This window comes from Gossypium arboreum, chromosome 2, assembly GCF_025698485.1.
Source record: "Gossypium arboreum isolate Shixiya-1 chromosome 2, ASM2569848v2, whole genome shotgun sequence".
Classification (NCBI taxonomy): Eukaryota; Viridiplantae; Streptophyta; class Magnoliopsida; order Malvales; family Malvaceae; genus Gossypium; species Gossypium arboreum.
Genome location: NC_069071.1, coordinates 19,737,708 through 19,809,796, shown reverse-complemented (window position 1 = coordinate 19,809,796; position 72,089 = coordinate 19,737,708). Strand labels below are relative to the sequence as shown.

At 35.9% G+C, this 72,089-nt stretch overlaps 1 non-coding gene across 1 annotated transcript; it reads left to right on the top strand.

Annotated features, from left to right (window-relative positions):
* The first annotated feature begins 41,585 nt into the window (after positions 1-41,585).
* On the top strand, positions 41,586-41,692 carry LOC128289968 (small nucleolar RNA R71). Its single transcript, XR_008279608.1, has one exon. It is a non-coding gene; the product is annotated as a small nucleolar RNA R71 (small nucleolar RNA).
* Positions 41,693-72,089: the final 30,397 nt, after the last annotated feature.

The following is a 72,089-nucleotide window of genomic DNA, read 5'->3' as shown; positions in this document are numbered from 1 at the left end:
ATGCATATACTCATATTCTAGTCCTCATAATAATCATAAAATAAATATTTTGATGTCGGATTTGTGGTCCCGAAACCACTATTCCGAGTAGGCCCTATTTCGGGATGTTACATTTCTCCCCCCTTAGGGACTTTCGTCTGTGAAAGTCTTACCAGAAAACAGATTCGGATATTGACTTCTCATGGTTTCTTCCGGCTCCCATGTGACCTCTTCTACACCATGTCGATGCCATAAAACTTTTACAAGAGCCACATCTTTATTTCTCAAATGTTTAACTTCACGAGCCAATATCTTAACCAGTTTCTCTCTATAAGTCACGTTCGGTCGAATTTCAATTTCAGTCAGCGAAATCACATGCGAGGGGTTTGACCGATATGTTCTTAACATTGATACATGGAACACATCATTAATCTTTTCTAGTTCGGGTGGCAACTCCAAACGATAGGCTAATGGTCCAACTCTTTCAGTAATCTCGTACGGTCCGATAAATCGTGGACTCAATTTACCTTTCTGACCAAATCTCAATACTTTTTTCCATGGAGATACTTTCAAGAATACTCTATCTCCAACTTGAAACTCAATTTCCTTTCTTTTTAGATCAGCATAAGACTTTTACCTATCTGATGCCGCTTTTAAACAATCTCGTATCGCTTTAACTTTTTCTTCAGTTTCTTTGATCAGATCAACTTCATGAATCTGATTCCTTGAGTTCTGTCCAATACAATGGAGTTCGACACTTCCTACCATACAAGGCCTCATAAGGTGCCATTTCCAAACATGTTTGAAAATGTTGTTGTAGGCAAATTCTACCAACGGCAAATATTTTTCCCAGCTACCCTGAAATTCGAGGATGCAACAACGCAACATGTCCTCAAGAATCTGAATCATTCGCTCAGACTGACCATCGGCCTAAGGGTGAAAAGCTGTACTAAAACTCAGCTTTGTACCCAAGGCTTCTTATAACTTCTTCTAGAACCTCGAAGTGAACCTCGGGTCTCTATCCGAAATAATCGACAGTGGTACTCCATGCAATCTTACTATCTCAGAAATGTACAAATTGAACAATCTATCAAGTGAATAATCCGTCCTTACCGAGATAAAATGAGCCGACTTCGTCAACTTATCCACTACAACCCATATGGCATCTTTCTTTTTTGGAGTTAATGGCAATCCTGTCACAAAATCCATAGTAACTCTATCCCACTTCTATTCGGGGACCATTACAAGCTGTAATAAACCTGAAGGCACTTGATGTTTAGCTTTAACTTGCTGACATACCAAGCATTTCGATACAAATTCAGAAACATCTCTTTTCATGCCGTTCCACCAGTACATCTTCTTTAAATCGTTGTACATCTTGATACTTCTCGGGTGAACTGACAAACGACTATTATGTGCTTCTTGCAAAATCTTTCGAATAAGTTCATTGTCTTTGGGTACACAAACCCTATCTCTGAACATCAAACATCCATCAGGACTGATTCTGAAATCTAACTCAACACCAGACTCACATTGAGCCCTTTTTGCCTACAAGTCATCATCATTAAGCTGAGCATCATGAATTTCCAGCAGAAATGTCGGTCTAGCCTCTAGCTCGGCCAAAACTGAACCATCATCAAGCAATGTCAAACGAGTATTCATGGCTTTCAAAGCAAACAGGGATTTCCTACATAATGTATCAGTGACTACATTCGTCTTTCCTGGGTGATAGTCGATAATCAGATCATAATCCTTAATTAATTCTAACCATCTCCTTTGTCTCAAATTTAATTCTTTCTAGGTCATCAAGTATTTCAAACTCTTGTGGTCCGTAAAAATATGGCAAGTCTCGCCATACAAATAATGCCTCTAAAATTTTAAGGCAAAAACAATAGCAGCTAGCTCTAGGTCGTAGGTTGGATAATTCTTCTCGTGGGGCTTTAATTACCGTGAAGCATAGGCTATCACCTTGTCATCTTGCATAAGTAAACAACCCAGTCCGTTCAAAGATGCATCACTGTAGACCACAAATTCTTTTCCTGTTGGTAGCACTAAAAGCAGAGCTTGATCAAGAATGTCTTTAACTTTTCAAAACTTTGCTGACACTTTTCCGTCCATTCAAACTTAACGTCTTTCTATAGCAGCTTCATCATCGGAGTCCCTATCATGAAAAATCCTTTTACAAATCTTCGATAGTAACCGGCTAAGCCCAAAAAGCTTCTAACCTCGGTTACATTCTTAGGCGATTTCCATTCGACAATTGTAGAAATCTTACTTGGATCAACTCGGATGTCTTCACCCGAAACTATAGGACCCAAAAATCCAACTTCCTGGAGCCAAAACCCACTCTTGCTAAACTTAGCATACAGTTGCTTTTCCCGCAAGGTCTGTAACACAATTCTCAGGTGCTTCGCATGCTCTGTCTCATCTTTACAATTGATCAAAATGCCATCAATAAACACAACGACAAACTTATCCAAAAATGGCCGAAAGATCCTATTCATTAGATCCATAAACACAGCCGGTGCATTCGTCAGCCCAAACGGCATGACAAGAAATTCAAAATGGCCATATCTCGTTCTGAAAGCTGTCTTGGGTACATCTGAGTCTTTAACTCGCAGCTGATAATAGCCAGACCTCAAGTCTATCTTGGAGAATATGATGGCTCCTCTCAACTGGTCAAACAAATCATCTATCCTTGGCAAAGGATACTTATTCTTGATAGTCACCTTGTTCAATTGCTGATAATCGATACATAACCTCATCGAACCATATTTCTTCTTTATGAACAACACGGGGGCACCCCAAGGTGAAAAACTTAGCCTAGAAAATCCTTTATCCATCAGCTCTTGAAACTGTGCTTTTAACTCTTTCAGCTCGGTAGGTGCCATTCTATACGGGGCAATAAAAATGGAAGTTATCCCTGGCACCAATTCAATACCAAACTCTATCTCCCTTTCAGGAGGCAATTCGGGTAATTCTTCCGGAAACACATCTGAATACTCACATACTATTGGTACGGATTTAGTCTTCAATTCAATTTCCTTAGTTTTCAACAAAAATGCAAGGTAAGCTTCGTATCCTTTCCTTATATATCTCTGGGAAACCATTGCCATGATTACAACCGACGACGAACCCAATTCTCTTGATTCAACCCATAGATTCTTACCATCCAAGCATATCAATTTCATATACTTACTACCACAATTTACAATTACATCATGTAAGGCTAACCAATCCATCCCAATATCACATCCAACTCATCAAATGGTAACAACATAAGGTTAGCTGGAAAACAATGACCATGAATCATCAAAGGACAATTCTTACAGACTTTATCAACCAAAACTAATTTGCCTAATGGGTTCGACACTCTAATGATAAATTCCGTAAGTTCAACGGGTATGTTCATATTAGACACCAATCTCATGCAGATATATGAATGCGTTGACCCCGGGTCAATTAAAGCAACAACACTTGTATCAAAAAAAGAGAAAGTACCCCTAATAACATCAGGAGTAGTGGCTTCCTCTCGAGCACGTATAGCATACGTTCTTGCCAGGGTTCGAACCTCTGAATTTACAACGTCTTTAGTCAAGACTCGACTACCACTAACACTCCCAGGGTATCTCAGAGGTCTACCTCGTAGAATGGGAGCACCCGACTTCGGAGCTATTTCCTCATCATTTTCAGCTTGTTTCGGGCAGTCTCTGAGAAAGTGATGAAGGGAACCACATCTAAAACTCGCGCCGCTCTTCATTTTGCACTCTCCGAAGTGAAATTTGTTGCAGCTCTTACACTTTGGTTTTTGATCATCTATATTCCCCACACTAGTTACCATCGGAGAGGAAGATCTTTGACCTCATCGTTTAAAGCTTCTTGATCTACCCAAATATCCCATTGATGAAGTGGAGCATTCATGCTGGCTCCTGGCTTTCTTTGTGGAGAACAAGAGTGTTTTACCACTAGGCCTCTTGCTCACAACTCAAGCCTCTCTCTTAGATTGTTTTCTTTCATTATTAAGTTCCTCGGTCTTCTTGGCTCGATCGGCCAATGCGAAAAACTCCTGTATTTCCAAGATCCCAATGAACAACTTGATGTCCTCATTCAGGCCTTAGTCGTACGAACTCCCTCTGTAACACCCCAAACCCGGCCCAGACGTTATGGCCAAATCTGATGTGCCACATTGGAGTTAAAAATCCGTGTTTCGTTTTAGTGTTTTAAAAGCCATATATTTTGCTGAGTTAACAAAGTGTATGGAAGCTAGGCACCAGGTAGGTATCCGAGGCAGAGGAGGTAAGCCATGAAGGTTGCTTAATTACCAAGCTCTTTGATTGGATCCAATCCTAGACATGCCCACAACCATAGCCACACTTTGTTATATCAAGTTTAAATTTGTTTAAGTGAACGACTTTGATAAATCGATTAATCGTGGTGTTGAACTCTTTTGGAAACAAGTATCATTTTGAAAACACGTCCTAAGTCTAACCCATTTGAATAATTATCAACCAGGTTTAAAGTTATTAAAGTTAAAATAATCCCGAAAAGAAATAAAAGAAAAGTTAAAATGGCCTTATTACAACCCCAAAAACTATAATAATAAATAATATTAAATGGAAATTTAAAGAAAACCAACGCTTATTTCAAAGTCCAAAGACAATCACCGTGGCCATTCTCAATCCTCCGCCTAAGTCCCCACATCAAGGCTCACCTGTAAGGTTAAGGAAAGGGGTGAGTTTGGAAACTCAGTGTAATAAGCCCTTTCAGAGCCCAAAACAATAATCACTGTTGGGTCTAAGCCCAAATCCAATCTCAAACATATCTTGGGCCATAGCCCTTTTCATATTTCATATTTCATAACACGGGTCAAGCCTTTTCAAGTTTCATATTCTTGGGCGAAGCCTTTATCAGAAACGGTATGGCCCATAGGCCCATTTTATAACACATGTAATGTCAAATGAAAGAATGCAACCCATTTGGGAGACTACTCAACCCACCATCCGCTACTCTCCACCCGCACCAACCAACACACCATGTGGGGATTAACTCGACCCACCCCGCCATAACTCTCCACTTTGGTAGCATAGTGCTTTATCATATAACCGAGGCCTAGCCTCTTTTAATAACTGGGCAAAAGCCCTTTTAATAATCTGGGCATAAGCCCTTTAATAATCGGGCATAAGCCCTTTAATAAGCGGGGCATAAGCCCTTTTGATAATCAGGGGCATAAGCCCTTTTGATAATCGGGCATAAGCCCTTTCATAATCGGGGCATAAGCCCTTTTGCACTTCCTCCATCCATATAAATTCCCAACCCAATGCATTTATGAACATCTCATGTGCATATCATACATATCATGTGCATATCATACATGTCATGTGCATATCATACATATCATGTTTATCAAAATCCCATGCATTAAGTTCATATATAAACCCTAGGGGTATAATGGTCATTTTCATATTATAAGGGTAATCTTGTAATTTTACCAAAATTAGGGTTTCCATGTTCATTAACATTTATAAACAATTCATGGGTGCAAACCGTGATTCGGCCCGCTTTTAGCGAAATCGAGTTATTGGGCCAAAAACCCTAATGGGCCCTACTTAGCCAATTTCGTCATCTAGGCCCATTTAGCCTATATTCCATAATGGTTTTATCAGTCTCGATGCGCAATTTAACTAGTTTTCATATTCTACCAATTTTACCCAAATGGGCCCGAAAGCCTGTTGGGCCCTATTGCAGCCCCTCGAGGCCTAACTTACCGTGAATGCCAAAAATCATGTTCTTACCGTTTCCAATGTTCCTGATCATCATCTCAACGAATCTAACTAACTAATGAGCATTCGCTTGCTCACGAGTCCTCGAAATGGCAGAATTTCGGCATTTCGGCTTTTCGGTATTTATCGCTTTAAGCTATGAAAGGGTTCGTTTACACACCTGATTTGTGATATTCCTCGACGAGATCTCCTACACGATTTCTCCTACCATCAGTTGTTAAATAGATTAGCTTGCAATAATTGAACCAAATCAAGAACTATCCAATATTAACACTTACACATTCGGCCACCCTCCATAATGGCCTTAGGCACCTTACCTTTGTCGCGATTGATGACTAGGCCTAGCTACTCCGGTGATCCAAGCTACTCCAAGTCGACACTACACTTTGCTGCTCCTTCAATAAATAAACCAAAAATATTAAAATAAGACCCCATAAAGTCTATGCCCATATTCGCCATCTCCTAAATTTGGGGTTTGACTTTTGGCCAAAGTTACACTAGGAATTGTTTACAGTTTGAACACTTACCACGTCTTTCTCCTCTTGAATCCGGATGCCTAAAAGGTAAAGGAATCGAACGCCAACTATAGAAAAGAAAAGAAAAGGTTGCTGGTCACAAAGAATCGGCACCCCTATCTTCACCGATTTCGCTTTTTGCGGTATTTGGTAGAAGTAGAGATTAAGGAAAGAAACAATGGTGAATGGAGGAAATCTGGGCTGTTTTGAAAGAAGAAAAGGAAGAAAAAATGAATAGGAGGGAGGTAGATTCGGCTGGAAAAGAAAAGAGAGAAAAAGGCTACACACCAAAGAAGAAATCGGCACAACTAAGGCCCTAATGCCGAAATTACTAACCTAATACCCCTCTGCCGAAAATCCCTCTCCAATCTCCTTATTCGCCAACTCTATCTCCATATCACATCCCTAAAATCTCTCCCCTTATCCCTCCTTAATTTATGCATTTGACTTGATCCAACTCTCCTCTTACAGAATCCACTTAGGTTCCAACACTTACCCTTCTTGCACATAAAAATAAATACTCTTATTTACCAACACAGGGAATCGAACCCAGGTCTTCCTCTATGCTCCACACGCCACCTTTTTAGGAGCTTAGTGGCGTCACCCTTGCAACTTTACCAAAGCTCTTTTTGTGATACATTTTACCCACAACTTAATATAAGGGCACCTAGCGAGAACCCCTAACTCCTAAGTCCAAAATTTAAAAATTCTACCGGGTTTTGGCCAACTCATGGGCCTTCCATAGGCCCATTTACATACCCAAATTATGAATTCTATAATCACATACCAAATTTTAGAAATTTACTTAAAATATCAAGAATCGCGAAAAACCCGAAAATCAGGATGTTACACCCTCTCGTATTCCGCTATAGTCTTGTTCCCTTGTTTGAGTTCCAGGAACTCCTTTCACTTAAAGTCCAAAAATCGTTGGCTAATGTATTTCTTCCTAAATTCTACTTGGAAGAAATCCCAAGTAATATTCTCTTTTGCCACCACCGAGGATACGATTTTCCACCAATTGTATGCAGTGTCCTTCAAAAGAGACACAGCACACTTCAAACATTCTTCGGGTGTGCATGACAAATCATCTAACACCCATGTAGTATTTTCGAGCCAAAACTCGGCTCTTTCAGCGTCATCATCAACTTTAGCTCTAAATTTCTCAACCCCATACTTTCTAAGCTTATCTACAGGGGCTTTACCGATTCTCACCGGTGCCATACCTCGTGGCACATCCTCTTCAGGTTGGTTAGGGGCCGGGGTGGTATTGGTATATTGGGGCGATTTCTTAGATAATCCCCAAACCATTCATCCATCATATCAAAGAAGGCAGCTCAGGCCTCTTCTCGGCCTTCTGACATCAGCCTTCTACTACTACTAGATACAGCTTGGTGTATGAAAGCTGGAGCATGGCTCTCGGCTCTCTCGGACTCATCTTGTACTTGATTGGAAGACATTCACTATATTCAAAATAGTTTAAACAATTAGGAGACGTCACACTGTCAACATTCGAATAATGGCATGTATAGCAAACTTTAACATCCTCTATGGTAGTCCTAGAACCAACTAAACCGTAACTCTGATACCAACAAATGTAACACCCCTCACCCGTACCAATTATCAGGATAGGGTTCGAGGTATTACCAGAACTTTACATTTAAACATACTAAATCGACTCACCAGGTTTAGCTCAGATCTGAAACTTTCTGGCATTCACATCTTATCCCTTAAATGGGCCTTCAAGGCCCTAAATATACATAGAGATAGTTCGGGATAAGACCGGGAACATTTAATAACTTTAGAAAATTTCCTTATTTAGAAGTGTCACACGCTCGTGTATGAGGGGCCGTGTGGTCACTCACGCCCGTGTGGCCTAGGGCACGTCCATGCCTTTAACCCGTGGGCAACATAGACTTTTAGGCACAGCCAAGACACACACTCGTGGGTTCACCCCGTGTCCAAAACTTGAGCATTCTATTAAATTAACACGGCCCAGACACACGCCCATGTGTCCTACCTATGTGCTAATTTGAGCTAAAGATTTAGGTGCAGGGGACACACGACCATACCGCACGCCCATGAGGATGGGCCGTATGTCACACATGGCCTAGACACACGCCCATGTGTCTAACCACGTGGACCTTAATAGGCTATTTTCCAAGCCTTTAGTCACCCCTTTGTACTTCCTTTTCTTAATAGATATCAAATTCAAAGTAAAACATGATTGTACACTTGTAAATGATCTTGATAAAGTTAGTTGTACGGAAACCTCATATCATTGGTTTCATACAAAAAGGTTATTTCCCATCTAGTATTTATGGTTCTTATGTTATTGTAGCACATTCAAAATTTGGCTCGTTTTTGAACTCATTGCCAATTGTAGAAACCCATCATATAAGAACATAAACATGCATATAAAGGCAGGTCATAGCCTACTTCCAAAATATGCCAATTTCTATTGCCTTATACAAAAAGATGAATACATCTTTACATGCCTTCATTTGGAAATTCAAATGACACATATGACAAATTACTCAAAGCCCTATACATGCCATTAACAAAATAGAAGTGTCTTTATACCAAAGCTTGACTAGTTGATAGTGTGTTGCTTCTCCAACTGTCTTCCAACCCTTATGAGTCCTTTTGCTCTATAAAATAGGGAAAAGAGAGGGGGTAAGCATTTTCATGCCTAGTAAGCTCGAATAACTGAAAAGTAAACATACCGAGTAATTAGCATACATCCACACTTAAATCATGAAATCATCAATTATGAAATGATTTCCTATCACATGCACTCAATCAATAAGTTAGTCACATAACTAAGCATCATGTGATTTATGTAGATGAGCTCATCATTCATCATCTTATTGACATACATCATATTAATCCCATTGAGTTTTTAGGAAATCTCGATGGAATACCCATTATCCGTCAATTCTTACGAATGATCATTTCACATATATGCACTCCCGCGAACCTCACATCTCATGGCAGGATTACCAGTCCAGACTAAATCCCCCATATCATAAACTCATAAGGTGATGTCGGGATTACTAGTCTAGGCTAAATCCCTTATAGTGACAAACACCTTCAATGAGCTCAGATCTGAATCACCAGTCCAGGATAAATTCAAACCCTAATAGGATTACCCGTCCGGGCTAAATCCTCAATGCACATATATTCTTTGGGAGGCTCGATCATTCAAGGAACACCTGTCCGGGCTAGATCTTTTCCATACTCGAGATCACGAATTGCCCATCCGGGCTAAATCCTTACTGCAACAGATGCAGGATCTCTTTACACATATCAATGAGGGTTTATCCATCGAATTCCCTTTGTCAACCTCATCCGAGACATTTTTCACATGTTACCATCAAATATGCATTTCCATGATGTTTCATGCTAATAATAAATGAAAACATCATGCATTCATAAATCATTCAATTATGCATATTATGGGTTTACTTTAAGTTATCCGAATTTACTTGGTATTCTTTTCGAGATTGTGTTTCGGTTATTCCAAAATCTTACGTTTACCACGATCGACCTCCAGAATTTGTTCCTCGGGGTCTATAATAGAAAAATTAACTCATTAATACCCCATATTATACTTTTCAAGTTTAATATCTACCCCGATCCAAATGACTGTTTTGCCCCTAACCTTTGACATTTTTATGATTTAGTCTCTAAGCTCGTATAATGAAACATGTGCAATTTTTATCTCACCCAAGCCTAGCCGAACACTTTTACTTCTTATGGTAGCCCACAATTTCCATATTTTCCTCAGTTTTACCACACATTTACATCTTTTGCAAAATGGTCTCTATAAGGGTTTCTCATGAAAACCAACTTGGAAAAGTTATTTAACACACATTTATCATTCATATTCCCCCATAATCCATCAAAATAAAAATAACTCATGCATGGGTAAATTTTTGAACATGAACCCTAGCTTGAAATATGGGTAGAAATGGAGATAGCAAGCTACCGAGATTTCAAAAATACAAAGAACCTTAAGAATAGGGCTTGGGAGCACTTACTATTGAGCTTGGAAAGCTTGAAACCCTAGCTATGGAGAACCCCAAATTTTTGGCTGGATGAAGGAGAAAATGGCTGATTTTGGCTTGATTTTTCCCATTTTAATATGACCAAAATGCCCTTATGCCATTTCTTTAAAATTTCATCTATGCAAGCCCATTTTTGTCCAAAAATTTAGAATTTGGGAAAATTGCTCTCTAAGACCTTCTAATTGATATTCTAAAGCAATTTCTTACAAATTGTTTCTAGAATCCAAGTTTTGCAATTTATTCAATTTAGTCCTTAATTTCCAATTGGACACTTTATACTTAGAATTTCTTCATAAAACATTAACACATGCATATACTCATGTTCTAGGCCTCATAATAATCATAAAATAAATATTTTGATTTCGGATTTGTGGTCCCGAAATTGCTATTCCGACTAGGCCCTATTTCGGGATGTTACATAGTACCTGGTGCTACTCCGATTTCAATAGCTCTGTATAGAATGGCTCTAACTGAGTTGAAAGAATTAAAATATTAGTTTCAAGAATTGATCGATCGAGGATTTGCTAGACTGAGCTTTTCATCATGGGGTGCTCCTGTTCTGTTTTTGAAAAAGAAAGATGACACAATGAGAATGTGTATTGATTACCATCAACTTAATAAAGTGACTGTAAGGAATAAATACCCTCTGCCTAGAATTGATAACTTATTTGATCAGTTGAAAGGTGCTACTATGTTTTCTAAGATAGATCTGAGATCGGGTTACTACCAGTTGCTAGTAAAGGATTCTGATATTTCAAAAACTGCTTTTAGAACGAGGTACGGGCATTATGAATTTTTAGTTATGCCTTTCAGATTAACGAATGCACCTGCTATCTTTATGGATTTGATGAATAGAATATTCAGATCGTATTTAGATCAATTTGTTATAGTATTCATGTAACACCCCTTACCCGTATCCGAGACTGGGCTAAGCTACAAGGCGTTACCAGACAAACATACAAACATTAAACTAAAATACGAGCCATAAAATTTTATTCATATTTCAAAGCGTTCATTCTCTTACACATAGTCCCTTATTTGAGCCTACGGAGCCCAAAACATACTTTAGAAAGGGTTTGGGACTAAACCAAAAACTTATGAAAATCTTGGAAATTTCATGCTTTAAGGCTCCACACGCCCGTGTCCCAAAGTCGTGTTCTATACACGGCTGAGACACATGGTCGTGTCTCTACCTGTGTGGAATATACCTAGGCTATTTTCCAAGCTTTAGTCAACCTTGATCTCTTACACACTTATACAAAATCAAAAGCATATAACATGGTATTCATTTAATGATTAAACATCCTTAATTAAACCACAAACATAGCATTTGTATGTCATCATACATGTGTCTCTCATACTCATTTTACCTTGTTTATTATAGTACCACTTATACATTTATACCAAGATTATCATCTTACCAAATATCTTCAGCTTAATCATCAAGCATTCATATTTAAAGCTAGATCATATCTTTATAAAATACCACGATTCAGATGCTGAGAATAACATGTTTGCTGAAACATTTCAATTCAATTCCATACCCAACAAGCATTACATTGAGACTAGTCATATATATATATACATGTCATGATACATAACATTCTCTTTTGTTTTCTTATAAACACATATCATTTATTTCATTATATCAATATTTCATATACCATAGTTTCCATGTATTCCACATATATTTATTTTCCTCCTCCTCCTCTCCATTCCACATCCTTAATGTATATAGCATTCTTGTAAGTACGATTTCACAATTTACTAATAAATGTTCACATCAAACTGTCCACACGAGTCATAGTCACTTAATTATTTATAATTCGAGCTACAGAGATCCAAATTAAGATCCGTAAATTTCTCCTGAAACTAGGCTCACATATCTTTTCACCATAAAATTTTCATAATTTTTGGTTTAGCCAATTAGTACAGTTTATTCATTAAAGTTTTCCCTATTTCACTGTCTGACAGTTCTGACCTCTCTTCACTAAAAAATAATTATCTCATAGTACAACACTCGGATAATGTTCTTGTTGATTTATCTTGAAAATATACTCATTATGGATTTTAAAAATATACGTTTTAGCCTCTAATTATTTTTCTCCAAATTTTTGTCATTTTCCAAAGTCAGAATAGGGGATCACATAATCATTCTGAATCAGTCTCACAAAAACATAAATATCTCAAAATATAGAAATTCTTTGCTTTCTATGTTTCTTTTATATGAAAATATACTCATTAAGCTTTAATTTGATATCTCATTCAGTCTTTTATTCAATTTATACTATTTTTGGTGATTTTTCAAAATCACGTCACTGCTACTGTTCAAAACAGTTTTATTGCTAATTCACTCTTTCACACTTTCTTTGTATTAACCTCATTTTAAGATACATATCACAAATCATTTTCACCATATTTCATACATCACAAGTATAGGCCCATGATCACAAGGTCGCCATAAAATCATCCTCATGTATAACTTACTTGTTTATAACCTTACCACATCCTGGTCACTTAATGAACACATCATTCACATAACCAAGTTCCTGCACTTATTCATCACAAAACTCACAAAGCAATACATAGAGAGTCTCCCGTTGAACACTTCGGATCAATCCTCAATACTTGGTGGTTTTAGCACATAGCTCCACCCATCATATAGTTCGGCTCTCTTGTACACATGGTGAACACTTAGTACCACCCATGTGACCTAGCCAGTTTATCTCGTAGCTCTCTTGTCTACATGGTGTCCTTCACTTGGAACCACGCATGCGACCTAGCTACATATATCCTGTAGCTCTCTTGTCTACATGGTGTACACATAGTATCACCCATGCGACCTAGCTACATCATAATGTCTTGTAGCTCTCTTGTACACATGATGTGCACTCAGACTATACATGTGACGTAGCTATATACCATCTCAGATCATCCAATCTTTCCAGAAGGTTCAACCGGATTTCTCTCTTTTCCAACAATTTCACCAATCAAGTAATTATCCACAAACATATTTCCAATTTTTTATAAAATATCATAATAAAAGTAATAGTGATGTATTACTTACATATAAACTTACATCTCATTTAATATCAACGCAATAACATTAAATTACACATTGTCTTATTAAAAATCATATGAACTTACAATTTCCCATAATATCCATAATCATAGAAATCATATTTATGTATGATAATTCAATGCACTTCATGTACCATAGACATATTTTTAAATCAATTCATAAACTTGGCACCATAATCATTTAATTTAACATAATTCAATTAATTCACTAAATTTAACTTTCAAATATAAATTACAAGATTATTGTTGTATTATTATCATACCAACTTACATACTTTAAACACCTCGGAGATCATAGTAAATATATCAATTTTGCATTGAAACATGCATAAATTAATGCTTCTTATACATATGAACTTACCTTGATATTAAAACGGCCATTTTACCAACTTTCTCAATTTTCGATTTTTCTCTCATTCTAGGTTCAAATCTCATTTTCCGGGATCTAAAACATCATATTTTACTTATTTAATTAATGTACTATTCAAAAGAGTCCTTAACTCAAACTTTGGAAAAATTAAAATTTTGCCCGTAAACTTTTGCATATTTACACTTTTGCCCCTAGGCTCGGGAATTAAACTTCATCCCTTATTCTTATGTTTTATGACATGATGATCACTTTTCCCTTCTATGGCAACATCAAATTCTCACTCTAACATATACTTATGACTATTAGGTATTTTTACCGATTAAGCCCTTTTGCTCGTTTTCACTTAAAACCGAGTAGCACAAGTTGTCTAACATAATTTAAAACCTCATATTGTATCATAAAACACCAGAATACACAAATTTTACCTATGGTTATTTTTCCAAATATGAACCCTAGGTTGAATTATTGTTAGCATAAGCTAAATCAAGTTACCGGAACTCCAAAAACGTAAAGAACTTGAAAAACGGGGTTAGAACAGACTTACAATTGAGCTTGGGAAGCTTGAAAACCCTAGCCATGGAGTCTCCCTTGGTATTCAAGTCCATGGTGAAGAAGATGAGCAAAATTGGCTTTTAATTTTTTATTTTAATTCATTTTACCCCTAAATGACCAAAATACCTTTACTACTAAACTTTCCAAAAATTCCATCCATGTCCAATTTTTTTCCATAACTTAGAAATTGGTCAAATTGCTATTTAAGACCTCCTAATTAATATTTCAAATCAATTTCATACTAGAAACTTCTAGAATGCAAGTTTTGAAACTTATTCAATTTAGTCCTTAACTTCGAATTAAACACTTTATGCATAGAATTTCTTCACGAAATTTTCACACAATCATGCAATCATATAATAGACCTCAAAATAGTCATAAAATAATTATTTATATCTTAGATTTTGTGGCCCCGAAACCTCTGTTCCAACTAGACCCAATTTTAGGCTATTACAACTCTCCCCCCCTTCAGAGATTTTCGTCCTCGAAAATCTTACCGGAGTGAGGTTTGGTATCTTTCTCATAATTTCCAGCATTACTAACTAATTGTTTTCAAGACGATACTTTCAGAAACACTCTGTCATCAATTTGAATCCCAAGATAACTCAGTAAACTCTGATATTTCTCTAACTCTATCCTTCACTTATCAACCATTCTCAGACTCTGGTCATATCTATAATTATTTTATCACTGAACTCTTTGATTCCACACTTAGGAACATAGTCAACATGATTCTCATGAATTTCCGTTATATACACCTCATCAATAATGGGGTAAGGTCGTACAGTCTCTAACTCGATTCTGACATATATCTATATGACACATTTGTTTCATTATCCACATATGTCATTATAATCATACTATCCACTTCAAACAATTTATTATTCATACCTATCTTACATAAAATTTCCAATTATCTCATTTCAAACAAGTGCACTCACTCATACATTCTATGAATTTTGAATAACTTTAATCATCACATTTACTAATTAATTTAGTCAAGCATGCAACAGCATATGAAGGCCAAACAAATATGAATAAATATATCACTATATAAACTTTCATCTCACATATTATCACATATACATATATCACGAATTCTTATTCATTCCTTTCTGAGTTTAACACATCATAGCTACACTTTATTCAAATACTTCAATATCGCTATCAAATGGTCAGATGTAGCTCGGTTGGAGAATATTTCATTTTAAATAAAATAGTCCTTATTAGTGTCGGGAGACATCACACTATCACATATTTGTGGCATGTATAACTAAACTCTTACACTTGCTATGTTAGTCCGAGAATCGACTAAACCTGCTCTAATACCACTAAATGTAACACCCCTTACCCGTATCCGAGACCGGGCTAAGGTACGAGGCATTACCAGACAAACATACAAACATTAAACTAAAATACGAGCCATAAAATTTTATTCATATTTCAAAGCGTTCATTCTCTTACACATAGTCCCTTATTTGAGTCTACGGAGCCCAAAACATACTTTAGAAAGGGTTTGGGACTAAACCGAGAACTTACAAAAATCTTGAAAATTTCATGCTTTAAGGCTCCACACGCCCGTGTCCCAAATTCGTGTTACATACACGGCTGAGACACATGGTCGTGTCTCTGCCTGTGTGGAATATACCTAGGCTATTTTCCAAGCTTTGGTCAACCTTGATCTCTACACACTTATACAAAATCAAAAGTATATAACATGGTATTCATTTAATGATTAAACATCCTCAATTAAACCACAAACATAGCATTTGTATGTCATCATACATGTGTCTCTCATACTCATTTTACCTTGTTTATTATAGTACCACTTATACATTTATACCAAGATTATCATCTTACCAAATATCTTTAGCTTAATCATCAAGCATTCATATTTAAAGCTAGATCATATCTTTATAAAATACCATGATTCAGATGCCCAGAATAACATGTTTGCCTGAAACATTTCAATTCAATTCCATACCCAACAAGCATTACATTGAGACTAGTCATATATATATATATATATATATACATGTCATGATACATAACATTCTCTTTTTGTTTTCTTATAAACACATATCATTTATTTCATTATATCAATATTTCATATACCATAGTTTCCATGTATTCCACATATATTTATTTTCCTCCTCCTCCTCTCCACTCCACATCCTTAATGAATATAGCATTCTTGTAAGTACGATTTCACAATTTACTAATAAATGTTCACTTCAAACTGTCCACACGAGTCATAGTCACTTAGTTATTTATAATTCGAGCTACAGAGCTCCAAATTAAGATCCGTACAATTCCCCTGAAACTAGACTCACATATCCTTCCACCATAAATTTTCATAATTTTTGGTTTAGCCAATTAGTACAGTTTATTCATTAAAATTTTCCCTATTTCACTTTTCGACGATTCGACCTCTCTTCACTAAAAATAATTATCTCACAAGATGAACTCGGATAATGTTCTTGTTGATTTATCTTGAAAATATACTCATTATGGATTTTTAAAATATAATTTTAAGCCCCTAATTATTTTTCTCAAATTTTTTGTGATTTTCCAAATTCAGAATAGGGGATCACGTAATCATTCTGAATCAGTCTCACAAAAACATAAATATCTAAAAATATAGAACTCCTTTGCTTTCTATGTTTCTTTTATATGAAAATATACTCATTAAGCGTTAATTTGATATCTCATTCAGTCTTTTATTCAATTTATACTATTTTTGGTGATTTTTCAAAATCACGTCATCGCTCTTGTCCAAAACAGTTTTATTGCTAATTCACTCTTTCACACTTTCTTTGTATTAACCTCATTTTAACATACATATCACAAATCATTTTCACCACATTTCATACATCACAAGTATAGGCCCATGATCACAAGGTCACCATAAAATCATCCTCATGTATAACTTACTTGTTTATAACCTTACCACATCCTGGTCACTTAATGAACACATCATTCACATAACCAAGTTCCTGCAGTTATTCATCACAAAACTCACAAAGCAATACATAGAGAGTCTCCCGTTGAGCACTTCGGATCAATCCTCGATACTTGGTGGTTTCAGCACATAGCTCCACCCATCATATAGTTCGGCTCTCTTGTACACATGGTGAACACTTAGTACTGCCCATGTGACCTAGCCAGTTTATCTCGTAGCTCTCTTGTCTACATGGTGTCCTTCACTTGGAACCACGCATGCGACCTAGCTACATATATCCCATAGCTCTCTTGTCTATATGGTGTACACATAGTATCACCCATGCAAACTAGCTACATCATAATGTCTTGTAGCTCTCTTGTACACATGATGTGCACTCAGCGCTATACATGTGACCTAGCTACATACCATCTGTATCATCCAATCTTTCCGAAGGTTCAACTGGGATTTCTCTCTCGTTTCCAAGAATTTCACCAATCAAGTAATTATCCACAAACATATTTCTAATATTTTTATAAAGTATCATAATACAAGTAATAGTGATGTATTACTTACATATAAACTTACATCTCATTTAATATCAGTATAATAACATTAAATTACACATTGTCTTATTAAAAATCATATGAACTTACAATTTTCCATAATATCCATAATCATAGAAATCACATTTATGTATGATAATTCAATGCACTTCATGTACCATAGACATATTTTTAAATCGATTCATAAACTTGGCACCATAATCATTTAATTTAACATAATTCAATTAATTCACTAAATTTAACTTTCAAATATAAATTACAGCATTTGTTGTATTATTATCATACCAACTTACATACTTTCAACACCTCGAAGATCATAGTAAATATATCAATTTTACATTGAAACATGCATAAATTAATGCTTCTTATACATATGAACTTACCTTGATATTAAAACGGCCATTTTACCAACTTTCCTAATTTTCGATTTTTCTCTCATTCTAGGTTCAAATTTCGTTTTTCGGGATCTAAAACATCATATTTTACTTATTTAATTAATGTACTATTCAAAATAGTCCTTAACTCAAACTTTGGAAAAATTACTATTTTGCCCCTAAACTTTTGCATATTTACACTTTTGACCCTAGGCTCGGGAATTAAACTTCATCCCTTATTCTTATGTTTTATGACATGATGATCACTTTTCCCTTCTATGGCAACATCAAATTCTCACTCTAACATATACTTATGACTATTAGGTATTTTTACCGATTAAGCCCTTTTGCTCGTTTTCACTTAGAACCGAGTAGCACAAGTTGTCTAACATAATTTAAAATCTCATATTGTATCATAAAACACCAGAATACACAAATTTTACCTATGGGTATTTTTCCAAATAAGAACCCTAGGTTGAATTGTTGCTAGCATAAGCTAAATGAAGTTACCGGGACTCCAAAAACGTAAAGAACTTGAAAAACGAGGTTAGAATGGACTTACAACTGAGCTTTGGAAGCTTGAAAACCCTAGCCATGGAGTCTCCCTTGGTATACACGTCCATGGTGAAGAAGATGAGCAAAATTGGCTTTTAATTTTGTATTTTAACTCATTTTACCCCTAAATGACCAAAATACCCTTACTACTAAACTTTCCAAAAACTCCATCCATGTCCAATTTTTGTCCATAACTTAGAAATTGGTCAAATTTATATTTAAGACCTCCTAATTAATATTTCAAATCAATTTCATAATAGAAACTTCTAGAATGCAAGTTTTGAAACTTATTCAATTTAGTCCTTAACTTCGAATTAAGCACTTTATGCATAGAATTTCTTCACGAAATTTTCACACAATCATGCAATCATATCATAGACCTCAAAATAATCATAAAATAATTATTTATATCTCAGATTTTGTGGTCCCGAAACCTCTGTTCCAACTAGACCTAATTTTGAGCTATTACAATTCATTGATGACATATTTATTTATTCATGTGATGAATCTGAACATGCCAAGCATTTGAGAAGAGTGCTACAAACTCTTTGAGATAAACAGTTGTATACGAGATTCAGTAAATGTGAATTTTGGTTGTGAGAAGTTTGCTTTCTGGGCCATATTGTATCAGTCTCCAGAATCCAAGTTGATCCGAGCAAAATTTCAGCTGTTCTGGATTGGAAACCTCCAACGCAGTTTTCTGGGACTTGCTGGTTACTACAGATGATATGTAAAAGATTTCTCTGTGATAGCAACTCTGTTGACAAAGTTATTTCAAAAAGATGTAAAATTTGAATGGTCTGAAAAGTGTCAGAAAATTTTTGATTGGTTAAAAACTCTATTAACTGAAGCTCCTATACTTGTGCAACCTGAATCAGGTAAAGAATTCATTGTTTATAGTGATGCTTCGTTGAACAAACTCGGTTTTGTTTTAATGCAAGAAGGAAAATTTATAGCATATGCGTCGAGACAACTGAAGCCGCATGAAAAGAATTATCCGACCCATGACCTTGAGTTAGCTTTTATTATGTTTGCTTTGAAGATCTGGTGTCACTATCTGTTTGGTGAGAAATGTCACGTGTTTTCTGATCATAAAAGTTTGAAGTACTTAATGACGCCAAAAGACTTGAATCTGTGACAGAGAAGATGGTTAGAATTGTTAAAAGATTATGAACTTGTGATTGATTATCATACGGGAAAAGAAAATGTTGTTACTGATACCTTAAGTCAGAAATCATTATTTGCTTTGTGTGCAATGAATGCTCATTTAGTTTTATTTGATGATAGTTCAGTTTTAGCTGAATTAAAATCAAGACCCTTGTTTTTACAGCAGATTTTCGAAGCTCAGAAGATTGATAATGAGATCTTGGCTAAACGAACTCAGTGCAATGTAGAGACTGGTTCAGAATTTAGAGTTGATAAAGATGATTGTTTGAGATTCAGAAATAGAAATTGTGTTTCGAGAAATTCGGAGTTCATTCAAATGATTTTGAGTGAAGCTCACAGCAGTCATTTATCTGTACATCTGGGTAGTACGAAAATGTATAATGATCTGAAGTAGCATTATTGGTGGTCTGGAATTAAAAGAGATATCTCTGATTTTGTTTCAAAGTGTTTAATCTATTAGTAAGTTAAAGCTGAACATCAGGTACCATCTGGGTTACTATAATCGATTATGATTCCAGAGCGGAAATCAGACCGAGTGACCATTGATTTTTGTTTCGGGTTTGCCCCTGTCTCCGAGAAACAAAGATTCGATTTGGGTTGTAGTTGACAAATTGACGAAGTCAGCCCATTTTATTCCAGTACGATCTGATTTCTCACTTGATAAGTTAGCTAAGCTTTATATTTCTGATATTGTAACACCCCAAACCCGAGACCATTGCCGGTGTCGGACCCGAGGGGTTAACAAGCCAAGTTCACATGTTTTGCCCACCAATTTGACATTTCCAGTCAGGCTGGAAAACTGCGTCACTGTCGCCTTAAAAATCATATCTCGAGTTGCAAAACTCGGAAACTGGTTTCGTAAATTTTACCTGAATTTAGACTCATATATCCATCCATGTATTTATTTCTAGGATTTTTGGTCGGGCCAATTGGTACAGTTTATTAGTTAAAGTTACCCATGTTACAGGGATCGACTGCTCTGACCTTCGGGCGGTATAACTTGGATATCTCTCTGTACAGGGCTTTAATGTTGGTGTCGTTTGTTTCTAATGAAACTAGACTCAAAATGGAATCTGTACATATAAGGTATGTCTCCTAATTCTTTTTGGATAATTTATAGTGAATTTTTAAAGTTTCGACAGGGAACCCAGAAACCATTCTGGCCCTGTCTCACAATAGCTTTATTATCTCTTAACCTGTAACTCCTATGACCATTTCGTTTCTTCCATATGAAAATAGACTCATCAAGGTTCATTTACATAGCTTATTCACTATTTAATTCCATTCCTATGAATTTTGATGATTTTTCACATTCACGCCACTGCAGCTGGCAGCATCTGTTTTTAAGGTAGGACTTACCTATTTGGTAGTCTCCATGATTCGACTAGTCTTGCCATACATAGGTTCATATATGATCATTTTAACCATGCCAATGGCTGATCATATGACCAACATTCCCATTTCAAGCCATAGCCACATCATGACACCAAATATATACATACAACCCACAATTAGTCTAAGTTCATGCTTCCTTTTCGAGCCATTTTCGCATGGCCGTACATACTTACATTACAACATATTTAACAAACAAGGGGTAGTCCTATACATGCCATCTCAAGTTCAACCAAAATTTATACCAAAATGGAGGCTTGATAGTGTGGATGACTTGACTTCAACGATCCCAAATCCGATTGCCTCGGCGAAATCTAGAAAACCGAGAGCCAAAGCAACGGGTAAGCATTTTATGCTTAGTAAGTCTCAAGGAATATAATCAACTCTAATTACAGCAATACATTCACATAGCCAAATGCATCATTTCATTAATACACATTCTTACTTCACACTTCATCATTATATAATTTCACAAAGTATCAATCAATTCAATAACTGAAATTCATTAGTCGATTGAGCGAGTGTTGCTCAACATGTCGACTTTCCAATGCACATATAACGTACCTTGTCCTTTGGGCCTTTCGAGTGTACTAATTGAATTCATTACAGCAACCAACACTCACCTCCAGCCCAAGATTCTTGAATATAACCGGATATAATCACGTGCACAAATGCCTTGGTCTTAGCCTGGATAGAATAACTTCGCACGAATGCCTTGGTCTTAGCCGGATATAGCCACTAGCACAATTGCCTTGGTCTTAACCGGATATAATTTCCAGCATAATGGTCTTGGGCTTAGCCCGATATCATTCAATTTCTCATGCACACATACATCAATAATCATTGGACATACATATTTCATTTTCAGTTACTAAGGCTCAAACACAATTATAATCATTAGCATATTCGCCTTGGGACTTAGCCGGGTGAAATTCAAATACTCATACACACATAATTAATAATCATACACATCCATATTTCATCTCACATAATTCAAGTAAGGTCACTTCTTGAGGACTTACCTCGGATGTTGTCGAACGGCTTTTTCGGCTATTCGATCACCTTTTCCTTCCCCCTGTCCAATTGTGGCCCTCTTAGCTCTTGAGCTAATTCAAACAAATTCAATTTATCAAAACCTCATTGTGCTTGCTTATGGCCGAATATGACAAGGATTTTAAATGGTCATATGGCCACTCTTTAGCTTGAATACACAATGGTCATGCACATTTTATACTACATCAAACAATTCAATACAATTTATTTGAGCATCAAGGAAATGCTAAGGCCTTCAATAGGCTACCCAAGGCCGAATATTCATGTACATGTTGAGGTCAATTTTGCACTTAATACCTCACAAAAACAGCATGCAATTTACTAATTAATGCTTTGCACATTGTGGCCCAAAACTTATAATATAGCATCAAGCACTTATAGGTGTGCTAGGCCGAATTGTGCTTGCAATTTCACAAGCATTCTTCCACATTTTCTTCTTCAAACCAATATATTCATCACTTAGTTCATAACCAAACATAATGTGCAATCACATATATGCATATATGAGCATGGCGAATTTTCAAGGTGTCCATAGCCATCCAAAACATGAATTTTAACTAACATGCAAAAGCATGAATCATGCTCAAGAATGCATCATGGCGAATATGACAATCATGCTCCTTTTCAACTTCAATCATAATAAAACAAAGAGAAAACTCATAGTCTTACTCAAGAGTAGACAATCCATCTTTGCATGCATCATCATCAAGCTTCACACTTAGCATGCAATGGCTTTATCACTATAACAACTTTGGCCAAATACCATTTCCATGGCATACCAAAGATTTGAGCCATGGCTAACATGCACATCAAGTTAGCAACCAAAACATGCATGAAACTCCCAACACAACCTCATACATACCTTAATCTTGATGTAAACTTAGCCAAATCTCCTTCTAGGTCTCTTCCAACCCAAGCATGAAGCAAAAATCCTCCCCTTTCCCTTAGTATTTTCGGCCAAGAAGATGAGAAAGGATGAACAAATTTTTCTTTTCTTTCCTTAGGACATTCGCCAAGCCTATGGAGAAGAATGAACATTTTTTTTCTTTTTTTTCATACTCTTATTTTATCATTTCTAACATCATCCATTAGTAAAACATGTTGGGAACATGTTTTCCCTTGCCCATAACTTGTCATGGCCGCCATCCACCTTAGGGAATGGGATAATTGACATGCAACTCCATTTATTTCACTTTATGCATTATTAGGCCACTTAAAAATACACCTATCACATTTTCAAGTCCTAGCACATGGGTCCTTTCTTATAAATTAGCACCTAATTAATAAAAATCGAGACACGAAATATTTACGCATACCAATTCCACATACAATAAGCACGGAATATAACACTTAATTATTCTTGTGACTCGGTTTCGTGGTCCTGAAACCACTCTCCGACTAGGGTCACATTAGGGGTGTCACAACTCTCCCCCACTCAAGAGATTTTCGTCCCCGAAAAGCTTATCGGTAAATAGGTTCGGATATCGCTCTCTCATAGAGTTCTCGGTCTCCCAAGTAGCTTCTTCTATCCCGTGCTTGAGCCATAACACTTTCACTAGCGGAACCCGCTTGTTTCGCAACTCTTTCACTTCTCGTGATAGGATACGAATCGGTTCTTCCTCATAACTCATATTAGCTTGAATTTCAATTTCTGATGGACTAATCACGTGCGATGGATCGGATCTATAACGTTGAAGCATCGAAACGTGGAAGACATCGTGAACCTTTTTGAGTTCGGGGGCAAAATCAAACGATATGCCCTTTGGACCGACTCGCTCGATATCTCATATGGCCCAATGAACCTCGGGCTCAACTTGCCCTTACGGTAGAACACAGGTATCTTTTTCCAAGGCGATACCTTGAGAAACACTTTATCACCCACGATACTCGATATCCTTACGCTTCAGATCCGCGTCGACTTACGACGATCGGAGGCTATCTTGAGACTTTCACGGATTACTTTCACTTTCATTCAGCATCCCTAATCAAATCCACCGAAAATCTTGCTTTCACCGAGCTCGGTCCAAAACAATGGCGTCACGGCATTTACGCCCGTACAAAGCCTCGTAGGGTGCCATCTTAATACTTGATTGAAAATTTGTTGTTGTGCGAATTCAATCAACGGCAAATATCGTTCCCATGAACCACTAAACTCGAGGACGCAACATCTTAACATATCCTCAAGTATCTGAATTATCCGCCGGATTGACCACCGGTTTGGGGGTGAAAGGCGGTCTTTGAAATGCAACTTGGTACCCAAAGCTTCTTGCAACTTTTTCCAAAATCGCGAGGTAAATCTCGGATCTCTATCCGACACGATAGAAATAGGCACCCGTGTAATTTCACCATCGAGAAGCGTACAATTCCGCTAATTTGTCCATTGAAAATCCGACGTCGGGGACAAAGTGGGCCGACTTAGTCAATCGATCTACCACGACCCAAACCGCATCCTTCTTACTCACGACAATGGCGGTCCGGATACAAAGTCCATTGTGACTCGATCCCATTTCCACTCGGGTATCGTGATTGGTGAAGTAATCTGAAGGCACCGATGTTCCGCTTTCACTTGTTGACATATTAAACATCTCGAAACAAAGTCGGAGATGTCTCGCTTCATACCATGCCACCAAAACCGACGTTTCAAATCATTGTACATCTTCATTACTCCGGGTGGATTGCCATTCGGCTACAATGGGCTTCATTGAATTATCGAAATGAGTTCAATTCTTTGGGACACACAGACGACTTTTGAACCTCAAACAATCGTCATCGTCGATTTGAAACTCCGAGTCCTTGTTCGAACACACGCAGCCCGTTTTGCAACCAACTCGTCATCGACTTTACGAGCTTCTCGAATTTGGTGTGTCAATAATGGTTTGGCTTTCAATTCAGCCACTAACACACTGTCGGATCGGATAGACAAGTGCACATTCATCGCTCGTAAAGTGAATAACGATTTACGACTCAAGGCATCGCAACCACATTCGCCTTTCCGGGTGATAGTCAATGATCACTCATAATCCTTTAACACTCGAGCCAACGTCTTTGTCGCAGATTTAAGTCTCTTTGGGTCATCAAATACTTGAGACTTTTGTGATCCGAGTATACATGGCACCTTTCACCAAATAAGTAATGTCGCCAAATCTTTAAAGGCGAATACGATGGCGGCCAATTCGAGATCATGAGTCGGATAATTTTTCTCATGTGGCTTTAATTGCCTCGGCGCGCAGGCCACAACTCGGCCTTCTTGCATTAATACGCAACCTAACCCAAGTAGAGAGGTGTCGCTATAGATGACAAACTCCTTGGGACTCGGGTTGCACTAGAATTGGGGCTTCATCAAATAAGTTTTCAGTTGATCAAAACTTTTTGGCATTTCTCCGTCCATTCGAACTTAACGTCCTTTTGGAGTAGCCGTCATCGGCGTGGCTATCGTTGAGAAGCCTTTACAAATCGTCGGTAATAACAAGCAAGCCCCAAAAAGCTTGAACCTCGGTAATATTTCTGAGGCTTCCAATTTAGTATGGCTGAAATTTTATTGAATTCGACTCGAATACCGTCTGAATACCACATGACCCAAGAAGCTAACCTCTCTTAACCGAACTCACACTTCTTGAACTTAGCATATAATTGCTTGTCCCGTAAAATTTGCAGCACTAACCGCAGGTGTTCAGCATGTTCGGTCTCATTTCTTGAATAGACCAAGATGTCATCAATGAACACGACTACAAATCGATCCAAATATGGTCTAAAGATCCGATTCATTAAATCCATAAATACCGCAGGGGCATTAGTGAGCCCAAACGGCATCACTAGGAACTCATAGTGACCATATCTCGTTCTGAAGGCAGTCTTGGGCACGTCTGAATCTCGGATTCGTAATTGATAGTAGCCCGATCTCAAATCTATTTTCGAGAACACCGAGGCTCCCTTCAGTTGATCGAACAAGTCATCAATACGTGGCAACGGATATTTGTTCTTTATCGTCGCTTTATTAAGCTGACGATAGTCGATGCACAGTCGCATGGTTCCATCGTTCTTTTTCACGAACAAAACCGGCGCACCCCAAGGCGAAAAACTTGGGCGAGTAAAACCTCTATCCACCAATTCTTGCAACTGAGCTTTCAACTCCTTTAATTCCGTTGGTGGCATACGATATGGAGCTATCGAAATTGGAGTGGTACCAGGTACCAATTCGATGCCAAATTCTATTTCCCGAACAGGTGGTAAACCCGGCAATTCTTTAGGGAAAACATCCGGGTATTCACAAACCACGGGCACAGATTCGGGTTTCTTCTCTGATTCCTTGTCATCGAAAGCACGTCGCAAGGTACGCCGCACCCTTTTCTTACATATTTACGGGCCAACATCGCGATATTACGGTGGCAACCCGTTTAAGTCCGTGGACTCAACCGAACTATTTCATTATTCGCGCACCTCAAATCGATAGTCTTGCTCTTGCAATTTACAACCGCATCATGCATGGTCAACCAATCCAAACCAAGAATAACATCGAACTCATCGAGCGGCAAAAGCATTAAGTCTGCGGAAAACAAGAACCTCGGAACACTAGGGGACTTTTCTTGCACACTTTGTTAACAAGCACGTAATGACCCAAGGGTTTGACACCGAATTACAAACTCGAGAGACTCAATAGGCAAAGTCTTCTTTGGATGCTAAGGTTTCACATATATATGAATGAGTAGAACCAGGTCAATCAAAGCAATCACATTTGTATTGAAAAGAGTGAAAGTACGGTAATAACATCCGAGAGGCAAGCATCCTCGCGTGCGCGTATGGCATAAGTCCTAGCAGAGCACGAGCCTCGGATCGATGGTAGCATCTCTAGATCCTCTCGACCGCCAACGACATTGCCCATATTTCTAGGTGGCCTACCTCGGCGATGGTAGCACCCGGGTTTGCACTCGACTTACATTCATTCATGCATCCTCGGGCAATCCTTCATAAAGTGGTCGGCCGATCCACACTTATAGCGAGAGCGATCACGAAACCAACAGCTCCCGCATGCCATTTGCCGCAATGTGGACACTCCGCCTCTCTCGGCGATCATTTCCGCTTCTGGCGATCGAGGTGACTCGTGTGGTCACAGGGGTCGATCGCGTCCTCGTCTAGAAAAACCGAAACGCCTCTAGACCGGCTCGCATCATCTCGAAATCTCTTCGATGCTTGTTGAAGAGACTTTGCCGAGGACCTCTTTCGAATTCTCCGGTTCCACATCAGCTTTTGTTTCTCCTTTCTAAGCTCTTGACTTTACAAGCTTGCTCAACAAGTACTACGAACTCTCGTATCTCGAGAATGCCAACAAACATCCTTATATCATCATTCAGCCCATCCTCAAGCGTTTACATAATAGCCCGGACGAAATGCATTCTCGCAGCGTCTGGCTAAGCCTCACAAACTTTCGTTCGTAGTCGATAGCGGACATAGAACCTTGCTTAAGATCAAGAAATTCCCTCCGCTTTTGGTCGATGAATCTCGATGATATACTTTTTCCGAACTTCGGTTTGAAAGAATTCCCAAGTCACTTGCTCTCTAGGCACCACGAAGTCGAGTACTCCACCAATAGTAGGCGGACTCGCGTAGCAAGGAGATGGTACACTTTAAGCACTCATCGGGTGTACAGGATAGCTCATCAAGCACCGGATAGTGTTATCTAACCAAAATTCAGCTCGCTCGGCATCATCATCATCCGTAGCCTTAAATTCGGTGGCCCCATGTTTTGAATCCTATCGATTGGGGCTTACTTGACCTTATTTGGTCGATCCTTTGTAGGTATTGTAGGGCGGGGTTGCATTTGTCGGGAATGGAGGTTGTGGAACAGTAGTGTTGGTTCGAATGTATTGATTAAACCATTCGTTCATCACACTATAAAAGGCTTGCCTAGCCTCGTCATTAGGGTTGCTGGCCATAGGTTGAGAGTCCGCGGCTGTCCCTTGCGCGGGAGCAGCGCCACACTCTCCCCATCATCAGCTATCGCTTTCGGTTGGGATCGGGATCCATTGCTATAAACAAACACAAAGTCAAATTGTCGAAATCACCACACTATCGATTCATCATTTAATGGCATGTATAGCTAGACCCCAAACACATCACGGTAGTCCTAGAATCGACTAAACCGTGGCTCGATACCAATAAAATTGTAACAACCCAAACCCGAGACCATTGCGTGTCGGACGAGGGGTTAACAAGCCAAGTTCACATGTTTTGCCCACCAATTTGACATTTCCAGTCAGGCTGGAAAACTGCGTCACTGTCGCCTTAAAAATCATATCTCGAGTTGCAAAACTCGGAAACTGGTTTCGTAAATTTTCCCTGAATTTAAACTCAGATATCCATCCAGGGATTTATTTCTAGGATTTTTGGTCGGGCCAATTGGTACAGTTTATTAGTTAAAGTTACCCATGTTACAGGGATCGACTGCTCTGACCTTCGGGCGGTATAACTTGGATATCTATCTGTACAGGGCTTTAATATTGGTGTAGTTTGTTTCTAATGAAACTAGACTCAAAATGGAATCTTTACATATAAGGTATGTCTCCTAATTCTTTTTGGATAATTTATAGTGAATTTTTAAAGTTTCGACAGGGAACCCAGAAACCATTCTGGCCCTGTCTCACAATAGCTTTATTATCTCTTAACCTGTAACTCCTATGACCATTTCGTTTCTTCCATATGAAAATAGACTCATCAAGGTTCATTTACATAGCTTATTCACTATTTAATTCCATTCCTATGAATTTTGATGATTTTTCACATTCACGCCACTGCAGCTGGCAGCATCTGTTTTAAGGTAGGACTTACCTATTTGGTAGTCTCCATGATTCGACTAGTCTTGCCATACATAGGTTCATATATGATCATTTTAACCATGCCAATGGCTGATCATATGACCAACATTCCCATTTCCAAGCCATAGCCACATCATGACACCAAATATATACATACAACCCACAATTAGTCTAAGTTCATGCTTCCTTTTCGAGCCATTTTCGCATGGCCGTACATACTTACATTACAACATATTTAACAAACAAGGGTAGTCCTATACATGCCATCTCAAGTTCAACCAAAATTTATACCAAAATGGAGGCTTGATAGTGTGGATGACTTGACTTCAACGATCCCAAATCCGATTGCCTCGGCGAAATCTAGAAAGCGAGAGCCAAAGCAGCGGGGTAAGCATTTTATGCTTAGTAAGTCTCAAGGAATATAATCAACTCTAATTACAGCAATACATTCACATAGCCAAATGCATCATTTCATTAATACACATTCTTACTTCACACTTCATCATTATATAATTTCACAAAGTATCAATCAATTCAATAACTGAAATTCATTAGTCGATTGAGCGAGTGTTGCTCAACATGTCGACTTTCCAATGCACATATAACGTACCTTGTCCTTTGGGCCTTTCGAGTGTACTAATTGAATTCATTACAGCAACCAACACTCACCTCCAGCCCAAGATTCTTGAATATAACCGGATATAATCACGTGCACAAATGCCTTGGTCTTAGCCGGATAGAATAACTTCATACGAATGCCTTGGTCTTAGCCGGATATAGCCACTAGCACAATTGCCTTGGTCTTAACCGGATATAATTTCCAGCATAATGGTCTTCGGGCTTAGCCCGGATATCATTCAATTTCTCATGCACACATACATCAATAATCATTGGACATACATATTTCATTTTCGTTACTAAGGCTCAAACACAATTATAATCATTAGCATATTCGCCTTCGGGACTTAGCCCGGGTGGAATTCAAATACTCATACACACATAATTAATAATCATACACATCCATATTTCATCTCACATAATTCAAGTAAGGTCACTTCTTGAGGACTTACCTCGGATGTTGTCGAAGCGGCTTTTTCGGCTATTCGATCACCTTTTCCTTCCCTTGTCCAATTGTGGCCCTCTTAGCTCTTGAGCTAATTCAAACAAATTCAATTTATTAAAACCTCATTGTGCTTGCTTATGGCGAATATGACAAGGATTTTAAATGGTCATATGGCCACTCTTTAGCTTGAATACACAATGGTCATGCACATTTTATACTACATCAAACAATTCAATATAATTTATTTGAGCATCAAGGAAATGCTAAGGCCTTCAATAGGCTACCCAAGGCGAATATTCATGTACATGTTGAGGTCAATTTTGCACTTAATACCTCACAAAAACAGCATGCAATTTACTAATTAATGCTTTGCACATTGTGGCCCAAAACTTATAATATAGCATCAAGCACTTATAGGTGTGCTAGGCGAATTGTGCTTGCAATTTCACAAGCATTCTTCCACATTTTCTTCTTCAAACCAATATATTCATCACTTAGTTCATAACCAAACATAATGTGCAATCACATATATGCATATATGAGTATGGCGAATTTTCAAGGTGTCCATAGCCATCCAAAACACGAATTTTTAACTAACATGCAAAAAGCATGAATCATGCTCAAGAATGCATCATGGCGAATATGACAATCATGCTCCTTTTCAACTTCAATCATAATAAAACAAAGAGAAAACTCATAGTCTTACTCAAGAGTAGACAATCCATCTTTGCATGCATCATCATCAAGCTTCACACTTAGCATGCAATGGCTTTATCACTATAACAACTTTGGCCAAATACCATTTCCATGGCATACCAAAGATTTGAGCCATGGCTAACATGCACATCAAGTTAGCAACCAAAACATGCATGAAACTCCCAACACAACCTCATACATACCTTAATCTTGATGTAAACTTAGCCAAATCTCCTTCTAGGTCTCTTCCAACCCAAGCATGAAGCAAAAATCCTCCCCTTTTCCCTTAGTATTTTCGCCAAGAAGATGAGAAAGGATGAACAAATTTTTCTTTTCTTTCCTTAGGACATTCGCCAAGCCTATGGAGAAGAATGAACATTTTTTTTTCTTTTTTTTTCATACTCTTATTTTATCATTTCTAACATCATCCATTAGTAAAACATGTTGGGAACATGTTTTCCTTGCCCATAACTTGTCATGGCCGCCATCCACCTTAGGGAATGGGATAATTGACATGCAACTCCATTTATTTCACTTTATGCATTATTAGGCCACTTAAAAATACACCTATCACATTTTCAAGTCCTAGCACATGGGTCCTTTCTTATAAATTAGCACCTAATTAATAAAAATCGAGACACGAAATATTTACGCATACCAATTCCACATACAATAAGCACGAAATATAACACTTAATTATTCTTGTGACTCGGTTTCGTGGTCCCGAAACCACTCTCCGACTAGGGTCACATTAGGGGTGTCACAGATATTGTGAGATTGCATGGTTTACCATTGTCGATTGTGTCAGATAGAGACCCAAGATTCACATCGCGATTCTAGAAGAAATTGCATGATGCTCTGGGTACTGAATTGCAGTTTAGCACTGTTTTTTATCCGCAAATAGATGGTCAATTCGAACAGATTATTCAGATACTCGAGGATATGTTGAGATATTGTATTCTTGAGTTTGAAGGTGCGTGGGAACAATATCTACCTTTGATTGAATTCGCTTATAATAATAACTTTCCATCGAGTATTAAAATGGCACCGTACGAAGCCTTATATGGTAGAAAGTTTAGAACTCTGTTATACTGGACTGAACTCAGTGAGAATAAGATTTACGGTATCGATCTGATAAAAGAAACTGAACAGAAGGTCAAAGTAATCCGAGATAGTCTGAAAGCTGCCTCCGATCGTCAAAAACCATATGCAGATTTAAAAAGAAAAGATATCAAATTTGAGATCGGTGATAAAGTGTTTCTAAAAGTATCTCTGTGGAAAAAACTGTTCTGATTCGGTAAAAAGGGCAAGTTGAGTCAGAGGTTCATCGGACCGTATGAAATCATCGAACAAGTTGGGTCGGTTGCTTATATATTGAGCCTACCCTCTGAGTTAGAAAGAATTCATAATGTGTTTCACGTATCAATGCTTCGACGATACAGATCTGATCTTTCGCATGTAATTTCACCGTCTGAGATTCAAATTCAGACTGATATGACTTACGAAGAAAACGAAGAAAAGTCGATCCGTATTTTAGCTCGTGAGGTTAAAGAGTTGCGAAACAAGAAAATTCCATTGGTTAAAGTGATGTGGCATCGACACGGTGTTGAAGAGGCCATGTGAGAGTCTGAAGATGCTATGAAACAACAATATCCAAATCTGTTTAACGGTAAGATTTTCGGGGACGAAAATCCCTATGTGGGAGAATTGTAACAGTCTAGTTTTGACCCTAGTTAGAATAGTGGTTTCGGGACCACAAATCTGAGTTCAAAAAATATTTTAATATTATTTTCTGTGTCTGTGATATGTGAATTTATGTCTGTGAAATTTCTGTGATTAAATTTGTCTGTTTCTATGCTTAATTATGAAAAAGGATTAAATCGCGTAAAGTGTAAAAGTTAAGTGCTAACTATTAAAGCAGCTAATCGGTTTGGCTTTTAAAATAAAGGTCCTTGCATGTAAAATTTACCATTTGTTTTAATGGTGGACAAATATGGACATTAGTAGGTGAATTTTTAGATGTAAATAATAAGGGTAAAGTTGGTATATGGCTTATAATGTGTAATAAAATAAAATAAACATAAAATGGCCATGCATTTTCACCTTGTTTAGCCAAAAATTAGAGAAAGAAGAAGCCATTGAAGCATTTTGATGTTCGGCTAGTGCATGTCTTAATAGGTGAGCTTATTTTGCTCAGTTTTTGATAATTTCTACGTTTCGGTGATCGTTGCTTTGTGTTCTTCAAAACCCATGTCTAAATTTTTGTTTTTGTTGAAGATTATAAAATGTGCCATTGTGATTATATGAGCTTTGTAGTGTTCTTATATGGATTATGACAGATATATGTGAGATTATCGTGTTTTGTTCTTGGATTTTTGATGAAATGAGCTATTTGGGCTAAATTGTAAAAATGAGTTTTGAGGGACTAAATTGTGAATTAAATGTGTTATTTGGACTTGTATGGAAGCCATGTACATTTGGCTAAGCTAAAGTCTTGGTGAATTTTGCATATTTGTGATTTTGTGGAAAATGGACTAAATTGTCAAAGTGTGAAAATGTAAGGGCTAAAATGAAAAGTGCCTTAAATGTGTGTATATGGATTAAATTGAATGAAATGAATAATTGAATGGTGGAATTTGCGTTGTATTAGATCAAGAACAAAGAAAATGGGACTTAGATCGAGGGAAGTCCAAAGTAGTTGAATAGTCGACCATCTAAAATCCGTACGAGGTAAGTCAAATTACAATTACGTGTTAAATTTACTAATTTCCACATATGTAAATTGTAATTTGTATTGGATGGCCTTGTAAGCCTAATGAATATCTTTCGAGTAAAGTCAAATAATTTGTTAGTATCCTAAAAGCTCTGTATACTTCTAAAGGAATATTAACATCTATCTGAGATAGCGTGTAAGATCGTGTCTGGGACACAGGCCTCGATTGAGATTTATGTATAAGACCATGTCTGGGACATCGGCATCATATCTAATTTTGTGTAAGACCCATTCTGGGACAGAGGCATCAATATTGAATTACATGAAAGACCATGTCCGGGACATCGGCGTTGTACTTGTTTACGAGTATCTGTATCGTTTCTGAACCGTCTGATGATAGAGTACGAAATATGAGAATGAGCATATGAAATGTATAACTTATACAGGTACGTATGAATCTTACTAAAATTCTGAATATGAAAGACTCTGTGTCTGTGAAATATGTATGGAATTTGGAAATGAAGCATGACATAAATGCAAACAAAGGAGCACGGTTATGCTTATGAATTATTCTATGAAATGGCTATAAATCTTTATGGTTGAATTGTACTTATATGCTTTAGTAGTTAGACTAATTGTATTTGGCTTACTAAGCTCTTTGTAGCTTACTCTGTGTGATTTCTGCCTGTTTTACAGTTATCGTAGCTACTGAAGGCTTGGGGATAGTCGAGGATCATCACCACACTATCGAACTCATTTTGGTACTTTTTGAAAGTGTAAATATTTTAAAGTATGGCATGTATAGGGTAGAAGGTCTATGTATTAAGTTTTGATTTGTAAATATATGTTAGGCCATGAGAGTTGGCTAGCAAATGGTATGAATGTGTTATGTTTTGATATGGGTTATTGAATGATGTTGATTTAGTTGTAATGAAGCATGTTTTGAGCATGGAATTGGCTGAAAATTGTTGTATGAATGTTGTTTAACATTGCTAGTAGGAAAGACTCATATAGGGGTGACAAGTTGGCTTAAACCAAGCCTGTATTATGCCACACGGTTAAGACACACGGGCGTGTCATATGGCCGTGGGCTTAAGTCAGTAGCTAGCTAAGTACCACATGGCCATGGTACATGGCCGTGTCTGTTGCCCGTGTGAAAAAGTCAGTATAGGACCTCTTTTTGGTACGGTTGGATCATATGGGCGTGTCTAGTGCCCGTGTATGTCACACGGCTTAGTCACACGGGCGTGTGACTTTAACAGTTTTGAAAGATTTGGTTAAGTTCTGAAAATTCTAAAAGTGTTCGTTCTAGTCCAGACCTTTCTTAAAAGTACATTTCAGGTCTCGTAGACTATCTTAAGAGATGATTGCTTATGAAATGATGTTATATGATATCTGTGATTCTGGATTGGTTTGAAATGTTCTATTTGTCTGGTAATGCCCCTTACCTATTCCGACGATAGATTCAGGATAGGGGTGTTACACCAATGATAATTCATCCAAAAATATACTAAGCATAGGATAAAAATATGTATAAATTACGGTTTATCAATTACAAAATGTGGCGATTAGTCGATTTAATCGATTTGCTTGGCTTTCCCTCAGTTTAAGTTCAGATTTGGTGATTCTTGATCTATAATCACAAAATACACTTATTTAGTCACTAAATAAAATTAAGAAATCAAAAATTCATATCTTTGGTAAAATGACCATTTTACCCCTAGGCCCGAAAATTAATTTTTATTAACTTTATTCATATCTTAAGCCTAGCCGAACCCTTTTTACTCTTAGAGCAACTCCAAATTCCCACTATTTCACATACTTAACATCTATTTTACAACTTATACAATATAGTCCTTTTAGGTGTTTTCATGCTAACATCTTTCACAAAAGTTGTTCATAACACACCCAAGACTTAATTTCTTCCATAAAAACTCAGCAAATATTACAAACCCTTTCATGGAAAATCCCTACACTCTTGATCATTTTGCAAAATAGTACCCTCATTTGAAAGCTCATGCTTCAAGGGTCTCAAAAGTACAAAAATATTCAAAAAAAGCCAATAAAATCACTTACTTGTGAAGACTTAAAGTTGCTGAAATTTTTGAAGCTCAAAACCCCCAAAAATGGCTAAAAAATCGGTGGAGAAGAAATGGGAACTAGAATGATATCATCTTTCTTTTATTTTATTTCTATTTTAGTCAAATTAGCCACCAAACCCACCAAACTTGGACTTTTTGACCAAATTACCTCCTATGCCCAGCCATGCACAATATTAGGGTCTAATTGCCTTTAAAGACCCCCAATTTAGGTTCTCTAGCTATTTGACACTTTTAGCTATCAAAATAGGACTTTTGCATTTTATGCGATCTAGTCCTTTTTCTCAAGAGCTCACGAATGTCAAAACTAACTCACCAAATTTTCCATGCATTCACATAATCATGCTATAACATCAAAATAATTATAAAATAATTTACTTGACTCTAGATTTGTAGTCCCGAGACCACTATTCTGACTAGGCCCTAAATCGGGTTGTTACAGTGATTAAAAACTAATATTTTAAACTAAGTAAACTAAAGAAATAATCTCAAATGCACGATTACAAAATATGATTTAATCAAGATGACATAATTGTGTTGATTTAATTACTTTTATTTAGCTTAGAATTATTAAACTCATGTCTATGTTGTTACGAATAAATTCACGGTAACTCGGTAATTTGCTAAATTATGAACATATTCACCTACACAAATCCATTCATCTCTTAACATATCCCTATGTTAATTCAAACGATTAAACAAAATTTAATAAGCAAACATGTTATGGCACATACATACTCATTAAATTGAACCAATCTCTTGCATATCCCTATGTCAATTCAAACGATTAATTAAATCTAATAAGCACATAAAAGACTATGCGAGGTAACAAGTTATCTTTACCTTAGAATAGTTTAATCACAATAATCTTGAAAGTTATGCAAGGCAAGTGATACGTGATATTCGTGACAGGTTTTAAAGATTTATGAATGAATCACCCTTGAGACTAACGTATTATCACGATTAAGGAAAGTGTATCTATTGAACAGTAGTATAGTTCAGCAAGACCGAATTGTCCAACCCAAAGGAACTACGAGTACTAGTATTTACTTCCTTTTTATTATCTAGCCTAAAAATTAAGAGGTTTGGTTATCTAAACTAATTATTAACTAAGAATGCACAGAAAGAAAATTTGGGAAAATACTTTTAGGAAAATTCGATTGATTAAGACAATACCTAAGGAGAAATCCACCTAGACTTCACTTGTTATTTGACTCTGAATCAGACGATTTATTCATTTGACTTGATCCGTAGAAATCCCTAAGTTATATTATTATCTCTCTCGATACTAATAACGTCTAACCCTAGGTTGATTAATTGAAATCTCTTTCTAACTAACACCCTAGAATTGCATTAACTCGATCTATGGATTTCCTTATTAGGTTTCACCCTAATCCGACAAAATCTTATCACCCTATCTCTAGGCGTGCAATCAACTCCGCTTAATTATGACAAATTTACTCTTAGGCAGGGTCTATTCCTCCTCTACATAAAAGCTTAACTTGAATCAATATCCTGGAATATCAAAACAAGAATTAAGAACGCATAATTAAGAATAAGTCAAATATTTATCATACAATTCAGATAATAATAAAAAGATTCGTCTTAGGTTTCATTCCCCTTAGGTATTTAGGGGTTTATTTCATACTTTTGAAGGAAAACATCTCAAAAGCATAAAGATAACAAAACATAAGAAAAACCAAAACTCCTGAAGAAACTTGAAGGGAGATCTTCAGTCTTGATGATGAATCTGGCTTCCGAGATGGATCAATCGACTTTCCTCGAGTAATTCCTTGCTTCCTACTCTGCGTCCTCTCTTCTAGTGCCTCTTCAGGTGTTTAAATAGGCTTTAGAATGCCTCAGAGCCCCCAAAATTGGCCTTTTCCAAATAGGGTTATACTTGAGCTCAACAGGGACACGCCATTGTGACACGCCCGTGTGCAATTACTTCAGCCCATGGTCAAGCCTGTTGAACAGGCATGGGCATGTAGTATACCCGTGTAAGTCGTGCATCAATCTTGCCAAAGGGACACGGCCGTGTGACACGCTCGTGTGAGAAAGTCCAAGCCGTGCTGAGTTCCCACGTGGGTCCATTTTCTCCGTTTTTGGCCCGTTTCTCGCTCTTTTTACTCTCCTATGCTCTCCTAAGTATAAAACATGAAATTAAAGGATTAGGAGCATCGAATTCACCAAATCTAAGGAGAAACCATAATCAAAATAGGCTAAGCATGGGATAAAAATATGTGTAAGTTACTATTTATCAAATACCCCCACACTTAAGCATTTGTTTGTCCTCAAGCAAAAATCCTCAACTCATAATCAAAATAAATTCTTCTCAATTTATAATCCCTAGAAATAATATCTCGAAATAATCCATAAGTTCTCATACATTGAAAATTAAACTAAAAGTACATCAAAGTTTCAAACATTCCAAGTTGAGGATTTTATCACGAAAACATAGGTGTCTCCCCTCATCTAAGTGATTACCTTTGATCAAAATATCATAGAGTTTAACATCCTCACTAAAGATTCACTCAAATCACTCAAGGTATTTAAGGACATCAATAAAAGCACTCATTAGTCAATATGAAAAGTTATTACCATAAGCTTGCTTGAAAATCAAATCTCCACCAATATATATTGAGCTGATACATCAATCAAAAAGGTCTTTTAGAGGGTTGTAATATGGCTTTGGTTAGGAGGTGTGGTCACAGGCTGAAAGAAGATGTTAGAACCGAGATTGAATTGAAAAATTACCTAGCTAGAAAAATAACTAGTCATCAGTTGAATACAAGCGAGTTTCTTCTCAGAATATGGATTTAACACTCAAGTTCGAAAATGACGAATTACTACTAATATGTATTGAAGTAATTCTTTTTTTAAAAACAAGTCAAAAACAAAAAGAACAAAACATAGCTAAGCAATTAGTTCAAATCAAGTCTCAAAAAAAATAGGGATTAAATTAGGGGATTTCAACAATAATGAGTTATGGGTTAATATTGAGGGTAAATCAATAAATGGTTTGTTAGGCTCAAAGGGGTTCACTAAGGGTTAATTATGAAGGTAGGCTTTTGTGGAATGAGTGGGTTAAACCTAAGTGCCTTTATCATTTTGACATATCAGATCAAATGGTGTGGTCTTGACATGCATAATCAAGCAAGTTCTAGAATAACAAATCAAAACTGACGCACTCATAATGAAAATGAGCATGAAAAGAATAAAATATGCTCTAAAGGCTCAAGATCTCACAAAAATGATGGCTTTTTGATGTTTAAACTTGTGAATTTCAACTCAAGATAATACCTAAACTTAGGGAAACAACCAAAAAGTTTTTAATTCTTCAAAAATCAACTTATCACGCTTGATTCCCTAATATCCTAAAATTTAAACAATCAATGCATAAATACCTATGTTTTAATTCAAGACATATCAATAAAAATCATAAATTAATCAAAATTTATTCGAATAGTGATATGAGTGATTCACGTGAGAATAAGACAAAATTCAGGGGTTTCTAATGATGATATGAAAGACTCCCCCACACTTAAGATGTATATTGCCCTTAATGTACCATGTTGTTTTGGCAGTTTCGCCCACGGCCCTGTCGTACAGCCGTGGCAACTTATTGCATCTCGTTTTGGGGAAAAAATCTTGCCCTGTTTTAACACGGCCTAATGCACGCCTGTGTGCGTGGCCGTGTGGTCTTTAGAAAGTTTGCGTTCCATGATTAGGTTAGTATGTTAGATGTTAAAAACTAAAATTTTAAATAAATTAACGTTGTTAGTGCTCGGGTTGCCCCCGAGAATTGCTTATTTATAGTCTAAGCTCGACTTACCTCTCTTCTGCATGGTCAAAGGTGCACGGAGTTTACACTCCTCATCCCTGCTATCAACTTTATGAACATAAGGTTTAATACGGGTATTGTTTACCTTAAATGTGCCAAATTTGGGATGAATTACCTCGACTATACCATATGGGAAAATACTGAGTTTCGTAAGAGGAATTTCTTCAGTAGGTTCAGGAGTGGCAGTGTGAGGATCTGCTGCATGTAGTTGTACTTTGTCTCCAACCTTAAGTTAATTTGGTGAGGGATTGAGCTTGTCCTAGCTCGGTTTCGATTTATCGGGTGTCCTCGATTTTTGTGTCCGCCATTCATCTAGCTCCTCAATTTGTAAACTTCGTTCCTCATTGATAGGTCCTTTGTTGTTGTTTGAACACAGCTCATATGTATTCTTCGAAACTGTTTCCTGCATAGAGGGTGTCACCACATGATCAGTACTAGTAGAATAATTTATACAACCACCTTTAATTTTTGATGCGTTACTCGAATTACGAGCTTGAAGGGTGATTGTTTCATCTCCCACACAAAGTGTGAGTTCACCTGTACCAACATCAATAATTGTTTTAGCAGTCGCTAAAAAGGGTCATCTTGAATTTGAAGGTGCGTTACTATCCTCTTCCATGTCTAGAACAACAAAGTCTACTGGTATATAAATTTATCGATCTTAATAAGAAAATCTTCAATGATACCCCTAGGAAATCTAATGGTTTTATCAACCAATTGAATGCTCATCCTAGTTTGTTTGGGTTTCCCAAGACCTAGTTGTTTAAACATTTTATAAGGCATAACATTAATGCTTGCCCCTAAGTCAGCCAATGCATGATGAACATCTAAACTACCAATTAAACAAGGAATCGTAAAACTCCTTGGATCCTTCAATTTGTTGGGTAGCTTATTCTGTAATATGGCTGAGCAAACTGCATTCAAATCCATGTGCGACGCCTCATCCGACTTTCGTTTATTTGTTAAAAGCTCCTTTAAACATGACTGCGTTTGGCATCTACGAAAGGGCTTCAATAAATAGTAAATTAATATGTAGTTTCTTTAAAAGTTTAAGGAATTTACCAAATTGTTCGTCTGATCAGTCTTTCCTTGTCGCATTGGGGTATGGTACACGAGGTTTATATTATGTACTCATCGGCTTTGGGTTATTTTGGCCTACCTCATTCTTACCTTTGCTTACCACCATTTCTAGCCTTGGTTTTGCAACTAACCCTTCCTCATCTTGAATGGCAATCGCGTTGAGTTGCTCCCTTAGGTTAGATTTAGTGTTGCTTGGCAGGCTACCCTGTGGTCGTTTGAAAATCAGCTTGGCAAGCTGTCCAATCTAAGTTTCGAGCCCCTAGATTGATGCTTGTTGATTTTTGAGTGTTGTCTCAATATTCTGAAAATGAGTTTCTAACACCTGGATGAATTTGGTTAGCATCTCCTCAAGGTTTGGCTTTTTCTCCTACTGGTACGGTGGTTGTTGAAAGCCTAAAGGGGGTGGTGGTCTCTGATTTACTTGGCTTCCCTATGAAAAATTTGGGTAGTTTCTCCAACCTGCATTGTAAGTATTGCTATAAGGATTGTTTTGAGATCGAGAATTGTTACCCATGTAATTTAACTGCTCGTTCTCCATGTTATGGCCATAAGATGGGTATTCTGAGCTACTTGATCCACCTCTACTTGCTTCGTACTGCATTACCGGGTGAACCTGTGAAGAACTAAGGAAACCATCAATTTCTTATTCAAGAGTTCTACCTGATTAGAGAGCATGGTGACTGAATCGACTTTATAAATGCCGACTGTTTTTGTTTGCTTTGTCCGCATGACTTGCCACTGATAGTTATTCAGTGACATCTCCTCTAGAAATTCATAGGCATCTTTAGGTGTCTTATTATTGATGGTTCCACCAGCAGCTGCGTCAACCATCTACCGAGTCAAAGGATTCAGGACATTATGAAAGGTTTGAACCTGTAACCAAAGTGGTAACCCATTGTGAGGGCATCTTTTCAAGAGGACCTTATATCTCTCTCATGCATCGTAGAGTGTTTCTCAATCCATCTGCACAAAAGAAGAGATATCATTACGTAATTTGGCTGTTTTAGCCGGCGAAAAATATTTTAATAAAACCTTTTCAGTCATTTGTTCGCAAGTAGTGATTGATCCTCGTGGCAACGAGTTCAACCATTGTTTAGCCCTATTCCTCAATGAAAAGGGAAACAACCGAAGGCAAATGGCGTCATTAGAAACACCATTTATTTTAAAAGTGTCGCAAAATTCTAAGAAATTTTCCAAGTGAGCGTTGGGATATTCGTCCTGGAAACCATCAAACTGAAGAAATTGCTAAATCATTTGAATTGTGTTAGGTTTCAGTTCAAAAGTATTTGCAGCTGCAGCAGGTCTAACTATACTCGATTCAGTTCCTGTTAAAGAAGGTTTAGCATAATCATACACAGTGCATGGAGTAGGATTCTGATTAACAGCAATCGCAAGAGGTAGCAAATTTTCTTGGTTTTCAGCCATCTCATCGGTTGTGGTTGAAGTATCATCCTCGTGCTCTTTCTCTGTGTATTGTAAGCTTTGCCTTATTCCTCTTCGGTTGCTGCGAACTGTGTGATCGAGCTCACTATCAAACAGTAACGGGCCTGACGGGTTTCTTTTGGTCATAAACTAGAAAAACCTGTCAGAAGAAAATAAATGAAGAATTAGAAAATAAAATAAAAATTTAAATTGCAATAAAAGTAAAATGGATAAAGTAATAAAAATCGAGTGTTCCTAATATCCTAGTTCCCCAGCAACGGCGCCAAAAACTTGATACGTGATATTCATGACAGGTTTTAAAGATTTATGAACGAATTTCTTTTGAGACTAACGTATTATCACAATTAAGCAAGTGTACCTATCGAACAATAGTATAGTTCAGCAAGACCGGATTGTCCAACCCAAAGGAACTACGAGTACTAGTATTTACTTCCTTTTTATTATCTAGCCTAAAAATTAAGAGGTTTGGTTATCTAAACTAATTATTAACTAAGAATGCACAGAAAGAAAATTTGGGAAAATACTTTTAGGAAAATTCGATTGATTAAGACAATACCTAAGGAGAAATCCACCTAGACTTCACTTGTTATTTGACTCTGAATCAGACGATTTATTCATTTGACTTGATCCGTAGAAATCCCTAAGTTATATTATTATCTCTCTCGATACTAATAATGTCTAACCCTAGGTTGATTAATTGAAATCTCTTTCTAACTAACACCCTAGAATTGCATTAACTCGATCTATGGATTTCCTTATTAGGTTTCACCCTAATCCGACAAAATCTTATCACCCTATCTCTAGGCGTGCAATCAACTCCGCTTAATTATGACAAATTTACTCTTAGGCAGGGTCTATTCCTCCTCTACATAAAAGCTTAACTTGAATCAATATCCTGGAATATCAAAACAAGAATTAAGAACACATAATTAAGAATAAGTCAAATATTTATCATACAATTCAGATAATAATAAAAAGATTCGTCTTAGGTTTCATTCCCCTTAGGTATTTATGGGGTTTAGATCATACTTATGAAGGAAAACATCTCAAAAGCATAAAGATAACAAAATATAAGAAAACCCAAAACTCTTGAAGGAACTTGAAGGGAGATCTTCAGTCTTGATGATGAATCTGGCTTCTGAGATGGATCAATTAGCTTTCCTTGAGTAATTCTTTGCTTCCTACTCTGCGTCCTCTCTTCTAGTGCCTCCTCAGGTGTTTAAATAGGCTTTAGAATGCCTCAGAGCCCCCAAATTTGGCCTTTCTCGAATAGGGTTATACTTGGGCTCGGCAGGGACACGCCCGTGTGACACGCCCGTGTGCAATTACTCCAGCTCGTGGTCAAGGCTGTTGAACAGGCACGGGCATGTTGTATACCCGTGTAAGTTGTGTTTCAATCCTGCCAAATGGACACGACCATGTGACACACCCGTATGAGAAAGTCCAGGCCGTGTTAATTTCTCGTGTAGGTCTATTTTCTCCGTTTTTGGACCGTTTCTCGCTCTTTTTACTCTCTTATGCTCTCATAAGAATAAAATATGAACTCAAAGGATTGGAAGCATTGAATTCACCAAATATAAGGAGAAACCATTCATAAATAGGCTAAGCATGGGATAAAAATATTTATAAATTACGGTTTATCAGCAATTGTATCATCAGATACATTGCTAATTTAACCATCAGATACATTGCTAATTTAATCTTCAGCTACTTTAGAAGAATAAACATGCACTGATTAAGTATTGTGTTCATTAATTACAATTTCAATCCATTTAAATAATTAAATCATTAGCTACCTCACAATTGTAATGCAAGAATTACTTAGGCATGATTTTACTTAATCAAGCATTTTACCGAGGCCTATAACAACATAAACACAATTTTAATAATTTAAGCAGATGAAATACAATCAAACCAACATAAATTAAATTCAAGCTAAGCTGATTGAATTAACCATTCCAACAACATAAATATTCATATATATGTTCATCACAACAACAGCAAAAATTAAAGAGATAGGGAACAAGAATCAAATATGGTGTTTCTTTGTGGCTTGACTTGTAACACCCTAAACTCGGCCTAGACGTTATGGCTGAATCTACGATGTCACGTTGATGTACATTTCGAAAAACATAATCTCGTTGAAAAATCCATGTTATATTAAAACCCCTTTGCAAAAATAACGTATGTTTAAGATATCTTGTTCTTTGTTGAAACTCAGGTTGTCTTAGCAAAATGTTTAACATATTAGATTCTCATTACGTTTTAAAAACAAGGTTTGTTACGGAAGCTTTTTTAAAATATATTGCGTATACGTGGTGTTTGAAAAGCATTTATCTTTTGAAAATCCACGACCTACCACTAGCAGATATGAATTAAGTAAATAAATCCCAAATTAAAATAAAAACTTGGAGAGGCCTTATTACAAAACAAAACACCCAAATTAAATACTTATAAGTTAAAAATTAAAAATGAAAGCAAATGCAGTTGTGTGACCACCATCGAGTCCCTCGTAGCATCGATCCATCTAAGGATTACCTACACAAAAAAGCAGAAGGGTGAGTTTATGAAAACTCAGTATGTAATCCCTTATTACACAAACAGTCAATCACACAGTGGCAACCACAATTTGGGCCTAAGCTCGTTCCAGTAATAGTTTATTTCCAATTAGAGCTTTATCCCATTGCAGTATCAGTATCAATGTGGGCCTTAGCCATTTCAGTAACAGTAACAGAATGCAAATAGAAATCCTACCCATCCATCCTCTACACTCTACTCTGTCCAGCCCTGCACTCCATGTGGGGATGCCGAGCCATTTTTCGCCCTTTGTGCAAATCTGTCAAAAATAACCAAAATTCATCAAAAATAATTATAAAATTAACTAAATTTCAACATGTTCATATTTTAACTGCACTTTAATTATTTTATAAAAATTAATTATTTTTTGACAAGAATTTAACCGAATTCGCATGAATTTAAGTTAAAAAGGGTATGAAAAAGTGTGTAAATTTTGTGTTTCCACACCCCAAACTTAATTCATTGCTCGTCCCGAGTAATGCACAAATTTTGAAAAGAATTTCTCAGAAACACCTCTGAAAAATTCCTTCAGAACAACATATTTGTCAAAACTATGAATTTAATATACTTATGTTTAAAGACAAGAAATTTGATAGTTATGCTACTTAAGTATACATATCGTTCAAATTAATCTCAACAACTATTATGATAGCAAAAACTAGACTGAATACTTCCTAATAAAGTCATGTTAAACCTTACCAATGTAATTTTATTCCCTTTACTCAAGATCAAGTTACAATCATTAAGTTTAACATATGTCTTCATATGTTGTACGTAGCAATTTCTCTCCACTAATGTTGGTAGCATTGGAACTTTTGAATCAATAGGTCTTTAACAAGGTTGTAATGTGGCTGGGCTTAAGGGTAGGTAAAAGATAGATAAATTTAGGCTTTTAAACCCTAGACTCGGCTTGTATCAGACATTCAAAATAATTACCTTCAATACATCAACTTTCTTTGCTTTCACATGTTCTTTTGTACATCTTACTTTAAGAACTCATGCTCTTTTTTTTTTAATTCGAGCATTTTGCTGAATGTACTACAATTTTAGAGCATTTGATACTTCTTTTCAACTCCCCCAAACTTATTTTTAAAAAATACTTCAAATAGTATTGAGTCTAGTGTTTGGGACAATTTTAAGATAGTTAATAGAGAAGTGATGGCTAAATTTGCAAGGGTTCAAAGAAAATTAGGCCATAGAGTCTCAAAGTTGGGTTTCAAGGGATAAAAATTTCATCATGTTTGGCTTGAAAGGTTCAAACGGTCCAACAAAAGTTGCCTAAATCATTTCCAATGTTCCATGCTTCCTAGGATTTCACCTCAAGAAACTACTAAGTCAATTCTAAAGACTTAAACTTTCATGCATGCCTAACTTTCGTAAGGAACTAAAAATTTATGGTACGATTTGCATGCTTTATTAGAAATACATTTATATCATTATTAAGCTAACATAATATTTATTGAAATAATAGAACTTTATTTATACTGAAGTTTAGCATACTTAACAAAATTTCAAATTATTGAACAAAATATATCCTAATCATAATTAAAATAAAAATTTATTCTGAATGGAAATAATTCAAATTCAATTTTTCTGCCCCCTACTTAAGATGAACAATGTCCTCATTGTTTAAAGTGAATAGATACTATACACCAGGTAGGATTATAGAAAAGATGAGGTGAGTCAATTTGACTGCTTAAGTACTAAGCTCTCGCTAGATCCAATCCTAGACATGTATATACCTATTGCCACACTTTATACTTTGCGACTTGTTCATTATTCATGATTTCCATCTCTTGCCTTATTATATGAAAAATAAAAATTCCTAATTAAACTTTATCCTAAAATGACCTAAGAACAGAAATAAATAAGGTCAGGATTCCCCCTTTTATTTATTTGTAGACCCTTCCGAATTTGATCATCTTTTGTTCCATCATTATTTCCTTTGCATGAATCGCTTCGCTCCTTCTTCGATAATGGACTGCATGGTTCAAATATAAAATCTGGAAATTCAGGCACAAAAATAAATAGGTCATTGTTAATTTTCTTAAGAGCACTTCTCATCGAGTCATCCCTTATTTTTTAGTATCTCCAGTAAGCTTGTTGCTGCCATTGCATATGCCGCATTATGTCCATCAACTTTGATAGCTCATCTCAAAGATCTGGGCTAGGCGGTTGAGCTTTGAACATTAAAGTTTTGTCATTAGGTTAAACTTCTGGTTCCATTGGTTCCACCTCATCTGGGACTTTAGCCGATTGCATTGGCTCAGTCTCTATGGGATCTTCTTCTTCTTCTTCAGGATCCTCACTTTCTTCAGTTCGTTGCTGTAGAAAAAAATCTCTAGCTATTCAGTAGAGGTCCCAGTCTGTGATTGTGCCATGGCTATACTTTGCCTTCTTTACGTTTGCAAGAAATTTAGCTTTCAAGCATAGAATTGTTATCGTAAAGGGAAAGTAGGCTGGGCCAGAACGTCTAACGACACCGTTCCGCATTTTTCTCAGGATGACTTTTCCCACATCAATGGTCTTTCTAGTTAAAATTGAGTATAATAGGACCATTCACTCTAATGAAATCGTAGTTCCATGTGAACTAGGCATAAGGCTGAAACGGATGAAATAGAACCATACCTTTACGAGTGGTATCAAGTATTCTCTTCGACAAGTGTGGATTCCTTACTTTGACACAGTCCACTTAGAACCTGGAACTGTAAGTTCCTCAAGAATTTCTTGCAAATTTTTAGGCTCTATATTGCTGATCAAGGAAGAATATTCATCGTTTTCGAAATCAAGCAATTCAAAGAACTCATTAATAGAGTTTGAAGTTATTGGTACCTTGATTCCGCAAACTAGAACTTCCGTCAACTCGCTTGAGGTTAAGTTCACATAGAATTCGTACACTAGTTCCTTATCCACACTAGGTCTCTTCTCACAAAACAATTCCCAATTGAGGGTTTCAGCAACTAGATGAATATGTGCCATAAAGTCTTTGTAGTTTCTCTCTTTCAATGTAAAGCCTTTCTCTAGATGCATCTGTTGATTTTTGAAGATACTCTTTTATCTTGTTTTGGCTTCTTCACAATGGAACTTGTTTTGTGTTTCATCAATTTGGGCGCAGGCACAAGTTCTTTTGTGAGGCATGATTAACCTGAAAAAGATGAGAAATTTTATTTTCTCAAAAATTTAATTAAATAAAAATTATTAATGATTCAATAAACTGAAAAATTAAATAATTAAATAAAATTAAAATTTAGGAGAAAAAATTGTCTTACCACCCTTTCTATAAAAATTAAGAACTCTTAAAAATAATTAATGAACAAAAGAGGTCAATTTAGGGAAGGTTGGAAGGTTATCAACTAAGGATATTGGTGCGAGGCTGGTGTTAGTAATGGGGCTGATGTGCCGCACGGATGCTGGGTAGCAAGCAGACTCATCGAGAAAGAGCAAGGAGCGACACAACTTGGTGTGATGAGCTGCACGAGCAACAGGCTGCAATGTGGGCAAGCGTGAATTGGAGCGAGGAGCAGGTTCGGCGCCAAGGTGCGTGCCTGGCGAGTGCTGGAGCTGGACGTACGCAGGTGCAGCGACAAGGAGTGGCTGCTGGGTGCGGACTGTGTGAGCTACTGGCCGAATAGTCGGTGCAGTGGCTGAGGGGCTTACAGTGCTAGGTAATTGGGTATTTGGTGGGAATGGAGTTTGAGTGGTGAACAAAGGAGAAGGTTGGTGGTATTTATAGTGAGAGTAGTAGGAATTAGAGTAGAATTCTTAATATAATTTAACAAATTTAAAAAAAAATCTAATTCTAATTCTACTCAAAGTTAACAATAATTAATAATCAAACATATGCATATTAAATTACTAATGCTATTAATTTATTTAAACAAAAATGAAATATGATTAAAACTAGTCCTAATTCTATGCTAAATTGATAAAAATTAATATAAATTATAATAGATATAATTATATATTAAAGATTATCATCTTATTATTATTATTTGAAAAAAACTTATCAAATAAAATATGATTAAATTAACACTTATCTTAACTCAGTATAAAGTTGATAATAATTAATATATATTATAATTATATAATTTTATATTAATAATATCATCTTTTTTTTAAAACTAAAACATTTATTCTAGAAGCCTTTTGAAAATATTTACAAAAAGAGGCATCTAATTTTTATTATTTTTAAAAAGAGCAACCAAAATTTGAAAATAATTCAATTAAGTCCCTAGACTTAATGAAAATTTGAAATTGAGTTGCAAATTAAAACTTAGATCAAAATTGACCCTCTTAATTGAAACAACAAAAATTTATTTTGCCATTTAGGGAATAATTTCTCAGAGAATTATATAAAACTCAATTCCTAGGAAAGATTGGAGGGGTCACAAGCGGTCCCGCTTAAGTTCCAATCTCCTAAACAGAATTTATTTAAACATACTAATCCTGAAAATATACCCTAAATCATTTATTAAAAAGGAAAATAAGAAAATTTAAACATCCGATAAAATGAACGAAATTTGATTCCGTTCAGTCTTATCTCCCCAGTAATGTTTCAGACGCTGAGCATTAACTTGAAAATTACCTCCCTTACCTTGGAGTTCAACAACTCCGTATGGATAGACGCGATGAATCGTAAATGGACCGGACCAACGTGATTTTAGTTTACCTAGAAAGAACCTTAATCTGGAATTAAATAACAAGACTTGCTGACCTGCTTCAAATTCTCAAACTCGAATGTGATTTTCATGCCATTTCTTAAGTCTCTCCTTGAGTAATTTGGCATTTTCGTACGAGAACATTTGAAATTCCTCTAGCTCATTGATTTGGAGCATCCGTTTCTCTTTAGCAAGCTTAAGATCCAAGATGAGTTGTCGATGGGCCCAGTAAGCTTTGTGCTCTAACTCTAAGGGTAGATGGAAGGCTTTCCCAAAGACCAACCTATAGGGTGACATCCCTAAAGGTGTCTTGTATGCTGTTCTGTAAGCCCATAAAGCATCATCTAGTCTTTTGGGCCAATCTCGTTGGTTCGGGCAAACTACCTTCTCAAGTATGCTTTTGATCTCCTTGTTTACCAGTTTAGCTTGCCCATTCATCTGTAGATGGTAAGCTGAAGCGACCTTGTGTTTCACTCCATGTTTATCTAATAACCATTTCAACCACTTGTTCACAAAATGGGACCCTTTATCTGTAACAGCCCGATATAGACCCTAGTTGGAATGGTGCTTTCGAGACCACGAATCTGAGTTAAAATTTGGCCTAACATGGGTGTAATGCCCCGATTTTTGGGACTAGAAGTATTGGGCCTTGAGTCTGGGTTCGGGTGGAAAATGGCCCAAATAATTTGGATGTTATTATTATTTCGTATGTTTAGTTTAGTAATTAAATAAATTATGAAGGGTTTATGGTGTGGGAAAAAAAGGCCCAAGAGTAAATTTAATTCGAGGAAATTCCTAAATTTTAATTTTGGGAGAGAGGGTTACGATGATATGGGTTTTTAAAGTTGAGGTGGTAAAATAGGACACAAATAATACCTTGGTAAAGTGGCAAGGTAGCGCCACTAAGTTCCTAAAAAAAATGGCGTCTGGGAAGGAATTCAAGGTCCAGGGTTCAAGTTGCAAGGTAGGCATATTGTTATTTTTTTTAGGCATGTGCCGGGCATGTGATCACTTAAGTGAATTTCGATAAGGGCCATAGGGGGGTTGGGCCGATTGTTTTAGTTGATATTAGGGTTAGGTTCTTTTCTTTTTCTGTCTTGGAGAATTAGGGTTAGCCACCTGAAAGCTTTCACTGTCATTCATCCTTTCTGAGTTCTCACAAAAGTCGAAAACGCAAATTCCTTCTCCTTAGTGCCGATTTCTTTCCTCTCTTTTTCCTCCATTTTCTTTCTTCTTTTTTGCTTTTTCTTCTAGCCGAAACCTTCTGATCACCTTACTCACCTCATCTGCCGATCTCATCCTCTACAAAACCTCCATAGCCGATTTCCATAAAAGCCGAAATCCCGAAAACTCACTTCTTGTGCCGATTTCTCCAAGCCAAAATCCTTCAGTTATTTTTGTTCTTTTTTATCAACTTTCAACTTCTTTAAACCCTTAGTATCTTTCGGCAACATTACTTCAAAGTTATAGCCTCAAATCGTCATCTTCTTCATCACTTAAAAAGTCGAAATACCATAGATTTAGGGACTCATAATCGAAACTTCAGATCTCTTAGATTCGAGTTCTACTATCATTTAGAGGATAGATCTACATCAGATCTGCGTAGAAATCAAATAGGAATAAGTGGTAAGTGCTCATCACCTCAGATCTAGTCTTATTTTACAATTTAGAAAAGCTGAAGTCCCTAAAATCTAGGGAGGCTATTGATTTGGGCATAGGGCTTTAAGGGTCTTTAACCGACAATTTCTTTTGGTGATTAGTGTCTTCTAGAGGTTTGATTGAAGGCTTGGATCTTTGGAACAACTAGACTTAGATCTAGTCATCGGTTTTCGGCAAAAAGGTAAGATTCTAAAGGCTTTAGGGGCATGGTTCGAATATGGGTTGCTGAATATTGGGATTGGTTGTTGTGGGTTGCAATCTAAGAATTATGGTAATCAATTGTAGGACATCATAAGGGATCTCAGTAGCAGTCGTCGCGAAACAAATGTGTGTCGAACACCCTCTCATAGTTTAATTCGGCAAAAGCCGAAATGCCGAAATTACGACATTTCGTGGGCTTGTTAGTGTGCGAGTGCTCACAAGACATTTAGAAATCATTAGATCTGAAATCGCAAAGTGGTAAGTTAGTCGTGTGTGAAATTTCATGCACTTCAGTAATTGGGCCTCGATAGGCTAAAACTAGGCCCAATGGGCTCATGGGCCCATACAGGTTAATAAATAAAAAAAATAATAATAATATACAATTATTAAAATACCTTTATAGGTGGAAAATTTACAGATTTACCCCTAGGAACAAAATTACTGATATACCCCTAGGGTTAAGGTTGACCTGAATGCATGTTTGACTGTTACTATTTACTACATGCCATGTTATTATTATCTGATGCATGGGGCTGGGTTATTGATGGAGGAAGTACTGAAAGTGGCTTGACCACGTACTGGAGGCTTTGCCTCAACTTACTGATATCTGAGCAGCAATGCTGCAACTGTGGAGTGTAGGGCTGGGTGGGCTGAACTATTCCCCCCATGGAGTGTAGGGCTAGTACGGGTGGGGTGTAGCGGTTGGTTATAGTCTAGATTGGGCTTGCATACACGAATATGTCTGTTATGTTTTGGAATGGGCCTATGGGCCATACTGTTATCTGAAAAGGGGCTAAAGCCCAGTTTACTATATTTTGAAAAGGGCTTTGGCCCAGTACCTGCTGTTATTTGAATAGGGCTTAGGCCTAATGGGCTTGAGCTGACTTGGGCTTTGGATGGGTTTTCCATACACATTGAGTTTTCCAAACTCACCCCCTTTCTCTTCCATCCTTGCAGGTGAGCCCTAGTTGGCGGACTTGGAGCTGGGCGGGATTCAGAGTGGCCATGAAGATTAAATTTCTGGTTTTTTTTTAAATAAGTTTCAATTAGCTTCCTTTTAAATTTCGCATTTATTTTTGATTATTTATATTTTGGTTAAAGTGGTAATAAGGCTGCTCTATTATTTTTATTTTGGGTTTTTAAATTACTTAAATCGCTTTCAACTTGAGATTCATACCACTTAAATTGATTCCTTGAAATTGGTTAACTCTAGGGCGCGTTTTTATAAAAAATTACTTGCTTCAAAATAACACGATAACTGAGCAAAGCTTCCGCAACGTAAATGTTTTCAAAGGAAATAAATATTTTAAATAGACTTGTTGTTCGTGGACAAGTAATAAGCTTAAAGTGTGGCAATGGATGTGTGCATGTCTAGGATTGGATCATGGAAGAGCTAGGTACTTAAGCAGTCTAATTGGCTCACCTCCTCTTTTCTTGAATCCTACCTGGTGCGTAGTATCCATTCACTTTAAAATGAAAATATTCTTTAAAGACTAAGAAAGATTTTAGATAAAACATGACTTCTCTAATAATGCTTCAATGTGACACGCCATATGACACCCCTAATTTGACCCTAGTCGAAAAGTGGTTTCGGGACCACAAAATCGAGTCATAAAAATAATTAGCCATCATATTTTATGTTTATTATATGTGAATATGAATGTGTGAAAGTTTTAAGCTTTGATTTAGTAAATTGCATGTGAATTTAGTCAATAGGACTTATGTGTGACACTTTTGAAATGTGATAGGTCAAAACATAAGGATCTATTAGTGCATGTAATAAAAAGGGTGGACTTGCATGTCAATTTCCCCCCTAATTAGTAGTGGCTGGCCATGACAAATAGGGTGGACAAAGTGTGATGGGCAAAACATGTCATAACATGTTATGTTGGTGTTTCATGGGAGGAATGATAAAATAAGGAGCATGGTAATAAAATAATGGAAGGGAAAATGATGAAAAAAAAAAAAAAGGCTTCATCCTCTTTGTTCTTCTTGACCGAAAAAAAAATGAAAGGAAGAAGAAATATGTTTTGAGGATTTCGGCAAGATAGCAAGCTCAAAATTTGAGGTATGTGCATTCAGTCATAGAGAAAATTGAATCAAAAGTAGGTTGATCCTTGTCCTCCATTGCCGTAGCCTAAAGGGAGGGAGAAGAAAGTTTGGTTGCCTTGATTTTTGGCTTAGAAGATGGCTAGAATGAGGTATGTATTGAATGATTCTTGAAAATCTATGCATGTTTGAGATGATTAGTTAAAACTCTACTTATCCCATAGATTAAACTTAGAATTTTGAGGTTTGGAAGAGGTAAGTACCTTGAAATTCTTGGAAAATTATGTATAAAGAAGGTGGTTAGTTCAAGTTCTAATCATTCAATGGCTTGTTTATTTTGTTAAGTTCGGTTTCAAGGTTTGATCAAATTATGGTTATATTTGACATGGTTGGTTTATTTCGTTATGCTTGTTATATGATAGGTATGATTTGTGTTTGGGTGATGTGTATGTGATATTGATTATATGATTCGAAAATGAGATATGTTAATGATGAAATATAATCGGCCATGGAAGTAGCTCATTTTGGAAGTATGATTTGTGGTATATTTTTTTTTTTGTGGTTGATTATAAAATTTGGCTTAAGTGAGGTAATTGGTAAAAGATGTGTTTATGATATAATACATATGCTTTCATAAGCTAAGTTATGTATATGTGATATCTTGCATATTGGTTGTTAAAGTAAGGTTTGAGATGTTAACGTATGAAGATGTTTTGTATACTATTTGATGTTCATTTAGGTACGGTTATAAATGATGCAATTAGTTTTGATTTAAATTGTGAAATTGGTTGAATTATTAAGGAATAAATTTTATGACCGAATATATGGTTAAAAGGTTGGCCATGCATATGTATTTTGGAAATGGTAAAGGGTTGTATATTTATATTTGGCTATCAACTGGTAAAATATGTTTTTACATGCCTATGATATGTTTTGTTTGTGGTTCAACAACTAATGGTTAAGTTGTTAAGTTACATGCTTGAGTTTAAAATGTGCCTTATATGTGGTTTATGAATTTGGTAAATGATAGATTGATATTTTGGATATTTCATTAGTCAAGTGATATTGTAACTATGGTATGATTTGATTCGGCACTTATGTGTAAAATTGGTAGTTATTATTTTGGTAAAATGTGCAAAATTTGGTAAGACCAAATTTTATACTTAAGCTTAAGTGAAGTTCTTAATGCTGTATATATATATATATTAACGATTAATAAATCATGTGGTTTGGCTTGACTTAGTAAATAGTGAAGAAATGCATATTTATACATAGTGTTTATGAAAGGTAGTTTTATAAATGTGATATGAGTATTTTGTTTGTAAATGAGTAGTAAATATGTTAAGAATGGTTCTAAAATGTATATGGATGCCGTGTGATTGTGTTTGATTGGGAAGTAAATTGTTTGATTTAGCTCAAGAGCTTAGAGGATCAAAGTCGGATAAGAGAAAAGAGAAAGTAAACAAATAGCCGTGGATATCTAGTCGTCGACCACTTCCGAGGTAAGTTTTAAGTGATTAAACGTTGAGTAAATTCAATCATAATAGGACATAGTGAGTTGATTTAATAAGATATGATGGGGCCATGATATGCTTTAAACTCAAATGGTAAGTTCATAAGTGTTTGGACTTGGAAATTTAAGAGCAAATTGTAATAATTTGCTTAGGCAGCAGCAGTAACGTGATTTTAGAAAATCACCATAAATTGTTGATGTGGAATAATAGGCTGAATAAAATATGTAATCAAAGCTTAATTAGTCTAGTTTCTTATAAAAGAGACCGTGTGAGCAAAGAAATTTCCTATAAAGAGATATTTAAAGTTGTGTGAGACGGTGTCAGAATGACTCTGAAATCCCCTGTTCTGTTTTTCGAAAATCATTATAATTTGTAAAAAAATGGTTATAAGATAAAATTTATATGCTTAGACTCCTTAATGAGTCTAGTTTCAAATGAAATCAAATACAACACATTTTGAATTCTGTAAAATGAGAAATTTGATTCGTAGTGAAGAGTGGTCAGATTAGTCAAACAGTGAAACAGGGGAAACTTTAAGAAAAATCTGGTATTGAATGGCCAAACCAAAAATTCTGAAAATTTTATGGATGGAATATATATGAGTCTATATTCATAGAAAATTAACGGTAATTGATTTGAAGTTTTGTAGCTCCAGTTATAAATAATTCAGTGACTATTGCTCAGGAAAAACAGCTTGTGCTGAATTTGAGATTATGTTGTAAACCTTGACAAAACTTGTTTTAGTTGCTCATAAGCTATTGATTAAACCCATACGTGAATTCTAAATTGTGATATTGTAAAATGGTATATGAGTGATAGATGTAGATTCAGCCAACACAAAGTGTATACGTGAAAGTATATGTGGTATGTGAAGTATATTTGCATAATTGTGATGTGAATACATGAAAATTTATATTTTGATTTAGGATTTTAATGTGATGAATGTGAACATGCGTATGTGTGATAAGGCCGAATGGCCAATGTGAACATGCGTATGTGTGATAAGGCCGAATGGCCAATGTGATGAATGTGAACATGCGTATGTGCGATAAGGCCGAATGGCCAATGTGATGAATGTGAACATGCATATATGAGATAAGGCCGAATGGCCAATGTGATGAATGTGAACATGTATATATGTGGTAAGGCCGAATGGCTAATGCGAAATGTGTATGAGTTAGATATGAGATAAAGCCGAATGGCTAATGCGAAACGTGTATGAGATGGATATGTGGTAAAGCCAAATGGCTAATGTGAGATATGTATGAGATGTGTATATATATATATATTGTGGCCAAATGACAAACGGCGGAAGGTGTGTTTTATTAGATATTGATGAGGTAAATAAATTACAAATATGATAGTCGATGTGAATGTTTGTAACATGTGAATAAATATGCATGAAACTCGTGATGTAAATTCGGATTTAAGGCCGATGACTATATGTGGTGACTATGTCCGGTTAAGACCACGACTTCGTGTGGAGATTTCATCGAGCTAAAGGTCCCGCCGATAATCCGAGGAGAGTTTAAAGCTATAAGACTTCGTAATAAGAATTACTTACAAATTTACTCAATGCGAAAGGTTAAACAGGTATGTACTTCAAGTTTATATGTGAGCTTGATTTGAACTAAATCATAAGGTAGTCATGTGATGCATACGAGAGCAATCTATGAGACTATTCCTATGATTATGTGACATCGGATCAGTGTGAGAGGTTATGTGAAATCATACAATATATCTATGTCACATGAGCTCACTTTTATATGAAAGTTTATCTGCCTATTGTATATGATGAGATGTGCATATTCGGTAAAGGGATGGTATGCCCGAAGGAAGAGTGAAATAAAAATACGAACAACTATGTTATAATTTGATTGTTATCTGTTGACATCGCTTAAAACTTACTAAGCATTGTAATGCTTACTCCGCTTACTTTGTTTTCACTGTTTTATAGATCTCATTGCGGCTACTGTGCTCGGGGATCGTCAACAACTAGTCACACTATCACTATCCACTGCTTGTTACTATTATGTCTAGAATTATTTTATGGCTTGTATAGAATAGACTAGTGGCGTAAGAATATTTTGGTTAATGTATATAAGCCATGCGAAAATGGCATCTTTTGAATGTTTACTTAGAAGTTTAAATTTTATCCCCGGTCAGTGCTTAGTACTTATTTAAATGAATGATCTTTATTTCAAGAAAAGTTCAAAATTTTCTGTTCGACATGAGTTACAAGTCGGTAATGCCCTTACCTATTCCTATGACGATTACGGGATAGGGTGTTACATTTATTAGTATCGAGCTACGGTTTAGTCGATTCTAGGACTAACGTAGCACGTGTGAGTCTATTTATACATGCCATAAAGTGATAAAATGATAGTGTGATGTTTTTTGACTATTAAAATGTGTTTGCTGTATTGTAATGAATCTTGATCCCGATCGAGCTGTAGCAAGCTTCTGACTATGAGAATTGGCGATATAACTTCACTTAGATATGCCTAAATTATTAAGTTGATCAGGTACGTATCATGTAGTCGTATTTGAATTTCGATTTGGATTGAGTTATAAGGGTATAAGTGATGCAATTTTGAAAGAGTGTTATGACTATAAATGTGATTTTTGTATGTGGCTATGGAACTAGAAGTTGAATGGTCGATAAGCGTGTTGTGTTTGTATTCAAGTAATGTAAATGATATACTAATGTGTATTGTTATATGTGTATATGTACATGAGAATTGAGAGTGATATACCCGGGCTAAGTCCCGAAGAGCATTCGTGCTAGTGATGTATCCGGGCTAAGTCCCGAAGAGCATTCGTGCTAGTGATGTATCCGGGCTAAGTCTCGAAGAGCATTCGTGCTAGTGATGTATCCGGGCTAAGTCCCGAAGAGCATTCGTGCTAGTGATGTATCCGGGCTAAGTCCCGAAGAGCATTCGTGCAGGTGACGTATCCGGGCTAAGTTCCGAAGAGCATTCGTGCTAGTGATATATCCGTGCTAAACCCTGAAGAGCATTCGTGCTAGTGAAGTATCCGGGATAAGTTCCGAGGAGCATTCGTGCTAGTGATATATCCGTTCTAAACCCCGAAGAGCATTCGTGCTGGTGTTATATCCGGGCTAGGTCCCGAAGAGCAATCATGCTGGTGACGTGTATTCGGGCCTTCGTGCCTAGTAGGCTTCGCTTGGTAATTTGAGCAAAGTTTAAGTGTTCATTACTATACTAATTCAAATTTAAATGAGATGATATGTTTAAAAGTGTACATACATGATGTTTATAGACTTGGTTAAGTCATTTCAATGTGTAATAACGAATGAATAAGAACACTATGTGTGTGAATGATTAGAGGCTTTGTGTGTGCGAATTCCTTTAACCGAACACTATGAGTGCGAGATCGGTCAGTGGGCACTAAGTGTGTGAAGTGGAATTCATGTAAGACCTCGTCTGGGACGAAGGCATTGATTTGAGATAGTGTGTAAGACCATGTCTGGGACATGGCATCGGCTCGATATGTGAGAATATGTAAGACCATATCTAGGATATGGCATTGTAAGAGCTATATGTGCTTAATGAGTATCCGTAATGATTTCGAATGATTCAACGGGTATATTTAAGATGATAAATAAAGTAAGATCAGAATAAGTGATACAGGTATGTACGGAAGGTATGTGAAAATCAAATGAAAGTAAAAATTTGTGAGTTCATATTATATTATGTTATGTATACTAAATAAGTGAATACATAAAAAGATGGTGGATATGTTGTTAAGAAGTGAATTCATGTTATAAATGTGTTACGGATTTAGTCTATGGAATGCTTGGTATATGAAGTCATATGTGCTATTGCTAAATGACCCCTATTTTTTGTTAATCATATTCAAGAAATTATTTCGATTAAGTTCGACATTTGAAAGTCTGTAAGAACTTTTGATGAATGCTGATAATTTTGGATATATGGGTTATGTGCTAAAATAAATCCCATGTCGGTATACTATATGAGGCTTTATGCCAAATCGGTTGTATACGGGTATCATTAACGGTGATTGAATGTGCTAAATGAATTCAATGTTCAGGTATGTGGAAGTTGATTTTTTGTTGGAAATAGGTTAAGTTGAATAGTGAGATATATGTGCATACTTGTAGAAATGTTTATGTATTTGTTTTAAGATAAGAAAATGATTTTATAGATCGATGCAAAATCAATAATGAATTACAATTGCTATCGATGAGCTAATGTTTATATGAATATAATTCAATAAGAGGATGTTATCCTAAACTATGCATCGGTAGAAATTTTCGGGGACGAAAATCCCTAAAGGGGGAGAGTTGTGACACCCCTAATTTGACCCTAGTCGAAAAGTGGATTCGGGACCACAAAATCGAGTCATAAAAATAACTAGCCGTCATATTTTATGTTTATTATATGTGAATATGAATGTGTGAAAGTTTTAAGCTTTGATTTAGTAAATTGCATGTGAATTTAGTCAATAGGACTTATGTGTGACACTTTTGAAATGTGATAGGTCAAAACATAAGGATCTATTAGTGCATGTAATAAAAAGGGTGGACTTGCATGTCAATTTCCCCCCTAATTAGTAGTGGCCGGCCATGACAAATAGGGTGGACAAAGTGTGATGGGCAAAACATGTCATAACATGTTATGTTGGTGTTTCATGGGAGGAATGATAAAATAAGGAGCATGGTAATAAAATAATGGAAGGGAAAATGATGAAAACAAATAAAAAAAAAGGCTTCATCCTCTTTGTTCTTCTTGACCAAAAAAAAAAATGAAAGGAAGAAGAAATATGTTTTGAGGATTTTGGCAAGATAGCAAGCTAAAAATTTGAGGTATGTGCATTCGGTCATAGAGAAAATTGAATCAAAAGTTGGTTGATCCTTGTCCTCCATTGCCGTAGCCTAAAGGGAGGGAGAAGAAAGTTTGGTTGCATTGATTTTTGGCTTAGAAGATGGCTAGAATGAGGTATGTATTGAATGATTCTTGAAAATCTATGCATGTTTGAGATGATTAGTTAAAACTCTACTTATCCCATAGATTAAACTTAGAATTTTGAGGTTTGGAAGAGGTAAGTACCTTGAAATTCTTGGAAAATTATGTATAAAGAAGGTGGTTAGTTCAAGTTCTAATCATTCAATGGCTTGTTTATTTTGTTAAGTTCGGTTTCAAGGTTTGATCAAATTATGGTTATATTTGACATGGTTGGTTTATTTCGTTATGCTTGTTATATGATAGGTATGATTTGTGTTTGGGTGATGTGTATGTGATATTGATTATATGATTCGAAAATGAGATATGTTAATGATGAAATATAATCGGCCATGGAAGTAGCTCATTTTGGAAGTACGATTTGTGGTATTTTTTTTTTTTTTTGTGGTTGATTATAAAATTTGGCTTAAGTGAGGTAATTGGTAAAAGATGTGTTTATGATATAATACATATGCTTTCATAAGCTAAGTTATGTATATGTGATATCTTGCATATTGGTTGTTAAAGTAAGGTTTGAGATGTTAACGTATGAAGATGTTTTGTATACTATTTGATGTTCATTTAGGTACGGTTATAAATGATGCAGTTAGTTTTGATTTAAATTGTGAAATTGGTTGAATTATTAAGGAATAAATTTTATGACCGAATATATGGTTAAAAGGTTGGCCATGCATATGTATTTTGGAAATGGTAAAGGGTTGTATATTTATATTTGGCTATCAACTGGTAAAATATGTTTTACATGCCTATGATATGTTTTGTTTGTGGTTCGCAACTAATGGTTAAGTTGTTAAGTTACATGCTTGAGTTTAAAATGTGCCTTATATGTGGTTTATGAATTTGGTAAATGATAGATTGATATTTTGGATATTTCATTAGTCAAGTGATATTGTAACTATGGTATGATTTGATTCGCACTTATGTGTAAAATTGGTAGTTATTATTTTGGTAAAATGTGAAAAATTTGGTAAGACCAAATTTTATACTTAAGCTTAAGTGAAGTTCTTAATGCTGTATATATATATATATTAACGATTAATAAATCATGTGGTTTGGCTTGACTTAGTAAATAGTGAAGAAATGCATATTTATACATAGTGTTTATGAAAGGTAGTTTTATAAATGTGATATGAGTATTTTGTTTGTAAATGAGTAGTAAATATGTTAAGAATGGTTCTAAAATGTATATGGATGCCGTGTGATTGTGTTTGATTGGGAAGTAAATTGTTTGATTTAGCTCAAGAGCTTAGAGGATCAAAGTCGGATAAGGGAAAAGAGAAAGTAAACGAATAGCCGTGGATATCTAGTCGTCGACCACTTCCGAGGTAAGTTTTAAGTGATTAAACGTTGAGTAAATTCAATCATAATAGGACATAGTGAGTTGATTTAATAAGATATGATGGGGCCATGATATGTTTTAAACTCAAATGGTAAGTTCATAAGTGTTTGGACTTGGAAATTTAAGAGCAAATTGTAATAATTTGCTTAGGCAGCAGCAGTAACGTAATTTTAGAAAATCACCATAAATTGTTGGTGTGGAATAATAGGCTGAATAAAATATGTAATCAAAGCTTAATTAGTCTAGTTTCTTATAAAAGAGACCGTGTGAGCAAAGAAATTTCCTATAAAGAGATATTTAAAGTTGTGTGAGACGGTGTCAGAATGACTCCGAAATCCCCTGTTCTGTTTTTAGAAAATCATTATAATTTGTACAAAAATGGTTATAAGATAAAATTTATATGCTTAGACTTCTTAATGAGTCTAGTTTCAAATGAAAGCAAATACAACACATTTTGAATTCTGTAAAATGAGAAATTTGATTCGTAGTGAAGAGTGGTCAGATTAGTCAAACACTGAAATAGGGGAAAATTTAAGAAAAATCTGGTATTGAATGGCAAAACCAAAAATTCTGAAAATTTTATGGATGGAATATATATGAGTCTATATTCAGAGAAAATTAACGGTAATTGATTTGGAGTTTTTTAGCTCCAGTTATAAATAATTTAGTGACCATTGCTCAGGAAAAACAGCTTGTGCTGAATTTGAGATTATGTTGTAAACCTTGACAAAACTTGTTTTAGTTGCTCATAAGCTATTGATTAAACCCATACGTGAATTCTAAATTGTGATATTGTAAAATGGTATATGAGTGATAGATGTAGATTCAGCCAAGACAAAGTGTATACGTGAAAGTATATGTGGTATGTGAAGTATATTTGGATAATTGTGATGTGAATACATGAAAATTTATATTTTGATTTAGGATTTTAATGTGATGAATGTGAACATGCGTATGTGTGATAAGGCCGAATGGCCAATGTGATGAATGTGAACATGCGTATGTGTGATAAGGCCGAATGGCCAATGTGATGAATGTGAACATGCGATAAAGCGATAAGGCCGAATGGCCAATGTGATGAATGTGAACATGCATATATGAGATAAGGCCGAATGGCCAATGTGATGAATGTGAACATGTATATATGTGGTAAGGCCGAATGGCTAATGCGAAATGTGTATGAGTTAGATATGAGATAAAGCCGAATGGCTAATGCGAAACGTGTATGAGATGGATATGTCGTAAAGCCAAATGGCTAATGTGAGATATGTATGAGATGTGTATATATATATATTGTGGCCAAATGACAAACGGCGGAAGGTGTGTTTTATTAGAATTGATGAGGTAAATAAATTACAAATATGATAGTCGATGTGAATGCTGTAACATGTGAATACATATGCATGAAACTCTGTGATGAAAATCTGGGATTTAAGGCCCGATGACTATATGTGGTGACTATGTCCGGGTTAAGACCCGCTGACTTCGTGTGGAGATTTCATCTGAGCTAAAGGTCCCGCCGATAATCCAAGGAGAGTTTAAAGCTATAAGACTTCGTAATAAGAATTACTTATAAATTTACTCAATGCGAAAGGTTAAACAGGTATGTACTTCAAGTTTATATGTGAGCTTGATTTGAACTAAATCATAAGGTAGTTATGTGATGTATACGAGAGCAATCTATGAGACTATTCCTATGATTATGTGACATCGGATCAGTGTGAGAGGTTATGTGAAATCATACAATATATCTATGTCACATGAGCTCACTTTTATGTGAAAGTTTACACGCCTATTGTATATGATGAGATGTGCATATTCGGTAAAGGGATGGTATGCCCAAGGAAGAGTGAAATAAAATACGAACAACTATGTTATAATTTGATTGTTATCTGTTGACCTTTGCTTAAAACTTACTAAGCATTGTAATGCTTACTCCGTTTACTTTATTTTCACTGCTTTTATAGATCTCATTGCGAAGCTACGGTGCTCGAGGATCGTCAAGAACTAGTCACACTATCACTATCCACCGCTTGTTTCTTGTTATGTCTAGAATTATTTTATGGCATGTACTGAGAATAGACTAGTGGCGGAAGAATATTTTTGGTTAATGTATATAAGCCATGCGAAAATGGCATCTTTTGAATGTTTACTTAGAAGTTTAAATTTTATCCTCGGTCGTGCTTAGTACTTATTTAAATGAATGATCTTTATTTCAAGAAAAGTTCAAAATTTTCTTGTTCGACATGAGTTACAAGTCCGGTAATGCCCTTACCTATTCCGGCGATGGTTACGGATAGGGTGTTACATTATGTGACATCGGATCGGTGTGAGAGGTTATGTGAAATCATACAATATATCTATGTCACATGAGCTCACTTTTATGTGAAAGTTTATCGCCTATTGTATATGATGAGATGTGCATATTCGGTAAAGGGATGGTATGCTAGAAGGAAGAGTGAAATAAAAATACGAACAACTATGTTATAATTTGATTGTTATCTGTTGACTTTGCTTAAAACTTACTAAGCATTGTAATGCTTACTCCGCTTACTTTGTTTTCACTGTTTTATAGATCTCATTCTTGAAGCTACTGTGCTCGGGGATCGTCAAGAACTAGTCACACTATCACTATCCACTTTGCTTATTCTTGTTATGTCTAGAATTATTTTATGGCATGTATAGAATAGACTAGTGGCGGAAGAATATTTTGGTTAATGTATATAAGCCATGCGAAAATGGCATCTTTTGAATGCTTACTTAGTGAAGTTTAAATTTTATTCCTGGCTGTGCTTAGTACTTATTTAAATGAATGATCTTTATTTCAAGAAAAAGTTCAAAATTTTACTGTTCTGACATGAGTTACAAGTCTGGTAATGCCCCTTACCTATTCCGGCGATGGTTACAGGATAGGGGTGTTACAGGCCAGATTCAGTCGTAACGTCTAGGCCGGGTTTGGGGTGTTACAATGGGTGTATTCAAATTTTGAATATTTTGTGTTTTGTGAAATAGGGACTAAATTGTGAAAAATGTGAAATGTTAGGGGCAAAAGTGTAATTTTCCCATTTATGTGTTTTTGGATGCATTTGATTGAATATTTGATTAAATAAGTTTAATTTATATTAATTTAGATCAAGAAAAGAGAAAATCGGATTTAGATCGGGGGAAAACTAAAGTTATCGACTAGTTGTCCTGTTCCGTTTTTCATCGTCTGAGGTAAGTTTATAAGCAAATAAATGCTATTAAGTTTGAATATATATGACTTTAAAATACTGAAATGAATTTTGTGAGTACATATTTAATAGTGCCGAATAATTATATACATGGGAACAATGTGTACAAGTTCGATTCTACCTAGATATGACGTCCAAATGCTCTGTATGAACCTTAGGAATAGCTAGGATACATATGTCATAACATAGTATTCCGATATGTGATGTGCGAGTAAGACCATGGTTTTCATATATCTGTGCGAGTAAGACCACGTTTAATACATTGGCATTGATATGTGATTTTGATATATGTGTGCAAGTAAGACCACGTTTGGGACGTTGGCATCGATATGTGATTACATGTAAGACCACGTCTGGGACGTTGGCATTGTACAATATGTGTGATTATCCAAGTATCCTATTAAATTTCAAATGGCTCAACAAGCAATAATAAGTTAAGATGAATGAAAAATCGAGTTAAAAGGCTCAGGTATGTATTCATACTAAGTTATGAAATTATGGTAAGTTGAATGTTTAAAACAGTCCCTCGCAACGGTGCCAAAAACTTGGAATGACGAAAATGTGCAAGTGTACACAATCACAACAAGTAATAAAGTGACAAGTAAATGTTGAGTTATCGTACCCACAAGGACTGCGAAAAGAATTATTTATGAATGCTATTTCAAACACTTTGGTGAAGAAAAATATTTTGTTTGAAGAGGGTGATTAAAAACTTAGATTTTAAACTAAGTAAACTAAAGAAATAAATCTGAAATGCACAATTTCAAAATATGATTTAATCAAGATGACATAATTGTGTTGATTTAATTACATTTCTTTAACTTAGAATTATTAAACCCATGACTATGTTGTTATGAATAAATTCACAGCAGCTCGGTAATTTGCTAACTTATGAACATATTCACCTACACAAATCCATTCATCTATTAACATATCCCTATGTTAATTCATACGATTAAACAAATTTTAATAAGCAAACATGTTATGGCACATACATATTCATTAAATTGAACCAATCTCTTTCATATCCCTATGTCAATTCAAACGATTAATTAAATCTAACAAGCACATAAAAGACTATGTGAGGTAACAAGGTATCCTTACCTTGAAACAGTTTAATCACAATAATCTTGCAAGTTATGCAAGTCAAGTGTAACACCAGATACATTGCTAATTTAACCTTCAGCTACCTTAGAAGAATAAACATGCATTGATTAAGTACTGTGTCCATCAATTACAGTTTCAGTCCGTTTAAATAAGTAATTCATTAGCTACCTCACAATTGTAATGCAAGAATAACTTAGGCATGATTTTACTTAATCAAGCATTTTACCGAGGCCTATAACAACATAAACACAATTTTAATAATTTAAGCAGATGAAATGCAATCAAACCAACACAAATTAAAGTCAAGCTAAGGTGATTAAATTAACCATTCCAACAACATAAATATTCATAGATATGCTCATCATAACAACAACAAAAATTAAAGAGATAGGCAACAAGAATCAAATCCGGTGTTTCTCCATGGCTTGAATTGTAACACCCCAAACCCGGCCTAAATGTTACGGCCGAATCTGCGATGTCAGATTGAAGTGCGTTTCGAAAAACATAATCTTGTTGAAAAATTCGTGTTATATTAAAACCTCTTTACGAAAATAACGTATGTTTAGGATATCTTATTCATTGTTGAAACTCAAGTTGTCTTAGCAAAATGTTAAACATATTAGATTCTTATTACGTTTTAAAAACAAGGTTTGTTGCAGAAGCTTTTTAAAATATGTTACGTATACGTGGTGTTTGAAAAGCATTTATCTTTTGAAAATCCGTGACCTACCACTAGCAGATATGAATTAAGTAAATAAATTCCAAATTAAAAAAAAAACTTGGAGAGGCCTTATTACAAAAGAAAACACCCAAATTAAATACTTATAAGTTAAAAGTTAAAAATGAAAGCAAATGCAGTTGTGTGACCACCATCGAGTCCCTCGCAGCACTGATTCGCCCAAGGATGACTTGCGTAGAAAAGTAGAAGGGTGGGTTTATGAAAACTCAGTGTGTAATCTCTTATTAAACAAACAATTAGTCACACAGTGGCAACCACAAACAGTTATTCAAACAATTAGTCACCTATTTGCGAGAAGAACACAAATCTTCACGAACACCAACCTAGATTCAATAATAGCACAACATTAGTCTCTACATGATAGGGTTAAAATGAGCCTTCTAAAAGTATTTATCCAAAAGATCAACACCACTTACCTTAGACAACTGATTTAGGCTTGCACCCTTCAACCGTTGCAAAACCGATAACTAGCCCTTAAAGGACACCTGCATTCCAACCGAATCCTATTAACCTTAACCAATATCGATACATAAATAATTTGATCCAACCATGTACCAACTTACCAAAAGCGCAAATCTCAAAATAGAGGAAAGACACAATCGGCCCACCCCTAAACCATAGTCATAGGCACGCGATACACCGAGGTAAAAGGTAGCACAATCACACCCCTAGAAAAACAGCAGTAAAAGAATATGTTAGATACAAGACTAGCATGGTAGAGAGCAAAAGAGAGTGCGAGCAACCATCCACTTAGTCTGATTGATCAAAAGACAATGCCGAAATTGAAAGAACGAAAGGATGAGGGATTATACATTCGGCTAAGCCTTGAGTGGGGGAGTGAAGAGTATAGAATTGTCCAAGGTAAAACTGATTGAGAGGGAAGAAGAAGGAAGCAAACAGTCAAGGAATCAAGAACTAAAAGCTGAAAGAAATGGAAGAGAGGAAGAGAAGTTGTATTCGGCCAAAGTAATAGGATACCGAAGAAGAGAAATTGTTTAAACCTGAAAGGGAAGAGAGGGGAGCAGAGGAAACATTCAGCCAAGGAGAATAACAACAATAGAAAGAAGTACCACTCAAAAAATGAGAGGAACCATTTACTAGAACAATTTCGTCTCTACAAAAAAGAAATGAATCAAATGTTGACAGTTACCAGAACAATGAAGAGCAATTTGCTAATCCCCAAAAGTGAATGCATGAGTGCCTACAATCCCACTTCGACACCAACACTCCCTCAACTTCAGATCCCCTTGATTCTCTCCTAAAATCCCTCCTTAAATCACTCTTCCAATCTCTCAACCATCCAATTTGAATTCCCCTCAAACACTTTAGTGTTTCGGTCAACCCACAACTCTCTCACAACACAATAGTAAAATAAAACACTCTACGACGCCCACCAGGATTCGAACCTTAGTCCCCTGGCATAGATAACATGCCACTTACCCCTAGACCAGCAGACCCTTTATGTCATGTTTTACCTATATTTATTCAAAAGCCTACTGCCCAGAGACAGTGTTTACTCCTTAAAAAAAAACTTTTTGCACATGCCCAAGCTTGAACCCAAGACTTCTCATACACTTCCCAGAACACTCAACCACTGAAGCAGACATGCATTTGTTTCACTTTCTTGCACCACTAAACATTTATGAATAGCCTCATAACTGTTCCCATGCTCAAGACATAATACTTTTACGCCCAAATTCAGGGCGTTACATGACTAGTTTGCTCTGTCTTCCTTCTTTGTTGTTCTCACCGATGAAGGCTTCTATGAACACTCAATTGCTACTCTAGAATGGCTGAAGAAGAACCCTTTCTCAAGGGGAGAAATTGGCACAAGAGCAAGGAACTTGAAATGGAAAAATTAAGAGGAGAAAGTGAGAGAAGAGAAAAGAGATGTGAATGAATGAGGGATGCCTTGAATGATCAGCCAAGGGGGTTTTTATAGATCAATGTGGCACCTAAAATTTTCTAAAAATGGCAGCCAAAGAGCCACCCCTTGGCCAGCCATTTATGTGGCAAAGTTGATGATTTCAACTTTGCTAAATTTGGCTTGGGGCAAGTCTTCAAAGCCATCAATTGTAGAGGGGCTGATTTGCAATTTGAACATGTCTTCAAGGGCTTCTTTTCAGCTTAAATAATCATCTAATAAACTGAATTGGGTCAGCACTTGGACGGTTTTGGGCTATCCTCTCCTTGGCTAGTTCGGTTCACTGGGTTCGGTTTAATCGGACCATTTTTTCATAATTAATTAATAATAATTTATTAACCCAAATTAACTTGGATATAAATTAAAATTAATTATATTATGATTTAATATATATAATTTTGGACCGTATTAGGCTAGAAATTAATTCGCTTCGATACTTCAAATTGCTTCTCGGTTTTGTGTTTCTGGCAGCCCTTTCTACAAATCTGTCGAAAATAACCAAAATTCATCAAAAATAATTATAAAATTAACTAAATTTCAACATGGTCATATTTTAAGTGCACTTTAATTATTTTATAAAAATTAATTATTTTTCGATAAGAATTTAACCGAATTCGCATGAATTTAAGTTAAGAGGGGTATAAAAAATGTGTAAATTGTGTTTCCAGGTGTCTGCAAGTATACGGGTCAGGTTGTAATATAGTTCTTACAATGAAGTAGGTAAGTACTTCGAGGTTCGTACCCAAGGGAGGCAAGTATGTAACGTGTAGGCTTGTACAAGTGTACATAATTTCTATTAAATAATATGTAAGTAAAAGAGTTATCGTCTCCACAGGGACTGTATATGTTAGTCAATAATTTGCAAAATTAAAGATTTACAAGTTGGTAAGAAAACACAACAAATTGGGTTGAATGATGTCAAATTAAATTAATTATCTAGATGCAAATTTACTTAAATGCAAATAAGATTAATAATGCGATAGGATGGCTTAGTAGCAAATTCACAAGCTTCATCAATAAGAACATGAATGAGCTAGAATGCATACAACATTTGACTCAATTCATCTTTCATCGTGTTTAACAATATTCCAGAAAATATTCCATGGCAACTCGATCTTTCATTAACTTGAAACTAGTTATAAGTCCTTTCAAAATCTTGTACTTAGAAAAACATGCATACTACCATGATCATATTTAACTAAAAGTTTCTTAGAGTTTATGTGAAGTAATAGGGATAGATTTGGTTTGAAACAATTTAATCACACAAATCTAAAAGTTATGCAAGGTAATAGAGCTCTCTCGAGTTATTACAAACCTTTAATTTAACTGGGCTAGGATCTAAATTAAGCATGCATCTTTCAATTATTGCATCCATTAATCATCATCTAGCTAGGATTGATCAACTAATTCTAATACATTCAATCACATTTTAATGAATGAAATACATGCATGAGTTTAATTGAAAGCATGAACGATTGAGGCACAAAACATCATAAACATGAATCAAATGAACTTTTTCAAATTAATGTAATCATTCTAGCTAAACAAAATTAAACTATCATTGTTACTAAAAAAATGACAAAACAAATTCCAAACATGTTGAATAACAAGAGCAAAAATAGAGATTAAGGAAAAAGAACTCTTGAAATTTTTTGGGGGTTCTCCAAACCACTCATAGTGGCTTCCTCCGGTCTTTGTGACTGCTTCTTTGCAAAATGCTCCTCAAGGTGTCTAGCCGAGAGAGAATTTTCTCAAGGAATTCCTAGGTAAGGGAAATGAGGAGAATGAATGGCTTTATGTGTGAAAAGGATAGGAAAGGAGATGAGAAAATTTGAACTGTGAGATGAATGAGGGATTGATGGATTAGTAAGTTATGGAATGACAAGTGAGGGTTGGTATTTATAGTAGAAGGAAGGCATAGGACTTAACTAAAAATAGCTTAAGGGATCCCTTAAAATTCTCTCTCTCTTGACCGACTATGATTTGTGGATAGTGACTAAATTTTTCCTTGATTTCCTTACTTGATTCTAGCTTGATTTGTGCTAGGGGTTGAACGGTTTCTTGAGTAATAATTGGGAGCTGATTTTTTATTCTTTCCAAACTACAAGGACCTCCAAATAAGTCTTTCAAAAGATTATTTTTGGGCTACTCTTGATGCTTTCCGAATTTGGGCTTCTCTTCCCCTTGATGGAAGTTTTTGTGAACCAATTTAAGGCACAATTAGATTTCTTTTTAGCAACCAACTTCAACCGGGTCAAGGTAAAATTTTGAACCCAATCATTCTATAGTCATCCATATGACTTGTTCGTGTATGACATTTAATTTGCTCCCATGTTAGTCAATTTCATGGTCTCACTGCAATATATTAAGCACTTTATTAAACATGTAGCAATATAACTTAATTATATGCAAAATTAACTCTAAAAATTAATAAAACTACAAACATTCTAAAATCACGTCCAATGTCTTAATATGAATTAAATTCATACAATTTGCTAATAATATACTCAAAATTTGCTCAACTATTAAGAAAAAGATGCTAAATAAGTATATATAATTTAGACTTATTAGAGTACTAAATTAATATTAACCTAAACATAAATAGATCTAATTAGTACTGTAAATAAATTAAAGTACGACAAATATAAAGTGAAAAATATTTGTTTCTACAATAAAAGAAATAGACATGCACAAAAGAATGAAAAACAGAGAACTAATATGTAAACTGAGGTTTCTACTCAATCAACTAGTCATTACCATAGCAGGATCTCTTGATCGTCCACTAAATTAACGAGTCGGCAAGAACAACTTATCTCTCAACCTTTCAGTCCAGATCGGATTGGCATAAGGGGTTCACGGATAGGCAATACCAATTTTGAGTTAATTCCAACCTAGATGACTTCTTAAGGTTGTAGGCCTAGGGTTTAAGTTCTTCTTGTCCCGAAGTGCTGATTCGCTAAGAAACCCTACAATAAATATAATTAGTCAGACTTTCACTCGCTAATCCCCCCATAAGAGGATTAATTCCTTACGGATCCCATAAACAACATAAACTTGATAATGCAAATAAACATAAAGAACAAATCAAGATTAAGAGTTTAAGAAGAATCCTGAATTGTATTTGAATGAAGCGCAGAAATTCACAAAGAGTTTGCATTGAATCCACAAATTAGATTCTGTGAGGAACATAGACGAAAATAAACTAAAAAAAATCCTAAATACAAAAGAATCTACAATCTAAAAACTAAACTGAAAGGAAAAAGTCTAAGTTATAGAAGAGATCGTCACTTAAGTGTTTAATGAGCTTATTTATAATATTAAGGTTGATCGTCATCCTCAACCCTAATTTGGCTATCATTTTTCTGTTATAATACATTGTGGACCAAAACACCCTTAACTCATTAATGTTTTCATGTACAGGGCCGATGTCAAGACATCCACTAGCTATGTCACAACACTGAAGGTAGTTTGCTTAGCTCAAGCTTAACTTCAAAGGTGTGTCATTACATCCACTAGATATTTCACGGCACCACAAGTAGTATAGCCATATTGGCCTTCTACTCCCTATGTTGCGACATTTTAACTTTCTTGTTGCAACATGGAAACCAGTCTTGAGTTCTAATGGCTCTGAATGGTGTCCTGCACACTTTACAAACACGTTAGTCTTCCGTTAGGCCTCCTTCGTGCCCTAAAGTCAAAAAATTAGATCAAATCACACTTTTTATTAAATTGAAACTAAAGTACAAATAATAAATGAAACCTAATAAGATTTCTCATATTCAAGCTCTTCATGTAACAGTCCGGTTCAGACCCTAGTAGAATAGTGGTTTTGAGACCACAAGTCTGAGTAAGAAAAATATTTTAATATTATTTTTTATGTTTATAATATGTGAATTATCATGTATGAAAGTTTCACGTGAAAATTTGATCATTTGTGTGCTTAA